The sequence below is a fragment of the Gavia stellata genome, unplaced genomic scaffold, assembly GCF_030936135.1.
Source record: "Gavia stellata isolate bGavSte3 unplaced genomic scaffold, bGavSte3.hap2 HAP2_SCAFFOLD_421, whole genome shotgun sequence".
NCBI lineage: Eukaryota > Metazoa > Chordata > Aves > Gaviiformes > Gaviidae > Gavia > Gavia stellata.
In genome coordinates, this window is record NW_026776840.1 from 4,978 (window position 1) to 71,831 (window position 66,854).

General features: G+C 45.2%; 1 protein-coding gene across 1 annotated transcript; it reads right to left on the reverse strand.

Annotated features, from left to right (window-relative positions):
- Positions 1-21,533: 21,533 nt before the first annotated feature.
- Positions 21,534-37,127, reverse strand: LOC132321322 (E3 ubiquitin-protein ligase TRIM36-like). Its single transcript, XM_059834831.1, has 10 exons — positions 37,101-37,127; positions 35,822-36,047; positions 32,647-32,676; positions 27,850-28,175; positions 26,217-26,363; positions 25,023-25,126; positions 23,840-24,085; positions 22,987-23,111; positions 22,139-22,432; positions 21,534-21,835 (listed from the first exon to the last, which is right to left on the reverse strand). The coding sequence occupies exons 1-10, from the start codon at positions 37,125-37,127 to the stop codon at positions 21,534-21,536; spliced, it is 1,827 nt and encodes a 608-aa protein (XP_059690814.1).
- Positions 37,128-66,854: the final 29,727 nt, after the last annotated feature.

Sequence of the window (66,854 nt, forward strand, 5' to 3'; positions counted from 1 at the left end):
TGGAAATTTAAAGGAAAAAACAAAAGACCCACAAATGTTGGATCACTGGAAGATGGTTGTTGCGCAAACGTTCTAAATAGCACATTAATTATCTATTTGCTGCTTTTGGTAACTGTTCAGTAGAAAGGAGTGCTATCACCTCCTCGAAGAAATGAGACTGTTGCCTGCAGGCCAGAGCATAACTGCTTCCTGAAAAAATACAAGAACTCACTAATAGTTTATTAACTGTTATGTTTCAGTTACTGGTCGATACCAGACTGTTTAATGCAAGACTCCAATCGAGAGGTTTCCTAATTACTCGTTGGGTTCTGAAAAACCACAAAATGATAGTGGTTGTGCCTGCCAGGAGAAAACATAGGCCTGTCTTTCCCACATGTAAAAAAGAGTGGCATACGGTGCATGAAGCTTCAAAGTACTTGATCAGGCTTCCTTTTTAACAGAACTGGGTGCAAAATGTTCTGAAAAGAAGGAAAGGTGGGTCTTCTGGTAAGACTTGAAATGGTCTCTTCTCCCAGATCGGAGTGCTCCTCTCCAAAGGCACATTTTCCTTCTCAAATAAACTTAAATATGTTTTTCAATCCTTTTAAGCAGAAAATTGACAGATTCCTTACCCCTTCAACTTTTAAGGACTTGTGAGCATTTGACAAGGGTCCCTCTCTGAGATACCACAGAGCAATAAGTTGATCTCAGGCGGGTTTGGTTATTTTAGTTTCTTCTCACTAACCACATAGGCACTCTTAAGCTGTCATGGTTTTGGACTTTGTTTTGAACAAGTGCAAATCACACTAGGTTGGAAATGCCTCTTTCAGGGACACTCAGAGGATATAGTGCAGACTTCCAGGCTACAGTAGAGGTTACCTATTGCTCTGTTTTGACTGTAGAACTTGAATATGTGTTTATTTTTTTGTGAACAGATTGATGACCCTTCTGCACCTCTTTCGCTGGCCCAGCTTATTAAGGTACATACATATTCTCTTCAAACAACATTTGCTTCGTACTTTTAGACCTTATACTGTGATCTAGAGCTGGATAACCTTTGTAATGTGAGCAAAGCTTGAATTTAATTTTCAATAATTTAAAGTATTTATTTTAACTGTAAAATGTCTGTATGTTCTGCTACTATCCCGTAAAGAGTAGTTGCCAGTTTGGGAAGATAGAAGGGGAGTACCTTTCCAGGCTCAATGTAACGTTGCAGTATTACTCATCTTCAAGACGCAAAGAAGCAGCACTTCAGAAGCTGTTTACTGTTTTTCATACGTTTCACTAATTTTGTGTTGGAAACTAACAGGATTTTCACAGAAGAATTTAATTGGCTGTAAGTTATGGACATTTGAGGGGGGTTTGCAAGAGCCAAAAGAGAAGCGTTTCCGGAACGTGGACAATTGCATGGCTGTTTTTGGATTTCTAGTCCTTACAGACTGTAGATCCATTCTTTGAATGCTGCACAATTTCTTAAATTGTAGTATATAGAGTGTGGACAACACAATCTAATTTGCTTGATCGCAGACTGTGTAAATTGCATAAATGTACCTAATTGTTTAGAGGAAGTTACCCAGGTGCATGTGTGGCATATTAGCAGATGTGAGCTTCTGAAACTGCTGTAATGCCATGTTTTGCTACGGAACTGCTTGCATTTTTTGCTCAACAATGGGTAACTTTGTCTGGGAAAGCACTAGCGATCGTGCTTTGTGAAAAGGCACAGTGCTAGCCAATGAAATGCCTAGTCTTTAGAGTTACAAAGATGAGAGAAGGCAGGGCCTAATGCAGAGGAGCTAGTTCTTTCATCTGAAAAGTGAGGCAGGGGTTCATTTCCAAGAAAGAGAAATCTCTTCCCTCTGGTAACTTCTTCCCACTCTCAGTGCAGAAATTAAATTGTGTACATTTGGCAAAAAAAAATCCAAAAAAATTCGTTTGGAAGGTAACCTCCAAAAGAAAGCAGTCTCCATTAGTGCTGTCCCTAAACATGTCCTTGGTTCTGTAAACTCATGTGAAGTTTTACTCTGAAATGTGAAAACCTGTCCAAGTGGAGTACACATTTCAGCTTTTGAGAAAATTCAAGTATTTCAGAAAAATGCAGGAACATAACATAAAGCAGCTCAAAACTATTACTTCCTCTAACCTCTTTAGTGCAGTCTGGCTTAGCGTGGAGGCAATGCGTTGTAAGAAGTTTTCTGTTTTAAAACTCACAATACTGCTATTGTCTGTATTAGCTGCAAGACCTTACAGAGTAGTCTACCTCTGCACTAGTGACACCTGCACTATTCACGAAAGATTGCTTTGCTTACTTGAGAGAAAAAGATGATCTTTTGCTTCCAGCAGCAGACACGTGGACTTTAGGTGCTGAAATACCACCCATGCTGCTTGAAGAGCTGAAATTGGCTTCACTCCCTGGCAAGAAAAAGGGAAGAGTAGAAACATGATGATAACTCAAAGTCTGTTTTCAAAATAACAATGAATCACAAGCATCCTTCCTTTGTCCATCCTGTGTGCATTTTAGAAGTTGCATGAATTTTCAAACATCCCTGAGGACAAGCGCTGGGCTTGTTCCAGATTTTCAACGTGTCTTCAGAACCGGCACTTCAACAAGAGCAGAAAAAACATTTGAACACAAAAACCTCATGCTACAGAAGCCATTGTAGGACGTGGCCAGGAACACTTGTTGTGACAACCTGTTTGCTTTCTCACAGCCATCAGCACGTGAATGAGGCTGCTCACGTGGCTCCGTCAGAAGCCCAGTGATTCGGAACACAGAATTGTGATGTCAAATGAGAACCAAAAATAGAGCGAAGGCATCTAAAACACAACCTCCCCAGGATTTAGATATCTAGGTACATAAACGCAAGTAAAATCCCAGTGTTTAAAGGGGCCAAATGTTCGAAATGCCACCACTATCTCTCTGCAAAGACCTGCTTAGGTCTTTATGGTCGAGCTTCCACTTTTGAGCCCAGTAACCACCACTTACCCCATGCTCTTATACCACAGTGGAATCAAATAAGTGAGATTTGCATGACTAAGATAAAGACATTCGCTTCGCTTTCTGTGCCTACACATAAATAGAGATACATAAACAGAAGGAACATATAGACATATGCACTCAATACTGCTCAAAAAGTGCTAAAAGGAATCACTCTGAGGGAAACAAATACTTTTAGGGAAGTAATTTGGCCACCAAAAAACAAAGTTCAGCGAACACTGAAACTGTTTATGATTTGAAGTCAAACATGGCCAGAAAATGGAAAACCAGAGTTTTCTATTTTCTGTCTGAAATGATGCTTTCATTTTGAAAACTGTCAAATTTCTTTCTTCTTTTAAAAAGGGGTGAAAACATTAAAAAATCTCCCCAGTCATTCTAAATATTTTAGGTTGAGTATCATCTCTGTTCAGTCTGAAACACAGGTTTTCTTTAATGTATTGATTTGGCAGCAAAGCCCCAAATCAGTTATTCCCATAGCTCCACTTTGAACATAACAGGGTGTCAGACAAAAAAAGAAATAAGGGATGTAAAGGAAAAGAGAACAGGGAATAATCTACCAATTCCTGAGTAAACATTGCTCAGAAAACAGTTCCAATCCCAGGATTCTCATTAAAAATGCGTTAATAACCTGCAGGAATCCCAAAAAAGGTCAACAAAAATGGTAACACGATTACAGGGCACTGTTTAGGAAGGGAGATGATGGGAACTTGTGTGTTCTAAGATAAAAAGAAATACTGGCAACACAGGGAGGAGGAACACAGCTGGAAAACTGTAGAGAAACTGTAGAAAACCAGGTAACAGCAACACAGGATTCTGGCTGCAATGCGTGTTATTTCATGAAAAATGACTTGAAATAAAATCTGATGGTTGGTGGGAGTTGTGCATAGTAAAATGTAGTTGGAGTAGGTTCAGAATACTTTAACCAGGGAATCAGAAAGCTATTTTAAACGTTGGCATAAATAATAAAGATTGTAATTTAAAAGCAGAGCACAAAAAAATATCTCCCAAGGGAAGATTCATAACGGCCTCTTTCATATGCACAGTATTTCTTTCTGTGGAGGTGAAACGAGCTGAAAGTCACAGAAAACAGTCAGAAAGAGCAGAAAATTTGCTGCAGTAAATACCCAAATTGCAAAGCATGTTCTAGCTTGACCTCACGCCTATTTTAAAACAAATACTTAAGAGTGTGCAGTGTGTGTAGCATCAGCTTCTCTTTTTTGACTCATCTTCCAGACTGCTTGAATATACAAAAAGGAATTTTTTTGACTAAAGATCACAGCTATTGCCATCTTCCATACCTGCCTCAACTCTGACCTTGAAACCCCAGGGCCCTTCTTACGCCAGAACTCAGCCATCTTTTCCAGATGCAGGAGCACGTCCCCACAATCCCTGCATCTCTGCCAAAAGGCATGTGGAGCTAAAAGATGAATTGGCTGGCATGGGTCTCACCCTGTCCAGCAGCCTGGCGGCTCAGGCGCTCCCTGCAAAAGTCCCATCTCTGCATCCCCTACTCACTCAGCTTTGCAGTCAGAGCCGTGGCTTTCTCATGGACCAAGCGCAAGGCTAAGCTCGAGGTGGCAGGCATCCTGAGGCGAGAACCTCCCTTTAACGGTGGGCATCCCACTCTCTGTAAATCTGGAGCGGTATCGAGACAATTAACGGGCCAGAGAGAGAGAGAGAGAGAGAGAAAGGAGTTATGGTGTGCCTGCTGGGAACTCGGCTTCAAACCCCCAGCAAAACAGTTACTAAATTCTACGAAGGGGAACAGCTTCCCTGGGAGCAGACTCCCGCATCACCTCAGCCTACCCAGCAGATTGCTGTTAGGGTGCTCTTCTTCTCTGTCCTCAAGTCCATCCTGCACACACATCTAAATAGAAGTTTCTTTTCCCTTTACTGAACTAAGTAACAGGCATCTCCTTTTTTTTTTTTTTTTTTCCCTTCTGTGAGGAAGGAGATAAGTACCTAACTGCAGAAGATTTGTGCCCGACACCCTGAATTGCAGGTGGCCTGTGCCACCAGCCCAGGGCTGAGCAGTTCATTATTTAGGACAGATGGGACTCAGGCTTTTGCCTTTTACTTGCCCATTCCTCCTTTGTAACTTGCTGACTTCTTTTTTGCATCCTCCATTTTCGCTGTGACGTCTGGGCGCTTGCTACAGCCTAAGAGTCTTCTGAACAAAAGGAGAGATGTGTCTTGAGAGGCCACAGCCCAACCACTAATTGTCTACATCTCCACTAAGCAACGGCAACCATCATTTTTTAGAAGGGGGTGGCTCATAAAATTTGCGACACAGAATTAAAAGATCACTTTTCTAGGCCACTTGAATTCAACACAAACTTGTAGATTTGCATTCAAACATACAAAACACTTCAAAGCCAAAACTGTAAGTGCTACTTAGCTTATTCTCCTTTGAAAGAAATGCTTGGCTATTTGAACATGTTTTCCACATCCATTCAACTAGATTTGTTTAAATTCAAACTTTAAATCGAAGAACTATAAAAATCCAAACTAAAGAAAATAGCGCTATGCTAATAATTTTTATCTAACACTTAAAGCATCTTTTGCTCAAAATATTTATATTCCGATTACATTCCAGAATTATCTCTCGGATGTTACAGAGCACCTTTTTCACTTCAGTGCAATTTAGTTAGCTTATGTTCTAAAAATACTTCATGCCTGCTGACTAACAAAATTCATGGTGCAAAATGAGATACAGAAATTTCCCTGTGCAATGCTAGGCGCCTTGGGCAGCGGTCCTCAGAAACAGGACAAACAGAGAGTGCCTAAGCTTATCAGGGATGAACAGAAGAGGAAAAGGCATCTAATTAGACCTACTTGAAAGATCCAAGCGTGATCTTCAAACACAAACTTTCTTCTGCAGCTGAATGTCCAAGACTGACTTTCCTTTCTGTTAAACAAAAAAACCCCCAAAACCCTAAACAAACAAAAAAGGAGAGATAAAAGAGACAGAGACTGTACTTGGCTTCCATAAGGGCTAACAGCAGAGCTGTCAGAGACCTGATGAGGACCACAGGAGACTGGGGTGGGATTCATCTGACTAAACATGAATGTCTCTAACGTAGACACCCGCGTCTGAGCCAACATCGGTCCCATTTTTAGACAACGGAGAGTTACTCAGTAGAACCAGTGAGTTCAAGGCACTGCTTACCTTATCCTAAAGTAAATGCTTACATATTTGGGCAGAAAGACCGCGCACTAGAGTCACTGATTTTATTTGTTATATCTCCTTTAAAACAAAATAGGACCTCAGTCCACTTCTGCAGGCGGAGACAATTACAGCTACATTACAGATACACAGCTGAGGTCAGACAAATGACAGTCCATCTCTGCTCTATCCAATTTGGCTCAAGACCGTGAATGTACATCTCCCTCACCTCCCAAACAGCTCCCGTAACCCCCAGAAGAAGGGAAATGGCAGATTCACCTCTTAAAGCTGTTCCACTTAGGAAGTGGAAAGAGAGCCAGTCCCCACCCACAGCCCACAGCTCCTGAAGGTCATCTAAGGAGACCTGGAGATTCAAATGTCACCTCTTCTAAATCTCCAACACCGAGGGATTCATGCCAGAGAGAGGAGCTCCAGCGGGATCTACTGGCTGTGCCGGGTCCGTTGAGCCAACTGGGAGGGACCACTCACAAACTGCCACCGGAACCCAAACGTTCTGAAGCGTGCGGGGGAGGGCGGGGCTATGCAAATGACGGACCCCCAACAGCCGCATCCACCCCCCCACCACCCACCAGACTTCACAGCGCTGGTGCCTTCCAGACCTCACAGCTCCAACTGCTACAGCACACCACACCTTCCCAGGGTGACGCCCCTCCATGCCCAACTCCAGGACGCAAGCTTTGAGGATAGCACGGGCTTGAACCCGGACATGGCGTCCTCGCTCCTGGAGGGCGAGATGTGCATGTTCATCTCCCTCTGAAAGAGGAAAAAATAACATTAGAAACCCTCAACCTGACACGACAAGAGCTTTAACTCATTTAAACCAGACACAGAAGATGTTTCTATGAACTTCTGATCCTAGTATTTAGGAACAAAAATACAGGCTTTAGACAAGTATGATTAATTGAAGGAAATCACGCCAGATAATCTCAATGCCACTTTAAAGAGGATTTCATATTGAAGCAAGCTGGGAGGGGATTTTGTCAGCCAGGAATCCATCAGCAAGCACTTCAATCTTTAAGGGAACTGATTTTTGGAACACTGAAGGGATATTTTTCATTATAAAACCATTTACTCCAAGCAGGAGAAGATCATCCACTGTACACTCGCACTCTGCTATTCACACACCTCTCCCTCCCCGCCCTTTTTTTTTATTAATTAAAAACAAGTGCCACTAAGCAGTATTTCCGATGGAAGGCAAATGTGGGTAAGCCTTCCAGAAATACAGGCAGCTCAAAGCAATTGTCCTGTTCCACAGAGAGCATCCCAAAGGAAGACTGAGCTCCCCAACACGCCTTGCACAACTGCAACCCCTCCCCAGGAAGCCCAAAGAGAAACATGATGCTTTTGAAAAATCCCAGTCCTCCGCACTTGATGGTGTCAGAGCAAAAGTCTGGACAAGAACAAGAGCCCCACTTGAGGCTCAACAAAGCTGTATTTGATGCACAGTCTGGGAAAACCAGAGCCAGCAGATGAACTGAGAGCTTTTACAGAAGGCCTCAGACCTCCCAGCGTCAGCGCTGAGAGCAGCTTCCATACACCAAGCACAGGGATGGAGAAACAGCTGGTCACGAGCAATGGGTCCTTCCCAAGGTCTCCAGGCAGCCTGCACCATAGAGGGTTGCTTAAGCAAGCCGTTTGTAAGAGACAAGGTCTAGGAGGAGGCTCTTCCATAAACGGCATTCTCAAGCCGAGATCCTCGAGAACACGACCTTGCTGCTCGCTCTCTTCCCCTACAGAGCCTGAAGGAGCTGCCCAACGGCTCAGGCAATCGCCATTTTCAAGAGAGGCAGAGTCCCGCAGTATGTAAGGCTGCCAGATCCAGAGACATCTCCTGTATGGATCCTTCCCCTGACATACAGGCCCATGCTGGCCAGTCTGGTATTTATGACTGGAGCTGAAGTGCTCTGGAAGGTCTGCACACACTGGCCACTGAAAAGCTCTGCTCAGTGCTACCAGATGATTTCTAGTTAAATTCAGCGGCAGAAAGACCAACACGGGAGAGGCCACAGTCCCACGTGCAAAGGGAGCAGAGAACAAAACAAAAGATACCAGGGGCAATTCTGGAAGCAGCAACTGGCCGTCTGGCAGACGCATTTTTACCCTCACCTGGTTCAGGTTTTGGGGGGAAGATCTCCGAACCAAAGTCTTCTTTAAGCAACTCCAGCGGGTGGAGAGGAAGGCAGTCGGGAATGGGGACGAGGTAGCCGTGTCACAGGGAGAAGAACTGCAGGAATAGAATGACAAGCGTTAGAACCACAAACAGCCAGGGAAACCAAACTAGAGCAGTCTTCAGCCTCCGAAAGACAAAAAGAATGGAGAGGAGGAGGCAAGTCAGGAGGCAGGCAGGGAGATTTCCCGTTTTGAGTTGTACGTAGAGGATCTTCAAACAAATCCTTTGTCTCCACTTTCACAAAAATTATGATCTCGAGCAGGTGGGGCGAGGAAGCAAGGACTGAGTTCAGCAGGCTGGATCAATGCAGTCAGGGAACTTCCTTCAGAATTCAGAAAGAACTCACCCATGAAACTGAAGCCCTCTCTCAGAGCAAGAACTTCCGACATCATCTACCTCTGACTTAGCAGGTTTGTTACTGAGCTACAGAAAACATTTCCCCAAAGAACTGGAGTCAGGCAGCTGCGCAGCTATAGCCTAACGGGTTTGACATCAGTAGTATGCAAGGCTCTGGAGAATTTGAAAAGGAATTAATCAACGCCATCAAACTAAGCAGGATAAAAGACACCCCTGGGCAACCAAAATAACGCCAGCATCCCAGCCCCTCTAGCACATCTCTGAAACTCTCCCAGCGTCGTCTGGGTGCTGGTGATTACTCAAATCGTGTTGTACATGAATGCTCCAAGATGAGAAGAACCCTGCGTCAAACCCCATTTGGGGTGCCCCCATTTGGCTGGGACACCTCAGGCACAGGAATAAATAGTTACCCTTGTAGTTCTATACTTTGTGTCCCAGCATCGCTCCTCGGTTGGCATGGGCCACTTGCCAATATTCTCAACAGCCCTACAGAGGAGAGTTTTGCTTGCCTGAAGGAAACTCTGCAATTGGGTTCACTGTGATCACACAAAAAAGTGCTAACCAGAATTATGTGTTTCTTTTCTTCTTAGCCTTTTATGACTTTCTCTAGCAGTTTCACTTCAAATAAAAGTAAGAAAAGAAAAGCGTAGGGGGAAAATGAGGCAATTATTTAAAAATTCAGTCAAGATGAAATGAACACTAAAATCATTGATGCAAGTCAACAACGGTGGCTAGCACGGCTCCACGGGCATCCCACTCATTCTATTAAGTCGCATATTTATAAACTTCTATTAAAATCACTTTTGCCAATACCTTGAATGGCGATTCTTTAAGCAGCCTAAACCACTCATTCGCAACAGTGCCCAGTATTTCTTTTTCTTTAAACCTTCATGCCATTCCTGTCAGTGTTTTCTGGCTTCAGCTGTCTCCTGCACTTACCGCCATGCCTGTCTTGAAAAGGAGCTAAGGGACCGTCCATGTCACATCTGTGGCGTGCTTCAGGTTGTGACAAGGATTTTTGCACGGGCCGTAGCCAACATGCTTTTTTTTGTATCCCAGTGGACGAACAAAGGCAGACAATCTTCGCTTTCGAATGGGAAAATCCCACAACAGGAAGAAAGGCGCAGCTGTGCTGAACTCTGCTCCCTCACGGATTTAACAACAGCCCTACTCTGTTTGGTAACGTACTGGCAAAGGAATTGGAACAGTGGCAAGGTAAATATGACAACGTAAATAACCCTGTTACAATATGTTGATGACATACTAACAGGAGCTGACACCAAAGAAAGCTGCTTGGAAGCCACGGTTAGTTTGCTGAATTGTTTGGGATTAGCAGGATACCAAGTTTCCCAGAAAAAGGCTCAAGTTGCAAAGGAAAAGGTTCGATAGCCACGCTTCGAAATATCAGGAGACTTGGGAATAGAGAGAAAAGAAGCAAGCTGTAAAACTGCAGAACCAAAATAAAAAAGAAAACAATTGAGAGGGTTTCTGGGGATGGCTGGATTCTGTCGAGCATGGATTCCTAACTTTGGATCGATGGCCAAACCGTTATATGAGGCGGTGAAAGGACGAGGAGAATTGCTAGAATGGACTTCTGGATGTCAGAAAAGTTTTGAAATGATAAAGAAAAGTCTGATGGATGCCCCAGTATTGGGATTGCCAGATAGGACAAAACCTTTTCGCTTGTATGTGCGTGAAAGGCAGCACATGGCCCTGGCAGTGATGACCCACGTTCTTGGAAGCTGGGAAAGACCCGTTGCTGACTTCTCAAAGCAATTGGATGAAGTAAGCAAAGGGTGGCCAGCATGCTTACGAGCTGTAGCTGCAACCGCCTTCTTGATCCAGGGAGCTCGAAAACTGACCCTGGGACAGCCGCCCACTGCGGAACAAAAACATTTACAGCATGACTGCACAGCCACCATTGAACAAGTTTACAGGAAATTAACCACAAGAAGTAGTCATAATAGAGGACAAGGAGAAATAATTGAAGGAAACAGAAAAGCTGATTTAACAGCAAAGAAAGCTGCCTTATGTGCATGTGTAAGTGAAGCCTTGATACCCAGAAATTGATAGGAAACCTCCTCAATATTCTGAAAAAGAAGACCGATCAGCAGAGACGTTAGTGTTCGAAAAATTCAGAAGGATGGCAGGTAATACCAAGTCAACAGTTTCTCACCACAGCCAAAAGGATGGAAGCCCTCCTCAAAAACTTCCACGGGGAAATGCAAATGGGAGCAGACGCGATGATAAGCAGCGTGAAAAGATACGCTCTAGGACCAAAGATGCAAACAAATGCAGATGCAATAGTAAGAAGATACTGAACTTTTTGTGTAAACAATCCCAAAATACAAAGAAAACCTCCTGCGCGTGATGTGAAAAGAGGAATAACCCCCGGGGAACGCTGGCAAATAGATTTCTCTGAGTTACCAAAATGTAGACAGTATCTACTAGTGTTAGTAGATACGTTTCCAGGATCGCCAGAAGCTTTCCCTTGCCACACCAATCGGGCTAGAGAGGTTGTTAAAGCATTATATTAAAGGAAATAATCCCTAGATTTGGGATTCCTGAAGGGCTATCTTCTGACAATGGGCCTCATTTCGTTTCAGAGGTGGTCCAGGGAGTGTCAAAAGTTCTCCAATTTAAATGGCATTTACATACCGCATGGAGGCCACAGCCGAGTGGGAAAGTAAAAAACAAAAAAATGAACCAGACTCTTAAGAGGCACATCTCAAAATTATGCCGAGAAACTCGACTTTCATGGGTGGATGTTTTACCAATTGCTTTAATGAGGAACAGTGTGAAAAGTGGATGGTTAAATAAAATACTTCACGGGATGGGATTCTCCTTAACAGGTTGGTCACAGAGCTTACTTCAAACTCTGATTATGTTTATAATACTGATTGTAGTAGTTTGTATCGGTTTTGGATGTATCGAGAGTATAATTGTTCGGGCTGTAATGTCACGATCCTCACCCCTAATGATAACCACAACTCAGGAAAGAAAAAAGCCCCTTCCTCACAGGATATGCGCAGTAAAAAGAGAGGATCCTGTGACTTCAAGTGAAGATAAGGCACCTAAGAGGCAATGGGAACGAGGGCAACTAAGCTCAACTGTAAAAAGTACTTGTAACTGTTGCTTGGAACGTAGAAATGCTTAACCGTGTGTTTACCGAGGGGTGCTAGCTTTGTGGAGTTACCACCTAGCACCCACCTCTGCGCAGACATGAAATAAACAAGGATCTCCACTCTGCGTGTGTATCAGTCTCTTGCACAGTGGGTAAAGAACCCAACTTCTGGGACAACACTGGGAGCCAGCAGCTTCCCCCCACAGGCGAGCATCTCTGCTGCAGGGCTGGTGGCCCCACAGCCACCCTCGGGCCTGAAGCGCTGGGGGCTGCTTAGTCTGAAGAAAATAAAGGGAAAGTCCGGTGAGAGTCTGCACGCGAGGAAGAGGGTGGCAGGAACAGGATCTCTGCCTCTCTAGTACCACACACCTCTCTCCAGCCTGACATTGCTCGGACACGGTCTCTCTCACTGGTTCTGGTTTCTGCCTGTCGGTTGCAGTATTTGTCTCTTCTTCTGATTTGCTCTTGAGAAGCGATGCATTTTCTTGAGAGACATTGTCTTTTTTCCCCTCATGCCCATGAAGCTTTCTCCAAATAGAAATAACATCCAGCCAACACTTTGGCTCCTCGAGGACAAGGCTTTTCATCTCATGCAGCATTTTCCCTGGAAGAAAAAGCAGGTTCAGGTTAAGTAGTTCAGTCTCAGCATTTAATTTTCCTGCCGACTGAGAACAGCTGTTAACAGAGACTGTGTTCAGATCTCATCCACGTGTGAATCCAGGAACCACAGCAGCAGCAGACATCACAGGCACAGCTGAGCTCTCAACACCCACATACCCCACCAGCAGAGACCGAGGCATTACTCTGATTACGAGGAATACAGAGGCCAATTCACTTAAAAACCTTGCAGTCAGTCAAGGGGAGGAAAATAAAAAAGGTATTTCTATTTCTCATTTAGAATCATGGTTAAATTGGACCCTAAAGCTGAAGGCCATTTGCGATCTCCCAAATAAGATCCACCAGCATGCAGATATCGGTCCATCTTACTTAAAATTCTTATTCCAGCACTGACAGAGAACGTGACCTGAGTAGCTGAGATTCACAAGAAATCTGTGCACTGAACACTTAAGTGACACAAGATACACGTCTGGATCCACTTCACCTACAAGAAAATGACTCATCCTTCAAATGCACACAACGGGTCCAGAACTGGACTTCAGTTTCAGGTGGGGCTGTTGTAAAATCACTGAATTTAGTTATAAGTAGAAATAGAATGTTAGAATATTGGTGTGTTTTGAGACTCGTAACCATAGGAACCTCACCAGGGAGTCACTGTTTTGTATTAAGAAACTAATCGCAACGAGATGGAACAATGAAGAATCGAATAGAGAAGTTTCATTTGAGTCCCGTAACTATGGGGACCTGGTATGCACCAGTGATGCTGCTTGGAAATCCCCTTACCCTTCCCATCTGGATTTGAATATCAAGAACGCCAATCAATAGACATTAAGAGAAATAACCATTGATTATTTTGGGTATGGATATTGATCGAATTGTATAATCAAGAGACTAATCAACGAAAATTAAAAACCATGATATATTTTGTGCTAAATAATTTGTGTAATGGCAACTAGGTGTGATTTATCTATGCTTTGATTATGAACTAATTGTTAAACAATGTAGCTTTGTCGATAAGGAGGATATTCCTGTCAAGAGAATGGTAAGTTGTAGGCCTGGTTAGTAAACCGAGAAAATCTTCTGGAGGTTCCAAGATTAAAGGGGAACGGAATTTTGCAACTAAGCTGAGCATGCGCAAAGATTGGGTTCAACTAGCGGACACAACGAGGGAGACTGTGGATGACCACCAGAGGACTTTGGACAACCACCAGTGTACCTGAAGGTGCATGCGTTATGAACATTTACATATATTAATGAGTTCTCAGAAGTTGTATGGATATGTTAATTGTTTCCTGGAAATATGATGAATATGTATACTTTGATTGTATATAACTTTTGTAGCAGAGTAACTCGGCACGACACTAGGCGGAGTGATCCCCTGTGCATCCAGCGCTGCAATAAAGAAGTGCCTGCTTTCTAAACTTCAAATTAAGTCTTAGAAAGTTCTTGGTTTTGCTGACTTACGGTAACAGTTTTGGCGACCCAGATGGGACCTTGCGAGTGAGACTGGAAGGGATCGAGTGCTGATCAGACTCCAGCCGGCACCGAGGGATTCTTGGCGAGGACCATCGCCCTCGACCCACAGGAGCTCCTCGCAACGTTCCCTGGAAAAGGGTAAGGCACTTCTTGGGAATTTGTTTGGATAGCCTGCCCGTAAGGTGCAGTGAGAGCTTCGCAGGGTTGGGGCTTTGTTTGCATTGGAAGCCTAGGCGTCTGCCCCTAAGTCATAAGCGAAAGCTATTGCTGGGTTGGACATTTGTGTATTTGAGACAGTTGTCATTTGGTAATTTGATATTTGATAATATAATAAGAATAATAAACATAATGGCGTTAACAAAATTGTTTAAGAGTAAGAGCGCGGGGAATTTAGCCATTGACGAGAAGATACCAAAGACGTCACCCTTGGGACGTTTATTGACACACTGGAATGAGTTGCATGATGATTTGCATAAAAGTCAAATGATTGAGTATTGTAATAATTGGTGGCCTTTATATGTTTTAGATGATCAAGAGAAATGGCCAACTAATGGGACTTTAAATTATAATACTATTTTGCAATTGATGTTGTCCTGTAGGAGGGATGGCAAATGGAATGAGGTACCTTACGTGGATTTGTTCTTTTACTTGAGACAGCGAACTGACTGGCAGAAGGAGTGTAAATTGATAAGTCGAGGTCATTTAGTGATGGCTTTAACCTCTGAAAACAGGAAATCTAAAAGTTGTTGCTCAGCTTGTGTTATTGGAAAGAGATGCATAAAATGCACAACTCCAAGAGAGGATGAAATGGAGCTAGAATTAAATATAGCCCCACCGTCGCGTGAGCGAAATTCTTCCCCGTATCAGGCGCAAGAGGGAGGTATTAGACCAGGAGAAAGGGTGGAACCAGATAGTAGTAGTGGAATGGAAGAGGATGTGGCGGGACCACCTGAAGTAGTGGTTCATACACCGGTATCGCGGAGAATCAGACACCAGACACAATTGTTAGCTCCTTTGCGACAAGGGGTTGGTCAGTACGGACCGCTATATGTGAAAGTTCCGTTTTCTGTTACTGACTTAATGGCGTGGAAACAGGCCACAGGAACATATAGAGAAGATCCGGAGAGTGTTACAGAACATCTTGAAAAACAAGGTCAAAAACAAGTGAGAAGAATGAGAAGAATGGAAAGAAGATACTTCATAACAAACGCACCTGGCACTTAGACATATTAAAGATAAAAACTGTCTCCACTAACTCTCTACTAACTAGCAATAATGATTAACACAAGGACGAATCATAGAAAAATAGAATGGAATGCCAAAATAGTGCGCTAGAGTTAACCTGTCTCGTTATAATCTCATTATAATGTTAAAGAGCACACCTCCTAGCTAGAAAAGCCCCCAACCCAACTAAGCCCCCTACTCTCTGAGCATGCGTAGTGAATTCAAAGAGAACTGTAACTTTAAGATGAAGTAATTAAAGTATTAACCAAGAGTTAATTAAAGGGTAGAGCCAGTAGGCATAACTAACTTTGTTAACTGTTTTAAATACCTGTCATGATCTTAACCGGCTGTGCATGTTAGGAGAAATCCCCCATGCCCCCAGCTGCAATAAACCAATGTCGGCTTTCTAAACTATCATTTGGTTTGGAGAGTTTTCTTCATTACGATTTTTGGTAACAAGAGTAGCTAGAGTTGTGGAAACGATTATTAGGACTCAGGACCCTGCCTGGAATGATTTGCAAGTGGTATTAGACAATTTCTTCGATTGCACGGAAAAAAAGATGGTGTTAAAAGTGGCGAAAACACAGGCAGAGGCAGCAGGTGCAAATGGTATACTTACAGGAACTATAGAAAAGAACTTCCCTTCGGGGGACCCCCAGTGGGATCCAAATGTTGTGGACCACAGGCAGAAGCTGACTCATTACCAAAGATGGGTATGGTATAGAGTTAGACGTGCAATGCCAAAAGCTATCAATTGGTCGAAGTTATATGAGGTGAGACAGGACAAAAATGAATCCCCCTCGGTATTTCTAGAAAGATTAAAAGAGATGGCTAGAAAATATACTGATAGGAAATCGGAAACACAAGCAGAGCAGCAACAGTCAGCTTCGATTTTTATGGGACAAGCAGTACCAGATATCAGGAGGAAACTTCAAAAATTAGAAGGAGAGGATTCAAGGAACCTAAGTAAGATGCTTCAAGTAGCACAGAAAGTTGAAAGTTTACAATAATCAGGAAAGAGAAGAAGAACAGAAGAAGGAGAAGAAGGAAGACGTTAGGGAGAATCGCCTGATAGCTGGTTTAATGGGAAATTCTGGAAGGGGAATAGGGAGAGGACAAGCAAGGGGAAGAGGAGCTTTTAGGAATTTTGGAGGAAGAGAATTCAACACGCCACTAGGGATAAATCAGCATGCGTACTGCAGGGAAGAGGGGCATTGGAAGAAGAATTGCCCTAAACTAAAGGCAAACCAGCAGGAAGCTGTGAGAATGATGATTTTGGATGAATGAAGGGAACCGGAGGGGAACCCAGCTGAGCCTCTGGTTACAATCAGGCTGGGAGATTCTAAAGTTGAGTTTTTGGTAGATACCGGGGCAACGTATTCAGTATTAAATACCTGTAAGGGAAGATTGGGAAATAAAACTGCTAATATAATTGGAGCAACCGGGAAGCAGGAAAACAGGATGTTCCTTCAACCCCTAGATCTGGAATTTGGAAACAAAATTATTACACATGAATTTTTGTATATGCCAGAATGTCCAATACCCTTGTTGGGACGGGATTTGTTATCCAAACCGAGTGCACAAATAGTTTTCGAGGAAGGGGATATTGTTTTGAAAATACCTGAATCAAAGACAGCAGAAGTATTACTGACACAAGAGAAAGCGCAGGCGCAGGGGATAGATACCACAAGAAGTCGATGAGGCTGTGATACCGACAGTCTGGAACACAGAAGTGCCTGTGGGGTGGGTTTCTTTGGGGCGGGTGGTGGTGCACACACACATCTATGCACAGTGCCAGCAGAACACCTATTTAAAACAATTTAAAAGCCATTTTCAGCACAAAAAAAAGCATTGAAAATATATCTGGCTGAAGGATACTTCAGAATCTATGACTGCCAATGAGAACCACAGCCGTCAGAAACTAAATAAAATAATCAAACGGTAACTGTATGAACAGGACTTGAACTGGGGCTTCCCGCTCCTGCGCACACCCCCTGCGAGCAAACCGGCGGGTGACCCAAGGGAGGCGCAGGGCCGTACCTGGGCCGAGGCACTGCCGGGGAGGGGGGGTTCTTCCGCAGCAGAAACAGCCGCTCTCCGGGCCCGCGTCTGCTCCGCCCGCCCGCCCCGCTCCGTGCCGGAGAAGACCTTTCCCCGACGCCGTCCACCCGGGGAAGAAGCGGAGCCGAACCCCCGCGGGAAGGCGTTCCGGGCCAGCGCTGCCCACAGCCCCGCAGCCCCTCAGGCCCGCTCGCCCCGGGCAGGGCTGAGGGCAGCGCGGAGCTCAGCTCCCCGCGGGGGGCGAGGGGACGCGGCCCGGCCGAGCGGCTCATGTCCCTGCCCGCGGCAGCGGCTGGACCAGGGGGTTTAGAGGTTCCCTCCGGCTCCGGGGCGCGAAGCGAACGAGGCCGCCTTCCTCGCCGCTCCGGACCAGCCCGGACCGCCCCGGGTGAGCGCCGGCACCGGCGCTGAGCCGCGCCCGCCCCTCCCGCGCGAAGAAGGGCTCCCGCCCGCGCCCGCCGCGCAGACGCACCGCCCGCCCCCCGCCGCCATTCCGCTCCGCCCCGCCGCCCTCAGCGCGGGCCGGGGGGCTCCGGGGGGCTCCGGGGGGCTCCGGCGGGACCGGCAGGACCGGCGCTCCGCGGCGGGGCCCCTCCTCGGGGGCGGCTCTCCCGCTGTCCCGGCGCCAGCCCCCGCTGCCGCCTGCGTCGGGCCCGGCGGGAGTCGGGAAATGAGGAATCTGAAAAACTGGGGGTCAAGTTTAACACGGTCTGTTCTACATGTCAAAGCTTCTGCATGCCCACATGGAGATAAAGTGTCAACTACAGACTAAAAGGATGAGCTGGGAGGGTGTTTAAGAGTTGCAGCCAAGTTTCATCTGCATTCCACCATTCTCGTCAATGGTGCAGTTTTGTACCGGTTGATACTCTGGCTGTGTCACTGCTTAAAGCCTATGTTCTCTCTTCGTAGGAAATATTACTTCACCTGTGGAATCACCGAAGTAAAGCGACCTTGACAGCAGTCCCAAGAACCTCTGATAAGCCCCAAACTAAGCAGTGGCGTTACCGAATCAAAAAGAATTCTTAACGAGAAATTAATAACAATTTTCTGCTGCGTTTTTTTGTGTTCTTCCTCTCTGATGGACATGACATCGTTGGTTTTGCATACTAGAACCAAACTTCATTTTTACCAAATTAAAATAGGTTTTTGGAATGTAAATACAGGTGGACTTTGATTTCGTTGCATGCTGTAAAACACGTGCAAATGTGAAGTTGCTAAACTGCTGTCATGGCCGTTCCTTTATATAGGCACACACCTATGAAATGCAAAGCTGGTAATTTTCACTCGACTGCAAATTGAAACAGATGGGTGCCAAATCTATGTAAGGTTCCAGCCAGCATAATCTTGATATATAAGACTCTGATCATTACGCAGGAGATTTCAAAAAGGTCCATGCTCAAAACACATAGAGAAATAAGTATCTATTACATATTCTATGATAGAAGTCAAATATATAGTATTATATAGAATATTATATCTACAATATATATTATCATTGTGGCACGGTGGTGTTGGGTTAATGGTTGGACGTGATGATCTTATAGGTCTTTTCCAACCTTTGTGATTCTGTGAAAAATCTGTGATGGCACTACATATACTAAGAACAATTCAAAACTTTGCATTGACTAATTTCAGCAGCACGATGCCAGCATATTGTAATTATGGCATGTTATATACAGCATGCCCTTCACATAGACTAATGGAAGGAAAAAGAATGGGTCATGTACCGATGCAAATTCCATAAGAAAACTGGCAGTCAGCAGAGATGTTTGTAATGTGGCTTTCCAAAAAGGAGGATTTCTCAGAGTGTACTGATAGTCTCCAATCCAGCTGTAGTGCCGGCAACTCTAGGTACATGGTTTGGTATATAGCCTGCTACACCCAGCCTCTTAAACAGCTATCTAAAGATGTAAGGGCTTAAAAATCCTATGAAACGGCCTGCTTTTATTTTTGTTTTCTTAAAAATATAATTTTAGTCTTTTTAAATATTAGACCCTAAGGTACAATCAGCCCTGCTGTTTTTATTAGGTAAAACAAATCTGGACTCAAGATCGTAGGCTCTAGGGTTGCAGTCACATGAATCTCAACGTATTAGGGAGAGAAGCCATGCTAATTCCATACAGATGTGCTGTTGCATTCCTGTAAATTTTCAGGCTGAAAAGGAAATGCTAGTTACACCCCTTTCCCCTTCAGCCTACAGTAGAACATTTCACAGATTGCTTATGTGTTTTGCATTCAGAGAAAACTAGTCCCAGATCTCTTTGACCAGAGACTCTGTTTTTAACTTGTCATTGACGTTTTAAAATCAAAAACCTGTGTTTGCTAATTCAAGCATCATATCTATGAGATATATATTTTTTAACAATATAGGAAGCCTAGCCTTTGGGTCTCAGATTTTTTTTCAACATGCGCACGTGAAAATGTGAACAGCTTTATTCTCTTAGATGTTCTCCTTTGCTAAGGAAGAAAGTATATTTATATTTTTAGCTATGTGCAAATATGCAAGTATGGTTTTATATATGTAAAATGTAAATATTTTTTAGAAGGACTTGGTATCAACTTCCCAGCTAGAGCAAAGAAAACAAAACAAAGAAAATGTGACGATATTTACCTTAGCCTAGAAAGTACTTTGCACACAATAAGAGCAAAGACTTGTAAGACTACCGTGACAGAGCTCGTCTGACCAGCAGCTAAAACTAAGCCACGTTCTCCACTGATTTCCATTGGCACAGGCCTCAAAGAGACTTTTGGTAGTGGCAGATATATGTGAATGTGACAGTAGAAAACATCCAATATCCATCTTTGCAGGCTGAGAAAATTCATAGACGCAGCCAGAGATGGGAATGACTAGAATAATAGAGGAAGGGCAGAATGTGCTTGTTTGCGTGAACCTGTTATAAACTTTTGAAACTGAAAAGTCACCTTTGCGTATCACAGTCCAATTCTGAAAGGAGGCAGATTTCAACATCGTTTCTTTGTTCAAAACATTCATCCTTCCGTGCTGTGTACTGGATCTCGGCTGTGATGGCTATGCTTCAACAAGCAAATTAAAATGTTTTTCTAAGCACTACAAATTTAATTAGCAGCTGTTACAAACTAGTTCGGTCTTGCTTTTCTAACAATGTAAGAACACCCATGTGTCCAATCTTTTCCTCAGTTTTCCCCTTGGGTAATACCATCTTTTTTCTGACAATGTGGAATCACTATTTCTAATTGGAATTATACATTTAATATTTTGAATTCGTAGTTTCCTCCTTTGTAGAGAGTTTGAAGTCAGTCTACTAAATTTACTTGTAAGGAAACTCTGGCACCTAAAAACACAGTGATGGCGAGGAGGCTGTTCATCATGCACAGAAAGAAGTAAAAAAATAGGGCAGTAAGAGATGCCCTAATGGACTCCCAATTCAGTATTTGAAAAAGTCTGGCCAGCTCTTTTGGTCATCTTTATTACACTAATCAAAATAAAACTGAAGAGGAAATTTGGTTAAAGTTCTCAATAAATGATCATTACATAAACCTAAGTATCTTTTAGGTGGGTCAAGACAAATCAAATCACAGTCTTCTCGGTTTATGAGTAACAAATAGTAATATCTGGGTAGAAAATGTCTTTGCATTAATCGAGAGAGCAGCACTGAAAATTTTGACTGTAAAGGGAAAGACAAGAGTCCGTATTGACGTCTTAAAGAAAGAGGCCTGTGCAGTAGCGGAACAAGACACAACAGGCATTAACAAAAGAGGTGGGCAGGGGCTACTTCTGATAAATCGTGCTCTTCAGAAGTCCCTCAGAAGTAAGGATGCCCATAGCTACCTGCTTCCTGCAAGACTGGATTTCTCCACAAAAGGAAAGGGAGGAACCGACTCTCCAGTCACACCATATCCTTTTAAAAGGTACGGTTCCCTACTACTGTTGGCTTCCCGTGAGGGCCCACATTCAGTTTAAGCATCCTTCCCTCTTCTCATTTGTAGTAACAGCCCCCAGGAACTCTCCAGACCAGAGACTGTCTTTCTTCAGTTGATTTGTACACCGGTGCTTCGATCCCGGACGTGGACTTCAGCTCTTACCGGAACGATTGTGCTGCCGTTGCACCTGCGAACTGTAGCTTCAGACTCACGGAGTCTGCTACCATGATCCTTTTCTTTCCAAACCAGCATAAGCAGCTTTGGTCCTCTGCGTTCAGAGACAACGTGTGTTAAACTCGTTGTGAGAATTACAGTAGCGGGCTGTAAGCGCTTTCCAGATCAGAGATTATTTGCATGCAGATTATTAGCATAATGTTGCTTTGATCCCTGATACGGATATGAGGACAAAATTTTTCCCATGTATTAAGCAAGAGTCTGCAATTTACCTTGGGCTGGTCACATCATGGGTATTATGGAACAATTTCTGTATCTGGTTGCTAGAAACAACTCCCACTTTCACCAGGTATGAATAGGCTTCCACATGAAAAGCCCAGACGTGCTTCCCTTTGGCAATCCCGGTGTCGCCAATGATGTAATCCAGGGTTGTGTAGCATCCGATCTGCATGCGCTCAGATCCCAGCAGTAGAGGAAATCCAGCCCTGCTTTCCACAGAGGTTCTTCCTGGGTTCAGCAGGAGATGTTCGCTGTTGTACCCACATTTGTCATCAAAAAGAAAACTGAAAACTGAAAAACAGTATCCAAAAAAATTTCCTCTTAGTTAAGTATTTGGCCTTCTGTGCTTATAAACTACATTTTAAGTCATGCTGGCATCAGAATTTCTCACTTTTAAAGGTTACCGGGAACGTCATGCAAGCTAAAACGGTCTCAGCATGCCACCTACTTAACCTGTTTGTTAACAGTGCTTCTAAACAGTTACGCAACCGGTAACAGTAGAGTAGAAGTCTGGGAACTACTGGAAACCACCTACAGCTCTTAACACCGACAGACACAGATTCAACACCTTGTGGACAGAAGAAAACCCAATACCTGGAGCTGGAGGCGTACGCAAAATAACTTCTCGGCTCCAAGGGCTACAGATGGACCCTTTATATGCTCGAACTCTAAAGGCATAGGAGCTGTCATCATCAAGATCAGATATTACTTTGCTCTTGCTGCAAACTTTGATCTCCTGCCACGTCGCACTCTCCTCTTCTCTGTTAAGCTTATGATACTCAAGAACATAGATATCAGCTGAGTCTGTCTTCCCAGGGCATTCCCAGCTGATCAGAGCTTTGTTGTACATTCTGCTCTGCTCTTCATTGATTTCTGGTATTTCTAGACCTGGAATGCCAGAGATTCAGGAGAAAAAAACCCTCAAATTTAGATATATGTTGTTTTAGAATTAACCATACAAGCCCTTTATTGAGTGGCTATAGCACTTGGGGGGGGTGGGGGTGGGGGCAGAAATCTGACTCAATCAGTTAAAGAGTACAGATGAGGATGGTTCCATTCATGCACTTACATAAATCCCTTACTTTCTGTTTTTACTTCGAAAGTTGTATTATTTATTTTTGCTGGCAACTAAAAAAGCATCTAAAAGCCTATTCTTTTCTGTCATGTTAACAAAAAGCTTCTAGGAAGACCTAGTATTACTTAACTACAATGTTTTGGAAGCCAATGTAAACTGGTACTGAATGCAACGGCATCTTAGCTTCTTTTTCAAAGCTGAAGCTAGCATTGCTGCCAGGTAATGCCTTGTGGATCACAGAGACAGAAGGGACAATGCAAGTCACAAGACTGAGTTCTGCAGCTGCAGCCCTGCATAAGTTTTGCCTCTTTCCAGAGAAGCCCTTGAAGTCGTAACTTGAGAAAGACCTGATGCTCTCGCAATTTACCATTGGAATGGAAGGACAAGTCACCAAGGATCTCTTCTTGCTTAGCTATGTCCACCACAAAGTCTTCAAAAGTAGTTTCAGCTGCTGGCCTGAAGCTCTTCAGAGATTCAGTAGCTTTTTGGATTCTGAAAGCACAGAAGCAAAGGGATGGCAGAACAGAGAAAAGGGAATTCACATGTGTGCATTCCTTAAACTAAAAATGCTAGGTTTTGCTTTATAAAAAGTTCTGTTTTCATGTACTTACTGATGTCTCCCAGAAATTTCTGTCTCTCTAGACAGAATTCAAATGCAAAATTTAAGGTCTTTTGTACAGCAGTGTAAAGGTATCAGTGTAAAGATAATGAAGAGGCAATCGTTCAGCTGGTAGAGCATTTTAACAATTTGGGGCATTATGTTCAAAGAACAAAATAGATGTGAAGCGCTAATGGAGAACAGCTATTAAGATCAAAGACTTGAAAGCCAGAAGAGACCTGTTAGATTAACTTGCAAATACCCGATACAATCTCTGAGCAAAGGAATGTGTCAGGGAGCTGAATGGGCTACCCTTCCAGTGCAGTCCTACTGAACAAGGCCACGTGTTGTCACAGGACAGAGCCCCTCCTGACTGCTGTTTCTTAACGCACACTGTAATGTAGCAATTTCTACTGAACGGTACTGGGACCATCTCTGAGCCTTTGCAATACAAGGTACTGCATTCACAGAATTACAGAATCACAGAATCACTGCGGTTGGAAAAGACCTGTAAGATCATCAAGTCCAACCTGAGTACTTTGCTAGCAGGTGTCAAAAGAATATGACTGACCAGACATCCTGGAACAGTATCTGTACTTCAAACAGAAGAGAATTAAGATACCTGTCATGAAGCTGTTTTGCTGTTTGAACAAAACAAGATGGATCAGTTTCTTTAAGCACCTCTTGAGCATATCCTACAAGGCCATTATTTTCCAGGAGCCCTTGATATTCCTCTGCTTGCGTTTGCAATTTTTCCAGCCTTAAATTCTTAGAAGTTTCAATTGCCCCAAGAGCTGCGGACTTCTTCTCTTCTAGGACATGAGATAATTTCTCAAAGCTCTGAGATGCTTCTTCTTTAGCTCGTTCACTGTTGCGCGAGGAGGGAACAAAAGACATTTTAGACAGATTCCACAGCACTGTGGCTGTGTACAGAAACATACCTCAAGTTGTTCAAGGTATCACAGCAATCTAGTCATCCATTTGACAGACAAGACTAATGAGCTTTGTTATGCCCATCAGCACTGAAAATGTGATCAGCACTGCACCCAAGCTAGTAAGCGTTTACTGGATCCACACAGAGAACGAAGAGCAGGAAAGTATTCCTCGGATTATGTCTTGAGTTACGCATAGCATGTGTCTAAACAGCTCATGGAAAAGCACTGTAAAAACAGGTCAGTTTCTGAAGTCTTCATGCCCAAGAGCTAGGTGCTCCTCCACCTTCCCCAACCACACTGAGATGGGGGTCCAGCCCAGCTTCTCACATATGCCCTCAGAACTGTAGGGTCACCTCTAACTAGTGCCCTGGATAAAAGGAACTACAAAGCACAGAGACAATCTTTATCAAGATACAGGCAGGGCCAGGAGCTCCTGCAATTTCTGCCATTGTGTTTTTCAGCTTGTACGTGAGCTCCCAGCTCTGACTCTTCTGCAGGGAGATTTTACTCTTCATTCTGACTTCATTGCAACATCCTCAAGGCAAACAGCCAGTGTAAATTGTGAAGCACCGTTAATACACAAGAGCTGTAAGTCTAACCCACCTCTCTTTGATTAAGGTATCAAACAAGCTTTATTTCAATTAAATTTACAGCAGCACCCAAAACTTAACTTCCCTCTGTATGTTGCCCATATTTCCAACACTGTCAGGATTAGGTCTTACCATTTGTGATTCAGGACTAACACAAACTGTTCAGAAATTGTTTTACTGGCTAACTGAAAAAAGCCAAAGGATTTGAAACACTTCAGTGAAAACAGTTTGAGTCTCTGCTCTGTCCCTGCAAGGGCTATCCCCAGACAACACGGAAGACACTCTTACCTCTGTTTCTTTCAGCAGCAGATCCAGCTGTGTGATGTGAGCTTTCACCTGGCTCTCCTTACTGATGAGGTACTCAATATCTTTTGAAAGCTTCTCCTGTTAAAACAAAACAGCGAGCTAGCAGAAGAAGGGTATCCCACCCAAACCGACAACCAGCACAGGCAGGTCATCCAGCTAGCACTCGCTTTATCTAGTTACAAGGACAACAGCCTGCCACCAGTTATGAGCAGCAACCCTGCGGAGAATTGCTCAGTGACCCGCAATGACTGCACAGGGACATCAGGCCACTGATGTGGGCAGGACTGGGGGCACAGCCTCTAAGGACAAGAGGTAACAGCCTCTAAGGACAAGAGGTAACAGCCTCAGCTGGCTCTGTCTTCCCCAGCCACAAGTGCCACCTTCTCTTAGGCTAGGAACATGAGGCTTCAGGACGTTACTAAAACTTACAGAAAAGCCACGTTAGTTATTAACTCATTTGTAGTAAGATTTGCTAGAAGAATGAGTGGTTCAAAGCATGAACTTATGAGTGTCTCTGCATTTCCTTACTTGCAAGAGTTAACAGCTGTACAGGAAAAGCCTTGCAAACAGGCAAGGAGGCCAAAGAGCACAAGGCAGGCTGGTCTGGTCTTTCCGCCCCCCCCTTTTTTTTTTCTTGTGAGCAAGAGAGGAAGAAAAGGAAGAAGAGGAGGTAGAAGCAATCATTCTTTAACAACAAAGCAATGTTTGCAAGTCTTCCCTGTTGTACTGCGAATTAACAGCTATGCAACTTCAGAAACATACAAGGTCCCAACAGATACTTCCAATGCAAATTTTTCAGGAGTGCTTCTGAAGTATCAGCTAATCCAAGCCACAAGGACACTTACCTTAAAAAAGCTAGATTGTAAAGTATAAACTGCTTAAACCTTTTGCATTGGTCAGTACTGCTATACTTTAGTTGGCTAAAACAAGGTGGAAGGACTTTTAAGAGGTTATGTTTCAAGCCTCATAGAAAATACAGTTTCTCAGAAGTGCGCTATGTCACACTAATATAGATATTAACAGATGTTGCACAACAGCATGCCTCATGACTAGTTCAGTGTCCTCTAAACACACATCCTGGCTTCCTGCCACAGGGAGTTTGCCCTTACACCAGAAGCTCAGTACTTTTCCCCTTCTTAAGGCCAGGTCCAACAATATTTACTTTTACCTTAAGGGTTTTGTAGGCAGTGCTCATGGTTGTTACTCTATGGTTTGCATGACATCCACCCAGTTTACAAAGATGACAAACAGGCCTTCTGCAGATTTCACAGTACATGTTTACCCTCTCCATTTCATGTTCTGGACACATCAAAATCTGAAAAACAAAGAGAGCAGAGAGAATGCAGGTGTACTTCCAAAAACTGAGGTGCTCAACAAACCATCAAAACACTAAATCACCCCACAGCAGCATCTGATTTCATCAGTGGATTTTTTATATTCAGTTTATCTTCCACCTTTTATATTTGTCTATGCCAGTGAAAGCCAGCAGATGAACACACACAGTTTCACGAGGTTCACAGTGAGTAAACCTGTAGCGATGTCTGTGTACACATCATGTAGCCTCCATACTGCAATCAACCATTTTGCTAATCCCTGAAGTTGTTTGCGTGCCTCAAGCTCCCTACACTCCTGTTCAGAGCTGTGAATGCAATATATAACACAGCCACGCTGTCAAATTTAGCTGTGTCCATGCCAGCATCTCTTGAAACAACTACGAACTGTCTTAAGGCAGGAGTTGACATAATACTGTAATGATTTAAATTTAAGCTAGACTCTGATCAGCCACATAGCCATTGCTCTTGGAGCAACAGATGAAATGCAGCCACACCACCAGTCACAGTCATTTTAAAGATAAAAGGCTCCAGTGTTTCATTTTTTCTGTCTGACTCCAATTACAAGTTGTTCATGCTGAGTGTTAAGTACCAGCTTAAACAGCATTGTGTTAACCAGTGTTAAGTACCAGCTTAAACAGCATTGCGAAAAAGCTGCTGTTTGCTAAAAGTAATCTTTCAAAAATTGAACACGTTGAAGTAACTGCTCGAAGAGGCCAAAAAAGTGCTGCTCAACTCCAAGCTCAAGCAACAGATAAAACCGTCTAAAAGGGGGTGGGTGGGTGTGGGTGTGTGTGCTTGTGCACATGTGTGCGTGTGTGTTTTAAAAAAAAAGAAATGCTTTGCCTCATTCCAGAGCACTGAAAGACATTTGGGTCCATCTACTCCATGTTACCAAAGAGAAGCTCTTGAGAAAGCTTTTCAGTGTCATGTCAAGGAGGAGAACACGACATCAGTGCCAACAGTCAAGCTTTAAAAGCATCATCTTTTAACACACGCGCACACATACAAGAAAGGACAGGAAAGGGCTCAAAAATAGAAGTGAGTAGCATAAATATGGACACACTAAGCTAAAATTGCAAACCATCTCTGAAACCAACTCTCAAGCCCCAGATGTTATCTTAGTCTATGGTGAAAAGCCCAAAGACACCAGTCTCGCTAGCACCTTGGTACATAAGACTGTCATTCAGCAGCATATGCAATAAGCTATCCCATTGTCATTGACTGCTGGATTCGGGGGGAGGTGCGAGGAGGGAAGGAAACTTTCAGGAAAATCATCTGTGCAGGCAGACATGTTCAAAACTGCAGTCATGCTGTCAACAAGAACAAAAGCTTATGGTTCACTCAATGAATAACAGCAATAGTCAAAAAAGGAACAACGGTCCCAAAAAGCAACTACCATTGCACAGATATGTCTGAAGCTATATGCAAATGCTGCAACCCAAATTCTGTAAGATACGGTATACTTACCTTGGGTCTGAAGTTGGTGGTTGGTCCTACGTGTTTATGTTGGGCTTTCACAGTTCCCCAAGGATGGTGTATTTTGAAACATTCGTTGCAATAGCTTGCCCTGCAGTCCATGCAGCTCTTTGTGGACTCTTGAGGTGGAGGTTTGCAGAAATTGCACATAATAGCAATGGCTGCCCTGGCTGCCTGTCTGTATCTTTCCACAATGGTTTCCAAAGTAAAGTTGCGAAATAAGCCATTGATGCCTCGTTCTCCGAGATCAGTATCCCGCTGGCAACCCGGACAAGGAAACAGACTCGATCTAGGAGTCAGTGAATTACGTTTTCTGCCTGTGTAGACACCAAATCCTGATTTAGGAGGAGTGTAAACAGAAGAGGTTTAGATTTTAAAGGGAGAAGCACAGGAATTTAGGAACCAATTTCAAACTATCGTAGCACATCATCCAAACCAGTACAATACCAATTCATATGCACTCTGCCAAGCCAAAGAGAATACATTTGCCATGACAAGGTAGTGTAATGTCTGAGTTCAGGGGGCATTACAAACTACTGCTCTAAAACTTAGTTCTATGGTAAGGTTAATTTAGCTATTCCAATCCTATCTTCTTCGTCTAGTTTTGCATGCACTCAAGCCGCAGCCTTTCAAAAGACTAAACACAAAACCTTCCGGAAACCAGTTGGTTTTAGGCTAACTGGCTGCCCACATAGAGAGCAACAGCTTCGTAACACGCTGAAGTGTAAGATGTCTATTCCCAGAGTGAGACTGGTTATTCCCAGACAAATATAGCCAACTTGGAGCTCCCTGAAGTTTGCTTTGGCCGAGTCAAACTTATCTGGCTTACCCCAAGAGGCATCATAGAAATATAAAGAGGAAAACAAGAGAACTAGATATCACCAGTACGAAATCTCAGCCAAATCATTCAGTCAAAATACGTAGAGGCTGACTTGGCCCTTGCTGAACGGCTTTGATAAAGGAGGGCTGCTAAGTAAGCCCCGCACACCAAAGGGGATGCTGAGACGGTTATGTCTGAGAGATTCCTCTACCTTGAACTGGGGAACCACAGATCTGCATGGTTACACAAGGGTACAGCTTATCTCTTTTCATTTCAAAAGGGGACAGTAGAGAAGCTGCACTCCTACGAAACAGCTATGCACAAATTTCCCCTCTTCTCCAAAATAAAGTGATCCAAGGCTCAAGTAAAGTCGCAAGCCTAGGGATTCTTTGGAGCCTGTTCCAGGGGATGGCTCACACAGACCCAAAAACTATTTACAGGGTAACATTCTTGAGGCTATCAAACAGAGAGTGCATCCCCATGTCTCACTCGTGAACCCACAGGGCACAACTATCAAAATTAGTCCTTTATGTATTACTGAAGCAGGTTAAGCCAGTGTTTAGGCTTAACATGTATCCTCTCAGCCTCCCCTTACAAAGAAATAAAAAACCATTCTCTCGAGCTGGAGCATGGTTTTAAGATCCCCTTGAGATGACTGCATGTTGGTATAACTAATTTGTAAATAGAGGTATGACTTCAAGCTGAATTCTTAGTGTTGAAATTGGTTCTTCTTCAGAAAGTGAAATTTGGTCCCATCTGTATTTAGTGAGTATCTTCCCATCAGAAATGTTGATGCTTCATTTCTTTTTGAAGTGTCCTTTGATGCTATCCAAAAGATACTTGCCTTGTGTCACTCTTCTGTGGGTGCTTCACCCAACAATCCAAAACCTCCCTACCTCTCACGCCCTTTCCAGTCTCTTTAAGAAAACAAACCAACACTCCTGTAAGAAACTAGTTCCTTTAAAAATCTTCAAAATGTACCCCATGGTAGTTATGCATCACTATCAGCTAAGAAGCCACAACCAGAGCATGAATAAATGTCAGTCTCAAACTCAGCTGGTCTCATGCTTTTCTGTAGGTTCTGAGCAGAACAGCTAGACTGCATTAACAGAACAGTATGGGTGACATAAGGCACCGGTATACAATTTTCTGGCTAAGGGAAGCAGAGATTTTTTTTTTCTTTTTTTTTTTTTAGTACTTACTTGAAGTGAATTAATTACCCAAACTGCACATCCTGCAGTACCTGTAACTTGGCATACACAGCAACACACACATGCAATGCACAGCAACAACAGTGAAACGCAATCTGTATTTCCAATGTATGCTCCGAGCTAGCACTGCGCACAGGAACACAAAGAGATCTTCTACACAGACTTCTACAATGGCCTAAACAAAAAGATGATTTTGCATGCAGTGCCATGCAGTCAACAGAAAGGGATCTGGAGTACTTACATTTGCTAAAACTAAGAAAATAATGATACCGTGTCGTATGTACAGGGACTGCCTACAGGCAGTATGCTATAGCAGAGAGCAAGCAATGACAAAGCAAGATAACAAGAAAGAAAAACATAGTGCAGTGGTCAAGTTTAAAAATACAATCTGAAATTCGTATCCAGTCGCATGCTTTTGAAGTCTGGCCCAAGCGGCTCAAATGTGAAAGGGGTGTTTGTTTAACTCAAAGGTGAGTTCAGCTGCATCCCAATGGAGGCCTTTCATTCTGCCCACGGTGGACCAAAACAAGACCGTCATCATGAGCCATGCTCTGCGAAGACTGGTGACACTCTGCTTACGGAAAGCAATCCAGCGTCAAGGAAGTCCTGCGCACCTTCAGATGTCTCATCCCTTTTCACTGACAGAACTCTAAGAGCCCAGGATTGGTTTTTTCCCCCTGTTTTAAACCCTGGAAGTTTACTTGCTAAGCTTCTTGGCATGCTCTGCCGCTTTAATACTTCAAGTATGGGAACACTTTTTGCCTAGCAAGTGTTACAACACTAACATGCAGTAAGAATTAGCCTGCTTTCTGCTTATAGGATTTCTACACTCGTATTTTAAATAGAAGGCACTGATGAAGTGGTAAATTATTTCGAGCACTATCTTTCCTATCTGTCTTGTGTTCAGTTTGCTAAAACTGAATTCTGCTTACACACAAAAAAAAAAAACCCCAAAAAAACCAAAAAAAACAAACTCCACAAAAAAACAGCAGCAAAACCCACAGATTTTCTAGTCGTAGTAAATGTGCAGCTCAGAGAAACTTAGGTCCTCCCCGTATGCTCTTTTACTCTTTGCCAATCCAGTTTACAACAAACAAGTATGTATTTTGTGAAATATTAGGAATCATCACAAGACATTTTCCACTGTGGTTTGTAAACAGACTGTTCCACTTGCAATGAATAGCTCAATCAGTAACTAAAAAATTAGTGCAACATATGCTCATGCTCACACTCCAAACTCACAAATATTACGATACAGATTGCAAAGAAGCAAGTCAAGGAGCAGTCTTAAGTATGACTTTTAAAGACAATGTTTAAATGCCCTCTTCCCAAGGAGAGGTACCAACACTTAAAATGCTGAAAAACCCAACCTGCAGCTGATGGTGTACGAAGGGATAAGACATCTTAAAGATAAAATCGTGTTTTCCAAGTAAACAGTATCACCAGAATTCTATGGTTATGGAACACATGGAAGTTAAATGTGTGAGAGTTTAAAAAAAAAAAAATATTTTAAAAGTCACCTGGATTCTCATAAAAGTTTTTCAAAAAATATAAATGTATACTGCCACCCCCCCAAACTCAGTTAATGCTTTTGGACAGATTTTTAGGAAGAAAGGAAAGAAAAAAAAATGTGAGAGGAGTCAGTAGCTGCAAAATGTCATTTTCAGATACTTTAATCTTCCCCAAATCAAGGGTGCTTTCTGCAAGGAGGGCAGATAAGGACAGCTTTCCAAGAGCTCTGACGGTGTCCTACCGTATCTTTGTTTTACGACACTTTCAGTCTCCAACTGAGGCAATTTAAACTTCCCCTTCTGATTAGCTGCTTTGTCCTCCACTGAGTGTGAAATTCAGAATTGTGTTTAGCTCAGTTCATGTCTTTCTTGAAGGACACAATATTCCTACGGATTGCTCATGTGCCTGCCAATATTATGGCAACATGGAGCTTTGGGGTTTTTTTTCCCCATTTTTGACAGAACATCTCATCAAAAAAAGAAATATTTATGTTATCAAGCCCACGCAGTGGCTGAGATGCTCAGATTAGCTCAGTTTTGGAAATTAGATGTACTTAAAACAAAGAGACACTGGCTATCCTTCAACCTGACTGCGTCACTAAGCACGCCAAACATTACAAGTGTATCAATTTAAAATACTTAGTTTTCCTCATATATTCATGTGCTGTGCTAAATTGCCAGATCCAGATCTACCTACTCAGATTAACATGGTGTAAATTTCAACCATCTGCTTCGTTATCAAATTAGGTGAGCTCAGATACAATGAAGAACCGGTATTACCTCCATTTAAAAGTGATGGCCAACCATGACCTCTCAACGTTACAAAGATCAATCTAGTCATTACACTTCACTACGAGTGAGAGAGCAGTTTTACTGAAACTTGAGCATGTAAACTCTTGAAAATTAAAAAGCATGGGGCAGGAGGGTGACTGTTGGGTTTGCCCTTTAAAGGGAAGAGAGAACGTGCGTTTTTGCACCCATCAATGTATGTTCAGTCATGCATACACACAAGAAAAAAATATAATCCAACCCTTAACTGAATTCCAGTCCAGTTGACCTTTAAGTCAGTGTTAAACAGAATGAAAAGCTTTCCTTATAGAAGTTCTTTGCTGTACCTTTGCTCACTGCAAAAGCCATTTTGTGGACTTGACCACTGACAAAAAGCTATATGCTAACCAACAATATTTCACTCGAGATCTAAATGCTAGACTATCTCTAGCCAATACAAGAAGTGAAGCATTTCTACCTCTCCACCCAAAAGACCTCCTCTGTGAGGCTGCGAACAATGAACAGAAAGCCGTTTAGAAATCGAAAAATGAGATATACCATTGGTTTACAATGGTTCAAATGAAAAGCATCAACTGTTTTCTCTCCTGTGGCTGTTAAACTGCTGCAGGGCTGAAAAGCAAGAATGTTTAATTTCCTAGCACAGGAAACAACTGTAGTATTTAAGCCGAACAGAAAAAGGGAGAAAGAAGAGATTTGGAGGGGGCACAGGGAGAAATACTTCAAATATTCAGTTTCTGCATCATCTGTCAGTGGTGCGCAAGTGTCAACATAACCACATTACATGCTTTACTCTAATTACACCAACACTGTAATTTCAGTAACAGTTCAGTAACAGAAAATGGATTAGCAATAATAAATATCCTTCATTTTAATTTTATATGCAACATTTTTTTAATAAAAAATATTTTATATACAACATGAACAGTGGGACTTTTTTAAGCCAACACATTAGATCTTAAGAAGCACACGCACTCCATTTCAACTGAAAAATAAAGAGTTCCGGCCTTTTACAGTAAGATAAATTGTATTTGTAAGCTCTATGTGCACAACAAATACAGAACATGGACCAGTTCCTTCTAGCTTCTCAAGAATTTAAATGCCAAAATCATTTTAAATAGATGATACTCCTCATGAAGATAGCAGGGGTTCCTTAAGTGAAAGAAAGATAAAGAAAAAACCCACAGTGGGAGGAAGGAGTCTTACATACTTTCAAATACAACAGTAATGTCTTGACAGTGACATGCCCTGCACAAGGCTACCAGAACTTCCAGTGTTTTTTTGTTATACATGTGAGGCCCCACTTTGGATGTTTTCTTGTATGTTTGTTTCTCCTATGGAGCTGTTCTTTTACAAATTCCTGTAAGGATCACCAAACTACTAAGGCAAGGCAATGCACAGTATGGGTACTTCAGATGCAAGACGAGAATTGTACAAATGTAGCTTGCAAGCTGGTTGAACATTACCGGTACCAGAAGGCTGAGAGCAAATCTCACACCCCACATAGCAGTGGAGCTATAATACCTGTAACATTAGAAGCAAAGACAGTATAACCTGAATGTCCAAATGTATTCTTTAAAGCTCCCATTTCCATGTGCTTTTCATTTTGCAAATTTGAACTGTCTGAGATGCTGATTTGCCTGTGATGTGCATCTGCCCAGTGCTCTCTGGGGGGAAGCCCATTATTTCCAAGTCTCAACACTATCTTGCTACTCATCAAACACGTGTGCAGTCTGTAGGAAAGCATTCATCTCCCTCTACTAGCAGGTCAGATGAGGAGATAACACACATAACTTCCCATCAGTTTGCTGGGATGCTGGCACACTATTGTGGATTTAAAGATTACAACCCCTGCAACAACTTGTGTGCATGTATCTCAGGGGGGCAGGAGCACCAAGAACGGGTCTTTCTTGCCCTGTCGTCAAGGACATAACGAAGCAGCAATGCTAAACCTTGCAAGCAGGGCAGCCAACAACTGTGGCAGCACTGCGAACTGAACTCTGCAGATCTAGTAGCATCTAAATGTCAGGTTCCCAAGGGAGCTCTGCCTCCTCTGTGCACAGCGTGGACGGTGCCACAGCACTGCCTGCGCACCCCATCATGCTAGATCACTATTTCTACTGCCCGACAGAGAGCAAGCTGGAGGGCAGCTTTCCACGGAAGATTAAGGATTACCTCCTTACTTACACTGCTGAAAGCAGCATGGGGGGCCTGGTCCCCACGCACAGCCTGTCTGATACTCCCACGCTTGGCAAGCCACAGTTCTCACAAGGAGGTCAGGTCACCCACGGTGCGCCCACCACTCCTTAGGCACCCAACCTGGTGCCCTGATGTCCACGTTGTAAAACCATGTAGTGGACAGCTGCAGCGGAAACCGGTGACCGCTTCAGTCCATGCATACAATGCCGTGACAGAACATCATGCTTACTGAGGAAAAAAGGGACTAGACTTGGATTTGGGAGATGGCAGTCACCAGTGGGCTCTCTTCGTTCAAACTTCACATAACGCTGCAGGTAGAGAGAGCTGAGAAAGCAGCTGAAATGTATGCAGAGCTAAACAGTGATTGTGGGGCTGTGCACCCCATATCCAGAAAACAGGACTGTAATGAAGACAACTAGTTATTTCGTTTGGGGATTCCCTCAAATGATGCAAGCCTCAACCTGCCAAGCTACAGCAAACACAGCATTTGCTTATCAAACTGATCCTGAGAGAGTACCAGTACTAACAACTCAAGAGTTGTTTAAAAGAAGTGGGTGAAATAAAATATTTGAGCTTTGAAAACTGGGAAGGGGATGATGAACGTTAGTAACATACGAAATACAAGACACAGCTTTAGGGTTTGTCTTGTGGGCGACTCTTCCAGATCACTGCGGACTGCGGTTTTAAAGTGGACAGTTACGTCAGAAGGCAGCCTAAAAGCCAAGATGAGGTTTCTTTCAAGAAGTACTTTCGATGTATCTGTGTAAAAGAACAACTCATCTGTGGATTACACAACAGCTGTAAGAATCTTTCTAGTGTGACATCACAAAGAGCATGAGGAGTGCTCCTTAAAGCTTCCAGAGCAGACCACACTGGAAGAGGCGGTTAGCGCAGTCTTCTTACAGTCATCTGTCTCCCAATTCTGCAACCGTGCAATAACCATCATCTATGGAAAATGATTTATTGTAAGCGTAATGAATTGGGTAGGACAAAACCATCATTTGCAAAGTCTGCAGAGGCTCAGAAGGAAGTCGAACTACTCAATTTAGGCTGGCCGAAACCTGAGAGAACCACCTCAACAGTACCACTGACAGGCAATAAAACTGCTGAAATCTACACCTCAACATCGACGCTATTGAACATGATGCTACTGCATCTCAATGTAACTGAAATACAGGAATAAACAAATACAATGGTTACAAAGATTTACAGGACGCCACAAAGACTGATCTATTATATATGAAATAGAGTGCACTGTCCTTAAAAATATTCCCATTGTTCTTGCCACAGAATGAACAAGACTCGCACTATCCCTAAGTCATCTCTTTAACTGCATCAGGAGTACCGGGAAGACATTTTACCAATGCAGACGCAATTCGGCTCAAGTCAGTCAAACACATAAAATAAGGAAAACACGCAAAAATTCCGATACGTACCTGATCTACTAATCCTGTCCATGCTAGAAGAAGAGCTTTTAATTCGAGGGCTACTCTGATTAGAGGATTCAGAGCCCCCATCAGCGAAAGAGTCTTCAAATGCAGAGAGTATTTCTTTCACACATTTGTGACAGACATTGTGCTGGCAAGGAAGGATCAGTGGATGGGTAAATAATTCCTTGCATGCTGGGCAGATGAGCTCTCTTTCGATACCCTTAATGGTAACCTTCATGACAGAAAGAGGGAAAAACAAGTGTAAGTGCAGAAAACGTGAGCCAGCAAGACTTACTGCACAGCTGTATGTCTGTATGTCACAAAAGCCCAGCTCTCTAGAATAACCGTTCTATTCTAGAATCGCACATTCTAGCTGGTTTGAGGCATTCCGCTGGTTAACGCTGCAAACAAATCTCAATTAACATTTATGAAAGCACTGACAACATTCCTTTCAACTGAAATGAACGCCGCCACTAGGCAAACTCGGTTCATCTTTAGGTCATGTCTGCCTTGCAGGGGAGGAAAGGAGAGGAGGGGAGTAGTCTTAATTCCACTCAAGGACCTAGTGAAACGAAAGCAACCATACTTCTTAACAATAGGAATCCATATGTTTAACTCAGCTCGCTCGCTCGCTTTTCAAGAAGGGGGGGTGGGGGAGGGAGAAAAAAGAAATTCAGTGTCAGACTGGTTAAATAACAGGCTTTCCCGCTGTGTAATCCACATTTAAGCACTGGAACTGCCTTGACTTTGTTAGGCTAATAGTTCCAGTCCGGAACATTATCTGTTTGTTTATTTATTTCCTGCACAAAGAGCCGCCCATGGATCTCTGCAGCTCTTCAGTAATTTAATGACCCCACAGCCATCTGGCACTGCGCTCCGAGGCCGGAGTACCTGCCGGGAGAGCCAACGGCAACCGAAACCCAGCGAAGCATCAAGTGGCGGGCGCGGACACTGGCTGCCCAGCGCCCGCTCGTCCCCTCTCGGGTGGGTTTTCACCGTCCAGCCCGCCGCCAGACCAGACCGACTTTATTTATGCGGTTCCCCCACCAGCACCGAGCCCCGTCTGAAGATCTAGGGGCCAGCCCTGCCCGCTGCCCCAGCACCTCGGGCTGCCGCCGGTGCCGCTCCCAGCCGGGCAGGGACGAGGCTGCCGGCGCACACCGCGGGGGGCAAACACCCCCCAATCCACCGGCCCCCCCGCCCCTCCGCAGCACAGGGCGCAACAGCGGAGGGGATGACAAACCCCGACCCGGCGGCTGCGTCCCCAGGCTCCCCCCGCACTCACCGGGCTCTCCGGCCGATCGCCCTCCATCCCCGCGCCTCCTCCGCCCGCTGGCTCGGTGGCAGCGGCTGCCAGCCCGGCAGGGCGCCGTCAGGCCGGTCGGGAGGCGGCCGAGGGGCCGGGGCGGGGAGCGCCGTCCACTGGGCGGGGCCAATGGCGGCGCCCAGCGCACAATGGCGAGCGGGCGCGGCACCGGGCACCAGGGGCGCGGCGCCGGGGCGGCCACGCCCGCAGCGGCAGCGGCCACGCCCGTGATGTTTCTGCACGCCTGGTGTGACAAAGAACTAGAGAACACATGTAAAGATGTTATTTCACATCTACTTTAGAAACCACCTTCATAAAAATACAAAACACTGTGCTTGAAATGATTCTGATAATGCCAGTAATGCAGTCTGTATATTCAAACTGAAACATGTTACTTAACCGAGGCGGGGGGAGAACGGACTGGTAAGGACGTGAGTTGTCAGCCTTCCAACTATGTTTTGAGTAATAATTTGCAAGCTTCTGAATAACTCTATTACCCCTTAACCACCTCCGCCATCCCCAAACTTCCCGATGTTACAGGCAGGCTTTAAAGGATGTAGCTCTTACTAAGCCCTTGTCTACATTGGCACACTACCCATCGCTGACATCGGATGTGGTTTATTTGGGGCCAAATAAACTAGCAGCCGCAGACCAGAACAAAGCCCCTTTGGCTCTGCTGCCACCTTTGAAACAGTGTGAAGAAATTGGTCTTTGGTGGCACAGCAAGGCAAACCATTCTGCACTTCATGCCAGAGGTGTAGATGCCAGCAGAGGTGGGTGTTGCTAGCGTGGACAAACCTAGAGCACACATTTTCCTTCTGTTGTCCCACAGCCTAAATAGCTGTTTTGGAAACTGCCTGTTAGTTACTAGAAGGTGATTAAGGAGAACTTCATGTATACATTACGTAACTTTTTACACACGTGCGCGCGCACACGTGCACGCGCACACGTGCACGCATGTGTATATATCCACCTGTGTAAGTGTATATGCTGTGAGCGTACAGGTTGAGAGGTTTAGGAAAAAGAGTAGTAAACTGCTGCGTACAGAAGAATGTTTGATTTGTGGCGAGAATTTTATCTAAAAATGTCTTTTACCCTTTAGGATGGCGCCAGAAGTTGCTGCAGTAGGAAGAAAAGGTGGCTATAACCACCTCTGTGATCTGTGGGCATCTGGAATAACTGCTATAGAGCTTGCTGAGCTTCAGTCTCCATCCAATGTTTGACCTACATCCAGTGAGGTTAGCAAGGGGTTAAAGCGCGGTGTGTAAGTACAGCTCCCCAAATCATCCATCTGGAGTAGTGGCTACATGGGTGCTTGTGGTGTTTGGGGGTACTGCAAGGGAATTGGGTTGTAAGTGTTCTGGATGTACGTGATAGAAATTGTGACAACTCCTTTTGCTGCATAAATGCATCATGTTGTCCTGGTAGCATCTCTTAAATGGATGGACTTCTTCCTGCCAACTAAACAATGTATTCAAAATTCATGTCAGATATGTACTGCCATGTAACCCACAGAAATACTGTTGGATTTTTTAGAGCGCTTCTGCTAATGATGAAAAGCAACTTCCAGCCTCCTGAATTAAAGGACAAAATGAAATGGCAAGTACTTTTCTGTTTCACTAGATAATGATCATGTAGTTCACTGGGCAATTGATTCTCACGTCTACCACTTCCTTTTGCAGGTCCAAGAGTTTCCATCATTCTGTGAAAATGGTACTTAGGAAAAAATCCTAAAAAAGGACCGACAGCTGAAAAGTTACTACAGGTATAAATTTATGTATGGGATTTTTTTTAAGTTCTAAAATTAAAATATGCTTAATATGAGTGGTTGGAATTTTAATCTGTGTTTTTCCTTCTGTCTTTCAGCATCCTTTTTGTTACCCAGCCATTAAATCCAAGTCTTGCTATTGAACTTTTGGATAAAATGAATAATTCTGAGCATTCCACTTACCGTGATTTTGATGACGATGATCCTGAGGTGGGAATACATTTTAATCACAGACTCAGATTAAGGTTTCGTTTGCCGACAAAACTAAATGCTTATGATTTCTTGAGCCACAGAATGTTTTGTGATCTGGGAACAGGCTCAAGGGTTGCTTTTACTTTTGGTTGTGCTGCTCTGTCACACGTCCAGGCCCTTAGCAAAACTCATTATATTTGGGGGAGAGACACTCAAAGAGAAAGAGATGAAAACACTAAAATTTTGTTTGCGGTTGTCCTTCACCAATTTTGCAGCAGTATGTGTGGACTGCTTCTCCAGTCCCGAGTTCTGGCGTGCATTCTGCTTTCTGTTTCTTTGTGGAATTATGTTTCCCTTCATCTGCAAAGCAAGCATTCATAAAAATCGTGTTCTACCTCTGCAGAACTTGTTCTTTTGTTCCTCATTTGCTTTCTTATGAGAAGGAGAGAACGATCCTGTAGTTGTTTTTGTCAAGCGGTTTGGTATGTGTTTCTTGCAGATTCTATTTTCTCTCTTGGAATACTCTGAAACTCCATTTCACCTACGGTTTTGTCAGAGACAAAGTTTCTGACTTTCTGCTTTAACAGCTGGGAAGAAACAGCACGCTTATGGAAGGTGATAAGCGGTGCAGGACTGAAGTGTTCCATAAACAAGAGAAAACAGATATTCTGTTACTGCATCCTGTCTTCATCCTTAACTGTATGTTAGTGAAGACTTTCCAACTATCAATACCGTTAAACTGAGAGGCCAAAAAGGAAATGTTATCTGAGCAAAGACAAATGCCGGCCAGCATTGTCTTTACTTGCTCAAATCAAGTGTTTTAAAAACCCTTGTCTTGAAGTTAAAGACACTCTACAGATAAAATGTCTCCAAATAATTCTAACTTTCATGTACTAAAAAGTACATGCAATCTTTATTTTTAGCTTCCGCTTGATTTCTGTCTTTCTTTGTTGCTATTATGCTAAAGAAACCTGCTAAAAACCAGGTACACAATACTGGCTTTAAAGTGAATATATTTTGGAATTGAAGTATTTTATTGTTCACTTCTAGCCTCTGGTAGTGCCTCAGAGGATTCATTTGACAAGTAGAAATGGGAGAGGAGAAAAGACACGCTCTGAAATAAACTGTAAGCATGTGTACTATGACAACATTAACTATTCTTAAAATAACCATTGATATTCACTTATTTCAACTCCTATTCTGCATAGCTGACGTATATAGAAACAGTTTTAGTGATATTCAGGAAAAGAAAAACTTACGCTGTTTCACTTACGGATATAGTTTCTAGATGACTATGCAAAAGAAACATTAGTGTAAAACATTTGAATACCCCTTTTGTCAGCACTTCAGCAAATGTCACTATTGCTTCATCTTAACGGAACAGGACGCAACCTGAGCTCTTCTGAGAGCTGTTTGGTATCCCAATGGTATCCCACTGGTATCCCTGCCACTGCAGCAGGGATATTCGGAGTGATGCCAGATTGTGCTAGGTAGCAGAATGGCAGAGGAAGATTTTTCTGCCTTAATTTAGTCTCTTGTTGTGGTTTTTGCTTTTGAACTGAAACAGTCCTGTAGAAACCAGGAAAGGAGGTGGTTGATCGCTGGCCATTAAAAGCAGACTCCATCCCCCAAACTGTGGTCATTCTTTTGCTTGAATTGAATCAGAGCAATCCTTGGAGCTTTAGTTGTCTTTTCTGAAGCTAAAATTGTGGGAAGGAGTGTTAAAGAGCGTCTGCCAAAGAGCTTTCCTAGAAGATGCGATAAGCTCTCTCCAAACTTCATTCACGGCTCTTTAGTGCTATTGAATCTCCCCGAAGAACGTGTTTTCTCTAAATTACATCTGTATTGTTGCTCTAAAGAGGGCACTTGACGGCCTTGTTTGCTGAATGGTTTTCCTCATCCTTCCTAATGAGCGGGTGGGGCAAGTGGCGATCGTGCTGCCTTTGTGACAGAAGAGTACTTTCTGTGCCCCTTAGTTTCCAGCAGGCACAAGTTGCGGGTGTGCCTGTGTCAGAAGTTTCCATCAGTGGGGCTGTGATGCACTCATTAAACGGGATTTGTCTTTTTTGTTAGCCTTTGGAGCTGAATTGGGTCTAATTACAGTCCAACTTCGATTCTTGTTTTCCTTTTCTCCTTCTGTAGTTGGTCAAGTAAAATTTGGTGCACCCTTGAGGGAAGAGACAGAGCCACATCGTGAGTTTGTGAGTTACAAGCAGCGTGGGCTATGCTCTGCACATTATTCCCTGCAAATGTCTGTGGAGGAGGAGAAATCCAAGACGTGTAGCATACCTCCTTAGTGCTACTGAAGTTGGTAGTGATTTTTCTGACAAGTAACATATTGGTCCTGGATCTTTTGGTGCCATTGCACTATATGCAGCAAGACCCCTTATTTGTGGGCTCTGCCAGGTGTGATGTATGTGCTAAGCAACAGCCCTTGGTCTTCTGGGTTTCCCCTATGCTTTTTACGTCATTGCCAAGTATATCATTCCCTTTAATTATAGAGTTATTTTTTTAATTGTAGAATTACTGTGTAGCTGGGAATGTAATTCCTCTTGTGAAGGCTACAAACTACACGTGAGTGGGATTTCTGGCGTAGGTTTCCTTGTACTGCTCTGTCGTTGTACTAAAATCTCCTTCCCGGTGCCTTGTCCTTTGGTAGTGGGTCAGCTGGCTCTGGGTGTATGAGTTTGTACGTGATCTTGCTCTTCCTCAGCAACGGCTGGACAGGTAGTCTGCAGGTTCTAGTGCCCGTTGGAGACAGAGGAGAATAGCTTACCACATCTCACGTAGGACTTAGGCAGTTGTTTCAGATATGTTATTTAGACCTTGACATGACTGCATACCAACATCATTTCAGAGCCCTGGTTATACAAGTGTTTCTTAAACATGGTAATGAAGTCAGTGTTTCACCGTAAACTCATCACCGTAAACTCCAAAAGATTTTTGAACTGATTCCAAGTTATCCTGGCTTTGCTCCCCTGTTGCATTGTCTGGATTATAAAGAAAATACAATTGGTAGCATCGTATAGTTCAAATTATAATGCTTGGCTCCTTAAGAATTTCATTTATTTCTACAGACACAGACTCATAATTGCAAAGAGATGTTAAGGGAGAAGCTGAAGTTTTAAAAATACTTTTTCTGTTTCTTTCTTGCTTTATCAGTTACTGACCAAACCAAACCAGTTAGCGGACAGCTTCATGGGGCAGAGACGTGTTTTCCTTGCACCTTAGGAACCTGAGTTGCTAAACCGGGGAGAGGGATTTTCTGCAGGGACTAAAGCACAACTTTGGAGAGCACTTCTTTGTCCGGTGTTGTTGGGAGGGAGGAGCAGAGCCTTTTCCTACCTTGTGGGTTAGCAATCAGGACCTTTGCACTTTGGAATGGCAGAAGCCCTTGCTGCTCCAAGAAGGGACTTGAAGGATCCAGATTAATTCTGCTGATAAGGAAATCTCTTAGTATAGTCTGCTCCTGTTGGAGTTTGGGTATTTGAAACCTGTCCAAAGAACTTGCCTCATCTCCCTGCCTGTAGGGAAGATCCCTGATTGCTGGTTTGGATCTTTCTGAAGAGGGCAATTAACTGGTCCACTGCTCCTATCAGAATGAAGCATGCAGTCCTGATCTGTACTTTCCAGATAAAACAGAGCTATGATTTTGAAAATGATGATGTTGGGGTCTAGAGACCAAAGAAAATCTGTAGCTTGTCGTTAGATATAGAACCGATGGACAATTTAAAGTGGCATGTCAAATGCAAACTAGAGATCTGTTCACAGAATGGCTGTTCCAGCAAAGAGCCTTAGCACAAAGCAGGCTGAGGGAGAAGTTTGTAACAACCTACACGCTCTGGGAGAGAAAGTCTTTTAAATGCAAGCGGGAGCAAGAGGTGCCTGTCTGTTCCTGCAGCACTAACAGTGTGGATCCCTTTTCGTTACAGCAGTTCTTCTGACCCTTTTGCTTCTGTCTCACTAAAGCATGCTTAAATTTGATGTTTATAAGGCAAAGGACTGGACCGCTGCAGCATGAGGAGTTATTGGTGGTGGTGCACGGAGATGTGGAACTGGCACATACTTGCCTCTAACTGAGGCAGTTTGTCGCTCATTGCCACAGCTCAGGTGGTGAACAATAATCCATTCTTTTGGTGTGACTCGGTAGTGTCTGGTAATGTGACCGTACCCTTCGCTGTGTTTTACCTCCATCCCCAGAACTGGCTTAACATGGTTTGAGTTTACAACATATACTAACAACTTTTTTTTTAGCAAGAAACTTTCCCTTTGTGTCTACCTGGCTTTCAGTCACAATGTAAATAGCTTGAGTGTCTTGATCTCTGTCTAACAAACAGCCTGGCAGGAGTGATTTTTGGACAATTCAGAAGAAAAATACTACACTGCAAGATCTAACCTGGTATTTTTCATCTTATACCTTTCTTTGTCAGTGTTAGTTTTGTCTTTGTTTTCCTTTTTCAAAGCTCATGTTGTGCCCTGTTGTTGTACTGGTGTTTTCATGTGTGTAAAAGCCATTCAGTATAAGGATGAGTCTAGATGTGTGTTTCTGTAATGTAGGAAGGAATTCTTAGTATGTGCAGTACTGAAAGCATTTCACCCGTATTCATGTTTAGTTGAATCATTTGTATAGAAGGGGCTCAGTATTAGGCACTCATTCTAATTTCTTTATTTAACTGCCTTGCAAAGCATAACTTGTTAATTTTTTTGAAAGTGATTAAAAATAGAAGAGGAAGTCTCTTTGTATTTTTGTTTGGTAGTTCCTTTAAATAGTCGCATGAAAGACTATGAAATTATATAAATGTAAGTCTCTGAATTCTCCAGATGGTAATTATGTGACAGAATGAATATACACTGAATAGCAATAACAGAAAGTGGTGTCCTAAGTGTTTTCAGTGGCATTTGGCATCGTTTACAGTCTGATACATTTTCGACATTTACTGCACTGCTAAAAAAATTGGTTCCTAGCTTTGCAGTGTAGAAATTACCCTAGAAAGAGAGTTTTCTTATTTCTGTGCTCTTTAGGCACTGTGTAGTTCAAAATGTAATGCTTTTAAGTCTTGGACATCTTCATATACTGTTAAAAAAGTTAAAGAAATATTCTGTACTAGATGAAGAGCATTATTCTGCTAACTTTCTTTGATTTGTGAGATGTTTCATAGAAGTGCAGTGAGGGGAACATGGAAGACTGGGGTGCTTGGGAATGTCTTGGTTTGTTTTTCATGTGGTGTTTTTTGTTTTGGATTTGTTTGGGTTTTTTGGCATGAGTTGGCTTGGTGTGACGTGAATCTGCCAATACCATAGTTACTGAGAGCTTAGACTGTCTTCCCCGTTCGTGGAAGGAATTTCCTGTATTGCTTGATTATAAGAATGATTCATAAATTGTGTTGAGATGAGTAGCTTAGATTTCTCTGTACGCGGTTGGAGCACCTCCATCGTGTGCAATTGCTCTGGTTTGGGGAGTGTGGTTTTAGTTTTTCGGTTTGGTTTTCTTTTGGTTTCATCTTTTCAGTTTAACGCTTTTTAAAATCTGCCTTTTTCAGGATACTTTCAGTGTTTGTCGCATGTCTTGCTAGCCTGGTATCTGGGGGTCTGAGAGACAGCTGAGAACATGCCTCCTAACTGGACTGTCCTTTCCCATCCTTCTTTTGCCCCATGCTGTTCAGTACCCTCTTCAAAAATTATTACTATGACCAAGCTTATAAAGTACTGTTGTTGTCCCATTCGTGGGAGGGTTTTTAAAGTCAATCGACAGCACTTTCTGTGTTTCACTGCTTTCTTCACAACCTCCTGTGCTCATTGTGAATCAAAGAGGAGAATTCTGGTTTGGTGGCAATGCTTCACCCGTTTGTGAGGTTTTTCCAGTAAGACCTAATCCTTCTTGAAACTAGGAGAACTATTTAGTAGTTGGTTCCTTCTTCTGTTGTGGACCAGCACACACTGATCAGACTTTCTCTCTCTGTCTCTGTCCTTCCCCCACTCCCCGCTCCTGCTCTGACAGTATTGGCTTCGGCTACGTTCAGTGAGAAAAGTGATATGTGGATTTTTCAAACATCATCAAGAGGAAAAAACTACTTTTTCAGAAGCATAATATATCACCTACTACTGTTGGGGTCTTTCCCATGCTATTCTACTGGGTTTATAAAACACCTTATGAGCAGCAACTCTTTTGCGGAGCTACGTGTTTCTAAGATCGTGCCCCAAAAAAATCATCAGAAATTGAGACATATTTGGGGCATCATGAGTCATAAAAGGTATACAGTCGAGGTTGGGAGCAAATCTGGGGAGTGCGTGAGAGTTTTTTTACTTACTACCTCGCATTTGGCACAGCTGGATGGATCATATGGCAGCTTATGCAGTCACCATGCACATTACCTTTTAAAAACTTGACAGCTACGATGTAGTTACCCTTAAAAAGCATTCCTCTCCTTTTCCTCTTCCCCCTCCCTCTGCATCTGTGCTCCTGAAACAGCTACCTGGATCTGCCAGAAGGACGGAGAAATTCAGTAAAGGTCTTGTTTGCAGGGAAAATTCCGTGTCCAAACCCCAGTATTCCTTCATGCAAATGGCAAACAGACAAGAACAAGATAGTACTCCTCTTTGACCTTCTACAAATATACCCCTTTGATTCATATCTAAAGACAGAATAATAGAATATTGTGCTCTAGGTACAGAGCTCTTCTCTTTTTCAGGATAGGTCTTTTTTAGTTTTTCTGCACCTAGACAACAAGTTTCTGAGGAACTTACTAACTTGGGCACCTTCCGCCGTTTGAGATTGTCTTCCCTGCACATTAGACTTCACATAGGGTATACCTCAAACAAATGCTTCTCCCATATTTTTCCCTGTCTTTCTGTGTACTTTAAAAGCATTTGTTTGGATACAGACTCAAATAAGTGGGAGAGCTGAGCATTGCATTTGCAGTGAGCTCAGTAAATGGTTTAGATCAAAGTAATCTTCTGCAAAAATATGTGCACCTTTGCTCTGGAACAATTTTTGAGTTTTATGCTGTTGATCCTGGGAGAAGCACCTGAAAATCCAATGGCTAACGACATGTATGAGTGTTCATCTTGTATTGCGGCAGCCACCACGATGACAGTCTCGGGAACCTACCTGAGCTGGTGTGGTAGGACCCAATTTCTGTCAGTTGAAATGTTTTTGCTATAATTAAGCCTATGTTCAGAAGCAGTCTCAAGTACGTGACATGCTGAGGAAGAACGTGCAGCTTCTTTCAGGTCCTTGTTTCCACCAGGTCGGTTCCCCATTTGGGTTCCCTGTGTGGCGTTGCAATGGCTGTGTCAGTGTGGTGGAGGGAGGTGCGTGGGGTAGAGAGAAGGCGGGAGTAAGGGCTCTTAAACCCAGCTTCTGCAGAGCTGTTGCTGGATGTGTAAGTGCATCCACCTCCCAGAGGTGACGTGTTGTACACAGCAGTGCTGGGGTCAGCCCAGGGGAATCTGTACGAGATTTTGGCTTCTAGCCCCAGAAGCCCCATTTCTGAGCAACAGAGCTTATTGTTGTTCTGATTCAAAACAAAACTTGTTTAGCCTACTAAAACTTGCAACGTACACAGCCTCTCCTGCTCAATCTGGCGAGAGCTCAACACCGAAATTGCAAACGTCCAGCGATTGCTCCTACACTAAAGGTGCCAGCCCTGAAAGCTCTTGCTAGTCCTCATCTCCCACTGGTAACCTCTCAAACGAACCACAAACACTTGGGCTCTGAACTTGTTTAGGCTACTAAAACTTCCAACGTACACAGCCTCTCCTGCTCAATCTGGCCAGAGCTCAACACCGATATTGTGAACGTCCAGGGATTGCTCCTACACTAAAGGTGCCAGCCCTGAAAGCTCTTGCTGGTCCTCATCTCCCACTGGTAACCTCTCAAACGAACCACAAACACTTGGCCTCTGAACTTGTTTAGCCTACTAAAACTTCCAACGAACACAGCCTCTCCTGCTCAATCTGGCCAGAGCTCAACACCGAAATTGCGAACGTCCAGCGATTGCTCCTACACTAAAGGTGCCAGCCCTGAAAGCTCTTGCTGGTCCTCATCTCCCACTGGTAACCTCTCAAACGAACCACAAACACTTGGCCTCTGAACTTGTTTAGCCTACTAAAACTTCCAATGTACACAGCCTCTCCTGCACAATCTGGCCAGAGCTCAACACCGAAATTGTGAACGTCCAGCGATTGCTCCTACACTAAAGGTGCCAGCCCTGAAAGCTCTTGATGGTCCTCATCTCCCACTGGTAACCTCTCAAACGAACCACAAACACTTGGGCTCTGAACTTGGTTAGCCTACTAAAACTTCCAACGTACACAGCCTCTCCTGCTCAATCTGGCCAGAGCTCAACACCGAAATTGCGAACGTCCAGCGATTGCTCCTACACTAAAGGTGCCAGCCCTGAAAGCTCTTGCTGGTCCTCATCTCCCACTGGTAACCTCTCAAACGAACCACAAACACTTGGCCTCTGAACTTGTTTAGCCTACTAAAACTTCCAACGTACACAGCCTCTCCTGCCCAATCTGGCCAAAATTCAACACCGAAATTGCGAACGTCCAGCGATTGCTCCTACACTAAAGGTGCCAGCCCTGAAAGCTCTTGCTGGTCCTCATCTCCCACTGGTAACCTCTCAAACGAACCACAAACACTTGGGCTCTGAACTTGTTTAGGCTACTAAAACTTCCAACGCACACAGCCTCTCCTGCTCAATCTGGCCAAAATTCAACACCAAAATTGTGAACGTCCAGGGATTGCTCCTACACTAAAGGTGCCAGCCCTGAAAGCTCTTGCTGGTCCTCATCTCCCACTGGTAACCTCTCAAATGAACAACAAACACTTGGGCTCTGAACTTGTTTAGCCTACTAAAACTGCCAACGTACACAGCCTCTCCTGCTAAATCTGGCCAGAGCTCAACACCGAAATTGCGAACGTCCAGCGATTGCTCCTACACTAAAGGTGCCAGCCCTGAAAGCTCTTGCTGGTCCTCATCTCCCACTGGTAACCTCTCAAACGAACCACAAACACTTGGGCTCTGAACTTGTTTAGCCTACTAAAACTTCCAACGTACACAGCCTCTCCTGCTCAATCTGGCCAGAGCTCAACACTGAAATTGCGAACGTCCAGCGATTGCTCCTACACTAAAGGTGCCAGCCCTGAAAGCTCTTGCTGGTCCTCATCTCCCACTGGTAACCTCTCAAACGAACCACAAACACTTGGGCTCTGAACTTGTTTAGCCTACTAAAACTTCCAATGTACACAGCCTCTCCTGTTCAATCTGGCCAAAATTCAACACCGAAATTGCGAACGTCCAGCGATTGCTCCTACACTAAAGGTGCCAGCCCTGAAAGCTCTTGCTGGTCCTCATCTCCCACTGGTAACCTCTCAAACGAACCACAAACACTTGGCCTCTGAACTTGTTTAGCCTACTAAAACTTCCAATGTACACAGCCTCTCCTGCTCAATCTGGGCAGAGCTCAACACCGAAATTGCGAACGTCCAGCGATTGCTCCTACACTAAAGGTGCCAGCCCTGAAAGCTCTTGCTGGTCCTCATCTCCCACTGGTAACCTCTCAAACGAACCCAAACACTTGGGCTCTGAACTTGTTTAGCCTACTAAAACTTCCAACGTACACAGCCTCTCCTGCTCAATCTGCCCAAAATTCAACACCGAAATTGTGAACGTCCAGGGATTGCTCCTACACTAAAGGTGCCAGCCCTGAAAGCTCTTGCTGGTCCTCATCTCCCACTGGTAACCTCTCAAACGAACCACAAACACCTGGGCTCTGAGCATGTTTAGCCTACTAAAACTTCCAATGTACACAGCCTCTCCTGCTCAATCTGGCCAAAATTCAATACCGAAATTGCGAACGTCCAGCGATTGCTCCTACACTAAAGGTGCCAGCCCTGAAAGCTCTTGCTGGTCCTCATCTCCCACTGGTAACCTCTCAAACGAACCACAAACACTTGGCCTCTGAACTTGTTTAGCCTACTAAAACTTCCAACGTACACAGCCTCTCCTGCTCAATCTGACCAAAATTCAACACCGAAATTGCGAACGTCCAGCGATTGCTCCTACACTAAAGGTGCCAGCCCTGAAAGCTCTTGCTGGTCCTCATCTCCCACTGGTAACCTCTCAAACGAACCACAAACACTTGGGCTCTGAACTTGTTTAGGCTACTAAAACTTCCAACGTACACTCCCTCTCCTGCTCAATCTGGCCAGAGCTCAACACCGAAATTGTGAACGTCCAGCGATTGCTCCTACACTAAAGGTGCCAGCCCTGAGAGCTCTTGCTGGTCCTCATCTCCCAGTGGTAACCTCTCAAACGAACCACAAACACTTGGGCTCGGAACTTGTTTAGCCTAGTAAAACTTCCAACGTACACTGCCTCTCCTGCTCAATCTGGCCAAAATTCAACACCGAAATTGCGAACGTCCAGCGATTGCTCCTACACTAAAGGTGCCAGCCCTGAAAGCTCTTGCTGGTCCTCATCTCCCACTGGTAACCTCTCAAATGAACCACAAACACTTGGCCTCTGAACTTGTTTAGGCTACTAAAACTTCCAACGTACACTGCCTCTCCTGCTCAATCTGGCCAGAGCTCAACACCGAAATTGCGAACGTCCAGCGATTGCTCCTACACTAAAGGTGCCAGCCCTGAAAGCTCTTGCTGGTCCTCATCTCCCACTGGTAACCTCTCAAACGAACCACAAACACTTGGGCTCGGAACTTGTTTAGACACTCAAAGGTCCAGACGTATCATCGCTTCCTTTCGCTAATTCATGTCAGAGCTGAACACCGAAATTGCGAACGTCCAGCGATTGCTCCTACACTAAAGGTGCCAGCCCTGAAAGCTCTTGCTTGTCCTCATCTCCCACTGGAAACCTCTCAAACGAACCACAAACACTTGGCCTCTGAACTTGTTTAGCCTACTAAAACTTCCAACGTACACAGCCTCTCCTGCTCAATCTGGGCAGAGCTCAACACCGAAATTGCGAACGTCCAGCGATTGCTCCTACACTAAAGGTGCCAGCCCTGAAAGCTCTTGCTGGTCCTCATCTCCCACTGGTAACCTCTCAAACGAACCACAAACACTTGGCCTCTGAACTTGTTTAGCCTACTAAAACTTCCAATGTACACAGCCTCTCCTGCTCAATCTGGGCAGAGCTCAACACCGAAATTGCGAACGTCCAGCGATTGCTCCTACACTAAAGGTGCCAGCCCTGAAAGCTCTTGCTGGTCCTCATCTCCCACTGGTAACCTCTCAAACGAACCACAAACACTTGGGCTCTGAACTTGTTTAGCCTACTAAAACTTCCAATGTACACAGCCTCTCCTGCTCAATCTGGCCAAAATTCAATACCGAAATTGCGAACGTCCAGCGATTGCTCCTACACTAAAGGTGCCAGCCCTGAAAGCTCTTGCTGGTCCTCATCTCCCACTGGTAACCTCTCAAACGAACCACAAACACTTGGCCTCTGAACTTGTTTAGCCTACTAAAACTTCCAACGTACACAGCCTCTCCTGCTCAATCTGACCAAAATTCAACACCGAAATTGCGAACGTCCAGCGATTGCTCCTACACTAAAGGTGCCAGCCCTGAAAGCTCTTGCTGGTCCTCATCTCCCACTGGTAACCTCTCAAACGAACCACAAACACTTGGCCTCTGAACTTGTTTAGGCTACTGAAACTTCCAACGTACACTCCCTCTCCTGCTCAATCTGGCCAGAGCTCAACACCGAAATTGTGAACGTCCAGGGATTGCTCCTACACTAAAGGTGCCAGCCCTGAAAGCTCTTGCTGGTCCTCATCTCCCACTGGTAACCTCTCAAACGAACCACAAACACTTGGCCTCTGAACTTGTTTAGCCTAGTAAAACTTCCAACGTACACAGCCTCTCCTGCTCAATCTGGCCAAAATTCAACACCGAAATTGCGAACGTCCAGCGATTGCTCCTACACTAAAGGTGCCAGCCCTGAAAGCTCTTGCTGGTCCTCATCTCCCACTGGTAACCTCTCAAACGAACCACAAACACTTGGCCTCTGAACTTGTTTAGGCTACTAAAACTTCCAACGTACACTGCCTCTCATGCTCAATCTGGCCAGAGCTCAACACCGAAATTGCGAACGTCCAGCAATTGCTCCTACACTAAAGGTGCCAGCCCTGAAAGCTCTTGCTGGTCCTCATCTCCCACTGGTAACCTCTCAAACGAACCACAAACACTTGGGCTCTGAACTTGTTTAGACACTCAAAGGTCCAGACGTATCATCGCTTCCTTTCGCTAATTCATGTCAGAGCTGAACACCGAAATTGCGAACGTCCAGCGATTGCTCCTACACTAAAGGTGCCAGCCCTGAAAGCTCTTGCTTGTCCTCATCTCCCACTGGAAACCTCTCAAACGAACCACAAACACTTGGGCTCTGAACTTGTTTAGCCTACTAAAACTTCCAACGTACACAGCCTCTCCTGCTCAATCTGGCCAGAGCTCAACACCGAAATTGCGAACGTCCAGCGATTGCTCCTACACTAAAGGTGCCAGCCCTGAAAGCTCTTGCTGGTCCTCATCTCCCACTGGTAACCTCTCAAACGAACCACAAACACTTGGCCTCTGAACTTGTTTAGCCTACTAAAACTTCCAATGTACACAGCCTCTCCTGCTCAATCTGGGCAGAGCTCAACACCGAAATTGCGAACGTCCAGCGATTGCTCCTACACTAAAGGTGCCAGCCCTGAAAGCTCTTGCTGGTCCTCATCTCCCACTGGTAACCTCTCAAACGAACCACAAACACTTGGGCTCTGAACTTGTTTAGGCTACTAAAACTTCCAATGTACACAGCCTCTCCTGCTCAATCTGGCCAAAATTCAACACCGAAATTGCGAACGTCCAGCGATTGCTCCTACACTAAAGGTGCCAGCCCTGAAAGCTCTTGCTGGTCCTCATCTCCCACTGGTAACCTCTCAAACGAACCACAAACACTTGGCCTCTGAACTTGTTTAGGCTACTAAAACTTCCAACATACACAGCCTCTCCTGCTCAATCTGGCCAGAGCTCAACACCGAAATTGCGAACGTCCAGCGATTGCTCCTACACTAAAGGTGCCAGCCCTGAGAGCTCTTGCTGGTCCTCATCTCCCACTGGTAACCTCTCAAACGAACCACAAACACTTGGGCTCTGAACTTGTTTAGACACTCAAAGGTCCAGACGTATCATCGCTTCCTTTCGCTAATTCATGTCAGAGCTGAACACCGAAATTGCGAACGTCCAGCGATTGCTCCTACACTAAAGGTGCCAGCCCTGAAAGCTCTTGCTTGTCCTCATCTCCCACTGGAAACCTCTCAAACGAACCACAAACACTTGGCCTCTGAACTTGTTTAGCCTACTAAAACTTCCAACGTACACAGCCTCTCCTGCTCAATCTGACCAAAATTCAACACCGAAATTGCGAACGTCCAGCGATTGCTCCTACACTAAAGGTGCCAGCCCTGAAAGCTCTTGCTGGTCCTCATCTCCCACTGGTAACCTCTCAAACGAACCACAAACACTTGGGCTCTGAACTTGTTTAGGCTACTGAAACTTCCAACGTACACTCCCTCTCCTGCTCAATCTGGCCAGAGCTCAACACCGAAATTGTGAACGTCCAGGGATTGCTCCTACACTAAAGGTGCCAGCCCTGAGAGCTCTTGCTGGTCCTCATCTCCCACTGGTAACCTCTCAAACGAACCACAAACACTTGGGCTCGGAACTTGTTTAGCCTACTAAAACTTCCAACGTACACAGCCTCTCCTGCTCAATCTGGCCAAAATTCAACACCGAAATTGCGAACGTCCAGCGATTGCTCCTACACTAAAGGTGCCAGCCCTGAAAGCTCTTGCTGGTCCTCATCTCCCACTGGTAACCTCTCAAACGAACCACAAACACTTGGCCTCTGAACTTGTTTAGGCTACTAAAACTTCCAACGTACACTGCCTCTCCTGCTCAATCTGGCCAGAGCTCAACACCGAAATTGCGAACGTCCAGCAATTGCTCCTACACTAAAGGTGCCAGCCCTGAAAGCTCTTGCTGGTCCTCATCGCCCACTGGTAACCTCTCAAACGAACCACAAACACTTGGGCCCTGAACTTGTTTAGACACTCAAAGGTCCAGACGTATCATCGCTTCCTTTCGCTAATTCATGTCAGAGCTGAACACCGAAATTGCGAACGTCCAGCGATTGCTCCTACACTAAAGGCGCCAGCCCTGAAAGCTCTTGCTTGTCCTCATCTCCCACTGGAAACCTCTCAAACGAACCACAAACACTTGGGCTCTGAACTTGTTTAGCCTACTAAAACTTCCAACGTACACAGCCTCTCCTGCTCAATCTGGCCAGAGCTCAACACCGAAATTGCGAACGTCCAGCGATTGTTCCTACACTAAAGGTGCCAGCCCTGAAAGCTCTTGCTGGTCCTCATCTCCCACTGGTAACCTCTCAAACGAACCACAAACACTTGGCCTCTGAACTTGTTTAGCCTACTAAAACTTCCAATGTACACAGCCTCTCCTGCTCAATCTGGGCAGAGCTCAACACCGAAATTGCGAACGTCCAGCGATTGCTCCTACACTAAAGGTGCCAGCCCTGAAAGCTCTTGCTGGTCCTCATCTCCCACTGGTAACCTCTCAAACGAACCACAAACACTTGGGCTCTGAACTTGTTTAGGCTACTAAAACTTCCAATGTACACAGCCTCTCCTGCTCAATCTGGCCAAAATTCAACACCGAAATTGCGAACGTCCAGCGATTGCTCCTACACTAAAGGTGCCAGCCCTGAAAGCTCTTGCTGGTCCTCATCTCCCACTGGTAACCTCTCAAACGAACCACAAACACTTGGCCTCTGAACTTGTTTAGGCTACTAAAACTTCCAACGTACACAGCCTCTCCTGCTCAATCTGGCCAGAGCTCAACACCGAAATTGCGAACGTCCAGCGATTGCTCCTACACTAAAGGTGCCAGCCCTGAGAGCTCTTGCTGGTCCTCATCTCCCACTGGTAACCTCTCAAACGAACCACAAACACTTGGGCTCTGAACTTGTTTAGACACTCAAAGGTCCAGACGTATCATCGCTTCCTTTCGCTAATTCATGTCAGAGCTGAACACCGAAATTGCGAACGTCCAGCGATTGCTCCTACACTAAAGGTGCCAGCCCTGAAAGCTCTTGCTTGTCCTCATCTCCCACTGGAAACCTCTCAAACGAACCACAAACACTTGGCCTCTGAACTTGTTTAGCCTACTAAAACTTCCAACGTACACAGCCTCTCCTGCTCAATCTGGCCAGAGCTCAACACCGAAATTGCGAACGTCCAGCGATTGCTCCTACACTAAAGGTGCCAGCCCTGAAAGCTCTTGCTGGTCCTCATCTCCCACTGGTAACCTCTCAAACGAACCACAAACACTTGGCCTCTGAACTTGTTTAGCCTACTAAAACTTCCAATGTACACAGCCTCTCCTGCTCAATCTGGGCAGAGCTCAACACCGAAATTGCGAACGTCCAGCGATTGCTCCTACACTAAAGGTGCCAGCCCTGAAAGCTCTTGCTGGTCCTCATCTCCCACTGGTAACCTCTCAAACGAACCACAAACACTTGGGCTCTGAACTTGTTTAGACACTCAAAGGTCCAGACGTATCATCGCTTCCTTTCGCTAATTCATGTCAGAGCTGAACACCGAAATTGCGAACGTCCAGCGATTGCTCCTACACTAAAGGTGCCAGCCCTGAAAGCTCTTGCTTGTCCTCATCTCCCACTGGAAACCTCTCAAACGAACCACAAACACTTGGCCTCTGAACTTGTTTAGCCTACTAAAACTTCCAACGTACACAGCCTCTCCTGCTCAATCTGGCCAGAGCTCAACACCGAAATTGCGAACGTCCAGCGATTGCTCCTACACTAAAGGTGCCAGCCCTGAAAGCTCTTGCTGGTCCTCATCTCCCACTGGTAACCTCTCAAACGAACCACAAACACTTGGCCTCTGAACTTGTTTAGCCTACTAAAACTTCCAATGTACACAGCCTCTCCTGCTCAATCTGGGCAGAGCTCAACACCGAAATTGCGAACGTCCAGCGATTGCTCCTACACTAAAGGTGCCAGCCCTGAAAGCTCTTGCTGGTCCTCATCTCCCACTGGTAACCTCTCAAACGAACCACAAACACTTGGGCTCTGAACTTGTTTAGCCTACTAAAACTTCCAATGTACACAGCCTCTCCTGCTCAATCTGGCCAAAATTCAATACCGAAATTGCGAACGTCCAGCGATTGCTCCTACACTAAAGGTGCCAGCCCTGAAAGCTCTTGCTGGTCCTCATCTCCCACTGGTAACCTCTCAAACGAACCACAAACACTTGGCCTCTGAACTTGTTTAGCCTACTAAAACTTCCAACGTACACAGCCTCTCCTGCTCAATCTGACCAAAATTCAACACCGAAATTGCGAACGTCCAGCGATTGCTCCTACACTAAAGGTGCCAGCCCTGAAAGCTCTTGCTGGTCCTCATCTCCCACTGGTAACCTCTCAAACGAACCACAAACACTTGGCCTCTGAACTTGTTTAGGCTACTGAAACTTCCAACGTACACTCCCTCTCCTGCTCAATCTGGCCAGAGCTCAACACCGAAATTGTGAACGTCCAGGGATTGCTCCTACACTAAAGGTGCCAGCCCTGAGAGCTCTTGCTGGTCCTCATCTCCCACTGGTAACCTCTCAAACGAACCACAAACACTTGGGCTCGGAACTTGTTTAGCCTAGTAAAACTTCCAACGTACACAGCCTCTCCTGCTCAATCTGGCCAAAATTCAACACCGAAATTGCGAACGTCCAGCGATTGCTCCTACACTAAAGGTGCCAGCCCTGAAAGCTCTTGCTGGTCCTCATCTCCCACTGGTAACCTCTCAAACGAACCACAAACACTTGGCCTCTGAACTTGTTTAGGCTACTAAAACTTCCAACGTACACTGCCTCTCCTGCTCAATCTGGCCAGAGCTCAACACCGAAATTGCGAACGTCCAGCAATTGCTCCTACACTAAAGGTGCCAGCCCTGAAAGCTCTTGCTGGTCCTCATCTCCCACTGGTAACCTCTCAAACGAACCACAAACACTTGGGCTCTGAACTTGTTTAGACACTCAAAGGTCCAGACGTATCATCGCTTCCTTTCGCTAATTCATGTCAGAGCTGAACACCGAAATTGCGAACGTCCAGCGATTGCTCCTACACTAAAGGTGCCAGCCCTGAAAGCTCTTGCTTGTCCTCATCTCCCACTGGAAACCTCTCAAACGAACCACAAACACTTGGGCTCTGAACTTGTTTAGCCTACTAAAACTTCCAACGTACACAGCCTCTCCTGCTCAATCTGGCCAGAGCTCAACACCGAAATTGCGAACGTCCAGCGATTGCTCCTACACTAAAGGTGCCAGCCCTGAAAGCTCTTGCTGGTCCTCATCTCCCACTGGTAACCTCTCAAACGAACCACAAACACTTGGCCTCTGAACTTGTTTAGCCTACTAAAACTTCCAATGTACACAGCCTCTCCTGCTCAATCTGGGCAGAGCTCAACACCGAAATTGCGAACGTCCAGCGATTGCTCCTACACTAAAGGTGCCAGCCCTGAAAGCTCTTGCTGGTCCTCATCTCCCACTGGTAACCTCTCAAACGAACCACAAACACTTGGGCTCTGAACTTGTTTAGACTACTAAAACTTCCAATGTACACAGCCTCTCCTGCTCAATCTGGCCAAAATTCAACACCGAAATTGCGAACGTCCAGCGATTGCTCCTACACTAAAGGTGCCAGCCCTGAAAGCTCTTGCTGGTCCTCATCTCCCACTGGTAACCTCTCAAACGAACCACAAACACTTGGCCTCTGAACTTGTTTAGACTACTAAAACTTCCAACGTACACAGCCTCTCCTGCTCAATCTGGCCAGAGCTCAACACCGAAATTGCGAACGTCCAGCGATTGCTCCTACACTAAAGGTGCCAGCCCTGAGAGCTCTTGCTGGTCCTCATCTCCCACTGGTAACCTCTCAAACGAACCACAAACACTTGGCCTCTGAACTTGTTTAGCCTACTAAAACTTCCAACGTACTCAGCCTCTCCTGCTCAATCTGGCCAAAATTCAACACCGAAATTGCGAACGTCCAGCGATTGCTCCTACACTAAAGGTGCCAGCCCTGAAAGCTCTTGCTGGTCCTCATCTCCCACTGGTAACCTCTCAAATGAACCACAAACACTTGGCCTCTGAACTTGTTTAGCCTACTAAAACTTCCAACGTACACAGCCTCTCCTGCTCAATCTGGCCAGAGCTCAACACCGAAATTGCGAACGTCCAGCGATTGCTCCTACACTAAAGGTGCCAGCCCTGAAAGCTCTTGCTGGTCCTCATCTCCCACTGGTAACCTCTCAAACGAACCACAAACACTTGGCCTCTGAACTTGTTTAGGCTACTAAAACTTCCAACGTACACTGCCTCTCCTGCTCAATCTGGCCAGAGCTCAACACCGAAATTGCGAACGTCCAGCAATTGCTCCTACACTAAAGGTGCCAGCCCTGAAAGCTCTTGCTGGTCCTCATCTCCCACTGGTAACCTCTCAAACGAACCACAAACACTTGGGCTCTGAACTTGTTTAGACACTCAAAGGTCCAGACGTATCATCGCTTCCTTTCGCTAATTCATGTCAGAGCTGAACACCGAAATTGCGAACGTCCAGCGATTGCTCCTACACTAAAGGTGCCAGCCCTGAAAGCTCTTGCTTGTCCTCATCTCCCACTGGAAACCTCTCAAACGAACCACAAACACTTGGCCTCTGAACTTGTTTAGCCTACTAAAACTTCCAACGTACACAGCCTCTTCTGCTCAATCTGGCCAGAGCTCAACACCGAAATTGCGAACGTCCAGCGATTGCTCCTACACTAAAGGTGCCAGCCCTGAAAGCTCTTGCTGGTCCTCATCTCCCACTGCTAACCTCTCAAACGAACCACAAACACTTGGCCTCTGAACTTGTTTAGCCTACTAAAACTTCCAATGTACACAGCCTCTCCTGCTCAATCTGGGCAGAGCTCAACACCGAAATTGCGAACGTCCAGCGATTGCTCCTACACTAAAGGTGCCAGCCCTGAAAGCTCTTGCTGGTCCTCATCTCCCACTGGTAACCTCTCAAACGAACCACAAACACTTGGGCTCTGAACTTGTTTAGCCTACTAAAACTTCCAATGTACACAGCCTCTCCTGCTCAATCTGGCCAAAATTCAACACCGAAATTGCGAACGTCCAGCGATTGCTCCTACACTAAAGGTGCCAGCCCTGAAAGCTCTTGCTGGTCCTCATCTCCCACTGGTAACCTCTCAAACGAACCACAAACACTTGGGCTCTGAACTTGTTTAGCCTACTAAAACTTCCAACGTACACAGCCTCTCCTGCTCAATCTGACCAAAATTCAACACCGAAATTGCGAACGTCCAGCGATTGCTCCTACACTAAAGGTGCCAGCCCTGAAAGCTCTTGCTGGTCCTCATCTCCCACTGGTAACCTCTCAAACGAACCACAAACACTTGGGCTCTGAACTTGTTTAGGCTACTGAAACTTCCAACGTACACTCCCTCTCCTGCTCAATCTGGCCAGAGCTCAACACCGAAATTGTGAACGTCCAGGGATTGCTCCTACACTAAAGGTGCCAGCCCTGAGAGCTCTTGCTGGTCCTCATCTCCCACTGGTAACCTCTCAAACGAACCACAAACACTTGGGCTCGGAACTTGTTTAGCCTAGTAAAACTTCCAACGTACACAGCCTCTCCTGCTCAATCTGGCCAAAATTCAACACCGAAATTGCGAACGTCCAGCGATTGCTCCTACACTAAAGGTGCCAGCCCTGAAAGCTCTTGCTGGTCCTCATCTCCCACTGGTAACCTCTCAAACGAACCACAAACACTTGGCCTCTGAACTTGTTTAGGCTACTAAAACTTCCAACGTACACTGCCTCTCCTGCTCAATCTGGCCAGAGCTCAACACCGAAATTGCGAACGTCCAGCAATTGCTCCTACACTAAAGGTGCCAGCCCTGAAAGCTCTTGCTGGTCCTCATCTCCCACTGGTAACCTCTCAAACGAACCACAAACACTTGGGCTCTGAACTTGTTTAGACACTCAAAGGTCCAGACGTATCATCGCTTCCTTTCGCTAATTCATGTCAGAGCTGAACACCGAAATTGCGAACGTCCAGCGATTGCTCCTACACTAAAGGTGCCAGCCCTGAAAGCTCTTGCTTGTCCTCATCTCCCACTGGAAACCTCTCAAACGAACCACAAACACTTGGGCTCTGAACTTGTTTAGCCTACTAAAACTTCCAACGTACACAGCCTCTCCTGCTCAATCTGGCCAGAGCTCAACACCGAAATTGCGAACGTCCAGCGATTGCTCCTACACTAAAGGTGCCAGCCCTGAAAGCTCTTGCTGGTCCTCATCTCCCACTGGTAACCTCTCAAACGAACCACAAACACTTGGCCTCTGAACTTGTTTAGCCTACTAAAACTTCCAATGTACACAGCCTCTCCTGCTCAATCTGGGCAGAGCTCAACACCGAAATTGCGAACGTCCAGCGATTGCTCCTACACTAAAGGTGCCAGCCCTGAAAGCTCTTGCTGGTCCTCATCTCCCACTGGTAACCTCTCAAACGAACCACAAACACTTGGGCTCTGAACTTGTTTAGGCTACTAAAACTTCCAATGTACACAGCCTCTCCTGCTCAATCTGGCCAAAATTCAACACCGAAATTGCGAACGTCCAGCGATTGCTCCTACACTAAAGGTGCCAGCCCTGAAAGCTCTTGCTGGTCCTCATCTCCCACTGGTAACCTCTCAAACGAACCACAAACACTTGGCCTCTGAACTTGTTTAGGCTACTAAAACTTCCAACATACACAGCCTCTCCTGCTCAATCTGGCCAGAGCTCAACACCGAAATTGCGAACGTCCAGCGATTGCTCCTACACTAAAGGTGCCAGCCCTGAGAGCTCTTGCTGGTCCTCATCTCCCACTGGTAACCTCTCAAACGAACCACAAACACTTGGGCTCTGAACTTGTTTAGACACTCAAAGGTCCAGACGTATCATCGCTTCCTTTCGCTAATTCATGTCAGAGCTGAACACCGAAATTGCGAACGTCCAGCGATTGCTCCTACACTAAAGGTGCCAGCCCTGAAAGCTCTTGCTTGTCCTCATCTCCCACTGGAAACCTCTCAAACGAACCACAAACACTTGGGCTCTGAACTTGTTTAGCCTACTAAAACTTCCAACGTACACAGACTCTCCTGCTCAATCTGACCAAAATTCAACACCGAAATTGCGAACGTCCAGCGATTGCTCCTACACTAAAGGTGCCAGCCCTGAAAGCTCTTGCTGGTCCTCATCTCCCACTGGTAACCTCTCAAACGAACCACAAACACTTGGGCTCTGAACTTGTTTAGGCTACTGAAACTTCCAACGTACACTCCCTCTCCTGCTCAATCTGGCCAGAGCTCAACACCGAAATTGTGAACGTCCAGGGATTGCTCCTACACTAAAGGTGCCAGCCCTGAGAGCTCTTGCTGGTCCTCATCTCCCACTGGTAACCTCTCAAACGAACCACAAACACTTGGGCTCGGAACTTGTTTAGCCTACTAAAACTTCCAACGTACACAGCCTCTCCTGCTCAATCTGGCCAAAATTCAACACCGAAATTGCGAACGTCCAGCGATTGCTCCTACACTAAAGGTGCCAGCCCTGAAAGCTCTTGCTGGTCCTCATCTCCCACTGGTAACCTCTCAAACGAACCACAAACACTTGGCCTCTGAACTTGTTTAGGCTACTAAAACTTCCAACGTACACTGCCTCTCCTGCTCAATCTGGCCAGAGCTCAACACCGAAATTGCGAACGTCCAGCAATTGCTCCTACACTAAAGGTGCCAGCCCTGAAAGCTCTTGCTGGTCCTCATCGCCCACTGGTAACCTCTCAAACGAACCACAAACACTTGGGCTCTGAACTTGTTTAGACACTCAAAGGTCCAGACGTATCATCGCTTCCTTTCGCTAATTCATGTCAGAGCTGAACACCGAAATTGCGAACGTCCAGCGATTGCTCCTACACTAAAGGTGCCAGCCCTGAAAGCTCTTGCTTGTCCTCATCTCCCACTGGAAACCTCTCAAACGAACCACAAACACTTGGGCTCTGAACTTGTTTAGCCTACTAAAACTTCCAACGTACACAGCCTCTCCTGCTCAATCTGGCCAGAGCTCAACACCGAAATTGCGAACGTCCAGCGATTGCTCCTACACTAAAGGTGCCAGCCCTGAAAGCTCTTGCTGGTCCTCATCTCCCACTGGTAACCTCTCAAACGAACCACAAACACTTGGCCTCTGAACTTGTTTAGCCTACTAAAACTTCCAATGTACACAGCCTCTCCTGCTCAATCTGGGCAGAGCTCAACACCGAAATTGCGAACGTCCAGCGATTGCTCCTACACTAAAGGTGCCAGCCCTGAAAGCTCTTGCTGGTCCTCATCTCCCACTGGTAACCTCTCAAACGAACCACAAACACTTGGCCTCTGAACTTGTTTAGGCTACTAAAACTTCCAATGTACACAGCCTCTCCTGCTCAATCTGGGCAGAGCTCAACACCGAAATTGCGAACGTCCAGCGATTGCTCCTACACTAAAGGTGCCAGCCCTGAAAGCTCTTGCTGGTCCTCATCTCCCACTGGTAACCTCTCAAACGAACCACAAACACTTGGGCTCTGAACTTGTTTAGCCTACTAAAACTTCCAATGTACACAGCCTCTCCTGCTCAATCTGGGCAGAGCTCAACACCGAAATTGCGAACGTCCAGCGATTGCTCCTACACTAAAGGTGCCAGCCCTGAAAGCTCTTGCTGGTCCTCATCTCCCACTGGTAACCTCTCAAACGAACCACAAACACTTGGGCTCTGAACTTGTTTAGCCTACTAAAACTTCCAATGTACACAGCCTCTCCTGCTCAATCTGGCCAAAATTCAACACCGAAATTGCGAACGTCCAGCGATTGCTCCTACACTAAAGGTGCCAGCCCTGAAAGCTCTTGCTGGTCCTCATCTCCCACTGGTAACCTCTCAAACGAACCACAAACACTTGGCCTCTGAACTTGTTTAGGCTACTAAAACTTCCAACGTACACAGCCTCTCCTGCTCAATCTGGCCAGAGCTCAACACCGAAATTGCGAACGTCCAGCGATTGCTCCTACACTAAAGGTGCCAGCCCTGAGAGCTCTTGCTGGTCCTCATCTCCCACTGGTAACCTCTCAAACGAACCACAAACACTTGGGCTCTGAACTTGTTTAGACACTCAAAGGTCCAGACGTATCATCGCTTCCTTTCGCTAATTCATGTCAGAGCTGAACACCGAAATTGCGAACGTCCAGCGATTGCTCCTACACTAAAGGTGCCAGCCCTGAAAGCTCTTGCTTGTCCTCATCTCCCACTGGAAACCTCTCAAACGAACCACAAACACTTGGCCTCTGAACTTGTTTAGCCTACTAAAACTTCCAACGTACACAGCCTCTCCTGCTCAATCTGGCCAGAGCTCAACACCGAAATTGCGAACGTCCAGCGATTGCTCCTACACTAAAGGTGCCAGCCCTGAAAGCTCTTGCTGGTCCTCATCTCCCACTGGTAACCTCTCAAACGAACCACAAACACTTGGCCTCTGAACTTGTTTAGCCTACTAAAACTTCCAATGTACACAGCCTCTCCTGCTCAATCTGGGCAGAGCTCAACACCGAAATTGCGAACGTCCAGCGATTGCTCCTACACTAAAGGTGCCAGCCCTGAAAGCTCTTGCTGGTCCTCATCTCCCACTGGTAACCTCTCAAACGAACCACAAACACTTGGGCTCTGAACTTGTTTAGCCTACTAAAACTTCCAATGTACACAGCCTCTCCTGCTCAATCTGGCCAAAATTCAATACCGAAATTGCGAACGTCCAGCGATTGCTCCTACACTAAAGGTGCCAGCCCTGAAAGCTCTTGCTGGTCCTCATCTCCCACTGGTAACCTCTCAAACGAACCACAAACACTTGGCCTCTGAACTTGTTTAGCCTACTAAAACTTCCAACGTACACAGCCTCTCCTGCTCAATCTGACCAAAATTCAACACCGAAATTGCGAACGTCCAGGGATTGCTCCTACACTAAAGGTGCCAGCCCTGAAAGCTCTTGCTGGTCCTCATCTCCCACTGGTAACCTCTCAAACGAACCACAAACACTTGGGCTCTGAACTTGTTTAGGCTACTGAAACTTCCAACGTACACTCCCTCTCCTGCTCAATCTGGCCAGAGCTCAACACCGAAATTGTGAACGTCCAGGGATTGCTCCTACACTAAAGGTGCCAGCCCTGAGAGCTCTTGCTGGTCCTCATCTCCCACTGGTAACCTCTCAAACGAACCACAAACACTTGGGCTCGGAACTTGTTTAGCCTAGTAAAACTTCCAACGTACACAGCCTCTCCTGCTCAATCTGGCCAAAATTCAACACCGAAATTGCGAACGTCCAGCGATTGCTCCTACACTAAAGGTGCCAGCCCTGAAAGCTCTTGCTGGTCCTCATCTCCCACTGGTAACCTCTCAAACGAACCACAAACACTTGGCCTCTGAACTTGTTTAGGCTACTAAAACTTCCAACGTACACTGCCTCTCCTGCTCAATCTGGCCAGAGCTCAACACCGAAATTGCGAACGTCCAGCAATTGCTCCTACACTAAAGGTGCCAGCCCTGAAAGCTCTTGCTGGTCCTCATCTCCCACTGGTAACCTCTCAAACGAACCACAAACACTTGGGCTCTGAACTTGTTTAGACACTCAAAGGTCCAGACGTATCATCGCTTCCTTTCGCTAATTCATGTCAGAGCTGAACACCGAAATTGCGAACGTCCAGCGATTGCTCCTACACTAAAGGTGCCAGCCCTGAAAGCTCTTGCTTGTCCTCATCTCCCACTGGAAACCTCTCAAACGAACCACAAACACTTGGGCTCTGAACTTGTTTAGCCTACTAAAACTTCCAACGTACACAGCCTCTCCTGCTCAATCTGGCCAGAGCTCAACACCGAAATTGCGAACGTCCAGCGATTGCTCCTACACTAAAGGTGCCAGCCCTGAAAGCTCTTGCTGGTCCTCATCTCCCACTGGTAACCTCTCAAACGAACCACAAACACTTGGCCTCTGAACTTGTTTAGCCTACTAAAACTTCCAATGTACACAGCCTCTCCTGCTCAATCTGGGCAGAGCTCAACACCGAAATTGCGAACGTCCAGCGATTGCTCCTACACTAAAGGTGCCAGCCCTGAAAGCTCTTGCTGGTCCTCATCTCCCACTGGTAACCTCTCAAACGAACCACAAACACTTGGGCTCTGAACTTGTTTAGACTACTAAAACTTCCAACGTACACAGCCTCTCCTGCTCAATCTGGCCAGAGCTCAACACCGAAATTGCGAACGTCCAGCGATTGCTCCTACACTAAAGGTGCCAGCCCTGAGAGCTCTTGCTGGTCCTCATCTCCCACTGGTAACCTCTCAAACGAACCACAAACACTTGGCCTCTGAACTTGTTTAGCCTACTAAAACTTCCAACGTACTCAGCCTCTCCTGCTCAATCTGGCCAAAATTCAACACCGAAATTGCGAACGTCCAGCGATTGCTCCTACACTAAAGGTGCCAGCCCTGAAAGCTCTTGCTGGTCCTCATCTCCCACTGGTAACCTCTCAAATGAACCACAAACACTTGGCCTCTGAACTTGTTTAGCCTACTAAAACTTCCAACGTACACAGCCTCTCCTGCTCAATCTGGCCAGAGCTCAACACCGAAATTGCGAACGTCCAGCGATTGCTCCTACACTAAAGGTGCCAGCCCTGAAAGCTCTTGCTGGTCCTCATCTCCCACTGGTAACCTCTCAAACGAACCACAAACACTTGGCCTCTGAACTTGTTTAGGCTACTAAAACTTCCAACGTACACTGCCTCTCCTGCTCAATCTGGCCAGAGCTCAACACCGAAATTGCGAACGTCCAGCAATTGCTCCTACACTAAAGGTGCCAGCCCTGAAAGCTCTTGCTGGTCCTCATCTCCCACTGGTAACCTCTCAAACGAACCACAAACACTTGGGCTCTGAACTTGTTTAGACACTCAAAGGTCCAGACGTATCATCGCTTCCTTTCGCTAATTCATGTCAGAGCTGAACACCGAAATTGCGAACGTCCAGCGATTGCTCCTACACTAAAGGTGCCAGCCCTGAAAGCTCTTGCTTGTCCTCATCTCCCACTGGAAACCTCTCAAACGAACCACAAACACTTGGGCTCTGAACTTGTTTAGCCTACTAAAACTTCCAACGTACACAGCCTCTCCTGCTCAATCTGGCCAGAGCTCAACACCGAAATTGCGAACGTCCAGCGATTGCTCCTACACTAAAGGTGCCAGCCCTGAAAGCTCTTGCTGGTCCTCATCTCCCACTGGTAACCTCTCAAACGAACCACAAACACTTGGGCTCTGAACTTGTTTAGCCTACTAAAACTTCCAATGTACACAGCCTCTCCTGCTCAATCTGGGCAGAGCTCAACACCGAAATTGCGAACGTCCAGCGATTGCTCCTACACTAAAGGTGCCAGCCCTGAAAGCTCTTGCTGGTCCTCATCTCCCACTGGTAACCTCTCAAACGAACCACAAACACTTGGGCTCTGAACTTGTTTAGCCTACTAAAACTTCCAATGTACACAGCCTCTCCTGCTCAATCTGGCCAAAATTCAACACCGAAATTGCGAACGTCCAGCGATTGCTCCTACACTAAAGGTGCCAGCCCTGAAAGCTCTTGCTGGTCCTCATCTCCCACTGGTAACCTCTCAAACGAACCACAAACACTTGGCCTCTGAACTTGTTTAGGCTACTAAAACTTCCAACGTACACAGCCTCTCCTGCTCAATCTGGCCAGAGCTCAACACCGAAATTGCGAACGTCCAGCGATTGCTCCTACACTAAAGGTGCCAGCCCTGAGAGCTCTTGCTGGTCCTCATCTCCCACTGGTAACCTCTCAAACGAACCACAAACACTTGGCCTCTGAACTTGTTTAGCCTACTAAAACTTCCAACGTACACAGCCTCTCCTGCTCAATCTGGCCAGAGCTCAACACCGAAATTGCGAACGTCCAGCGATTGCTCCTACACTAAAGGTGCCAGCCCTGAAAGCTCTTGCTGGTCCTCATCTCCCACTGGTAACCTCTCAAACGAACCACAAACACTTGGCCTCTGAACTTGTTTAGCCTACTAAAACTTCCAATGTACACAGCCTCTCCTGCTCAATCTGGCCAAAATTCAACACCGAAATTGCGAACGTCCAGCGATTGCCCCTACACTAAAGGTGCCAGCCCTGAAAGCTCTTGCTGGTCCTCATCTCCCACTGGTAACCTCTCAAACGAACCACAAACACCTGGGCTCTGAGCTTGTTTAGCCTACTAAAACTTCCAATGTACACAGCCTCTCCTGCTCAATCTGGCCAAAATTCAACACCGAAATTGCGAACGTCCAGCGATTGCTCCTACACTAAAGGTGCCAGCCCTGAAAGCTCTTGCTGGTCCTCATCTCCCACTGGTAACCTCTCAAACGAACCACAAACACTTGGCCTCTGAACTTGTTTAGGCTACTAAAACTTCCAACGTACACAGCCTCTCCTGCTCAATCTGGCCAAAATTCAACACCGAAATTGCGAACGGTCCAGCGATTGCTCCTA

Coding starts and splice junctions, on each gene's coding strand:
- LOC132321322 (XM_059834831.1), bottom strand. CDS start 37,127: ATGGAGGGCGATCGGCCGGAGAGCCCG. Junction 28,176..32,646: donor GAGGTCTTTTGGGTGGAGAG/GTAGAAATGCTT, acceptor GTGTCTACACAG/GCAGAAAACGTAATTCACTG. Junction 24,086..25,022: donor AAAGAAACAGAGGTAAGAGT/GTCTTCCGTGTT, acceptor CTCGCGCAACAG/TGAACGAGCTAAAGAAGAAG.